The sequence below is a fragment of the Tinamus guttatus genome, unplaced genomic scaffold (assembly GCF_059628265.1).
Source record: "Tinamus guttatus ecotype Peru unplaced genomic scaffold, ASM5962826v1 Tinamus_guttatus_pri_ptg000501l, whole genome shotgun sequence".
Taxonomy (NCBI): Eukaryota; Metazoa; Chordata; class Aves; order Tinamiformes; family Tinamidae; genus Tinamus; species Tinamus guttatus.
In genome coordinates this window covers 582028-654116 of record NW_028289035.1, presented here as the reverse complement: position 1 = coordinate 654116, position 72089 = coordinate 582028, and positions in this window count along the sequence as shown.

The window sequence follows — 72089 nt, the reverse complement described above, 5'->3', positions numbered from 1 at the left end:
TTCAATAAACTGGGGAGATTGATAGAGGTCAAAGAGTTCATACCAATGTTAAATGACCAGTACCCTAGGTACCAGTGTAAAATGTTTTATAGCAAATCCCAGTTCAAGTGTCTGCACTGGTCTATTTACTGTAGTTTTTCTGGTTCATTAAAACCATTGGAAGGACTTAGTTTTTTCTCTTGAAAAAAAATAGTCACTTCAACATTTTTATAAGTTTTATGAAATATAAATTTTATTTCTTGTCCAGCAACAATAATGATCATGTCCTTAGGAAAACAAATTTGCTATGATGCTGGCACATGGTCAGATGATTGACAATATGGTAAATAAATGGTCTTGAAAAGAATATTGCTTAAAATAAGCATTTTCTTTTTGAGTGCTACAAAGTATGCGAACACCTCAACCAAAAAGAACTTTAAAATGAGTATTGCAAACAACCTAAATCCACCCTTCCTATGAGCTCATGGTTCAAAGGACACTTTCATGTTTTTATATTAAGCACTTAGAATGCTTTGTATGCATAAACTTGTATAAAGGTTCTCAGGTTTTAAACAGAACCTTTCCAAGATTTCTGGGAGACTGCACAAATAGCATATCCAGTCTGCAGAACAATCCCATAAAATGAATAAACTTTGACATACAAGTGCCTATCACATCTTGAAAGTGTTTAGCTTTTGAAACATTTTGTAACATTTTTCTTCTTCTTATAGGTAACTTTCAGCCATTCTCCCATCCAAATACAAGAGCTAAATTTTGCTATCAGGCAAGCCTGTGCAGCCTTCATGAAATAAAAATGTTTTGAGGTTGTGTTTGAAAGTAGGAGTTTAGTTCTTTGTGTTTACATCAGTGGAAGCACTAAATTCACAAGAAGAATTCCAGTTAGAAGTAAAGGAAGGAGAAATCACAGGGTTCATGAAACTTGTATCTCCTAAATGAGTGTTACTAAGTCAGAGTTTATGTAATTAAAAATTGGCACAAAGCCATGAATATAGAATGACACAAAAGCTTAATTTGATTGCAACTGATAATGCTAGTGAAAGCAAGGTAGTATCATCCTTGCGAAAATCAAGATGCAACTCTATTGCGAAGACACGTGTTTTAAGAATAACTCCTGGAGATTTTAAATCTAGTCTGACTACTCATAGCTGTACAGTGGTAGGATTATGTTAATGTGTTTGACTCCCTTAGCCTATTCTTTCCATTAGAATGAAGATAATAGTCCAACTTGAACATCTTAATTAGCTACAAAACCATATGTCTTTCCAGAGTTACTGTCCTATATAGCTAAATTTTTTCTCAGAGTTTCTATTTAATAGAGTTCAGAAACTAAGAGAAGTCATTCTACACTGATGACAAAACAGACATAGACGTGGGAAGTGGCTGGTTCCTTATGTTCAGTAATTGCTTCTATATCATCCTTAAGCTTTATGTTTCATCACTCTCTATACTTCAAGAATCCTAGGGTATTAAGGGAAGAATAAGGATGCTGCAACATATCAGCATTATTATCTGTCCTCCTATTCGAAAAAAAAAAAAAAAAAAAAAGAATCCAGAAATCAGATCTCTAAATAAATTATTTTCTTTACAATATATTTTCCACTCAGATTCACACACTAGGAATCTATTGCACTTGAAGACCTAAAACCATCTTTTGAAATCTACTTTCATGGATCCCAGTGGATTTTTAATGTTAGGCCATCTCGAACTTCTTGTTCCATGTCTGTACCTGGTGAAAAGTCTTTTAAAAAGACACTACATCTCTCTCTCTCTATGAATATGACCTTGACAAATATTGCTTGCCTCAGGCCACAGGATGTCACCTTAGAAAAATCTCATATAGTATCTTGTCCCAAAACAAATTTTCCTGTTAGTAGTTTGGAGTTTTCCAAAAAAATATCAGCTTTTAATAATAAGTAGATTACCAAAAGGAAAATACATAAAACATGAGATTAAATTCTAGGCACAGATTTCAGATTTTTTCTACAGGTCTGGCAGAGCTCCTTTACTTGGTTATCTACAGAGAGAATCAATGATTTAAACCATTTCCAGTCAGTTAGGATTTTAGGATTTTATGTATTTTTTATCTCACAAAAAGGAGTAGTCGCCCATTTGAACATAAGGTTACAAGGGCTAAACATGTTCTTTTCCCACCTATAAACTTTGTCCAAGCAGAAAAACAATTTTGTTGTTTTGCTGGACAATCGCTGGAATAATACGAAAGTCCAGCCAGGGCAGTGACTCGAAATCCTCAGGCAGTGGATTATGCTCAGGTCAGCTATGCTGGGTGTGCAGGCATTGGAAGACATCCCATACAAGTAGCTGCCTGTGTTCATTTACTGTACAGATACCCCATGCCCGTATAATAAACCTGCATGTTCTGTGTGTGTTGGAATCATTGCATATTACTTTAGAGCTGACCTGTCCAATGCCTATGGAATGTATTTGGATGCACAGTGCAAGTACAGCTTCTCGATAAAGCAGTGCCCAAACACATCAGATACAATACTTTGTGCATGTACACATATCTTTCTGCCCAACAAATCCTTTCATAAATATGGGAGTCTCATGTGAATACCAAATAAATGTCAATCTAGGTCACTGTAAATTTGACATACTGTTGTGCATGTTATAAGCTTCTGTTGCAGTGAATATTCTTTTTATGCTCTCTTCTTGCTTGTCTATTTTATTTGGTTTCTTCTGGTTTTGTTTTTGTTGTTGGTAAGTGTGAAATTCCAGTTATATATATATATTTAACACACAGAAACCAGTTCAGAGGTTTGAGGTATTGTTTAATGAAGTTGCCAGCTGACAGATTAATAATTAAACCAAAGATTCTATTAAGGAAAAAAGGTCAGAAAGAATATTTGACTCTAGATGAGATGATGATTTAAATCCCATTAAAGAAACCCCCATAGCAGAATTTGCTATCAATGGAAAAAATAATCAACACCTCCTTAGTCCTATTGTTACAAGTTTCGAAGAACATCCTAGTTGCGAAATGCCAAAAGGAAAGTCAAAGATATAACAGAGATTCAGACATCAAGGAACTATATAACAGTTTAGGAGTTAAAAATTGAGCAGAATTCACTATGGTTTCAAAGTAATTATTTTTATGCTATTTGTATATGGAAGGAAAGCTATTTACAAAAATAGTATGAGTCTAATATGATACAGTGTTTTGTTTTGTTTTAAATCAATGAAGTAGATATTGTATCCCATTTGTCTCTAATGTAATTGGGTTTCTTTGCAGTAAAAAATCCACTAGAGATTTGAATTTTTGTGACTATCAAGGGGCAATTTATTCTTGTGGCTAAAGGACTGGAATCTGCTTTATGGAATTCATACCTTACCTTAATCTTTGATCAGGTTTAATTTCACACCTCTTCTAGAAATGAGATTCAAAATAAAACAAGAGAAAATCATTGTTTGAAGCATTGCACAACCTAATTTGGAAATAAATAGTAAGCATAAAAGAAACATTGTCCTGAACTGTACATGAAGGCAGTTTGACAGACTAAAACCTCCCTAGGTGTATAACCAGTGCCTTCAAAAAAACTGTCATAGTGTTTTCCAAAGCACTCATCATAAGAGTAGAGGCGTTCTCTGCATTTATATTCCTTGGTAGATTTTTCTGTTCTTCCCACCAGTTAAGGCAGTATTTTTTTTTCCTCAGTAGCAGTCTTCCTAAAACCAGCACAGTTGTGAACAGCCTGTTGCTTAACCCAGGATGGCCTTCTATCTATAGGTGGTACTGAAGCTCAGGACCAACGTGTAGGAGTAAGAGCAGACGCAGGGGACACTGGGCAATGTATTCGTTCTGATCCTTTCAACACGGGCAGCTACATTTACTGCCAGCTAGAAGCACATTTGTGTATTCAGGTTTAGTCACAGCATGCTCTGGGAATCCAATCAGCAAGAAACATGTGGTCCTAACTTCTTGCTTGAAGAAGGGGTGGAGTTTGTCAGCAAGTCTCAGAAGAAAAGAGCTTTTTCATCAGTCAGACTACTAACTTATCTAGACTCCATGATGAGTCAACTAGGCTCCAAGGATCCAAACTACTTTGAAGATTATGGGGCAGGAGGAAGGAGAAAGAAAAAGCTTTCAAGCCAAAAAAGCAGTACAAAGCCCTAGCTAGATTTTGAGTTGCTTTCTGGCTTGGTCTTTTCTCATTGGTCTATTCTCAGCTTCAATTCATCTGTTTTCATCCAGGGGACAATCTCTTGCAGTCTTTTTGGCTTCATTGTGATGGTACTGACAGGCTTGGAAAATGAGAGGCACATTGAGATGCTACTGCCATTCTCAGGTCAGCTAAGCTGTAGCATTTAAGCCATCTCACACTGCTTCAGCATTCAAACAGGAGAGAAGATATCTGATGCTATCTGATAGATCAGGGTCTATGGAAAAACATATGTTTTAAAATACCTGGTTCAATGTCAGTATTTCTAAAAATTCCGTATGCATATAAAGCTCACTCTTCAGCCCAACAAAGCATTGCTGCAGTGAACAGAGGGAGGCCTGACATTACAAGCGGGAACAAAATACTCCAGAATAAGACTATGGGATGGAATTTCTGTGGGAGTCTTTTGTCATTTATTTTGCATGGTCTAAATTAACCAATTAAATATTTCAGAAATAAAATTATTTGGCCTGTAAACTGTGTAGAATAAAATGTTTTAATAGCTGGGTTCTATAAATCAACCTATGTAATATAAGACACTAGTCCTGTTTTTACCTACCCTTTTAAAGGATTAACAGGGAACTGGCAAGAAGAACAGTAATGTTGATATGAGCTTCCAGCTGGGATTGATTACAGGCTACAGCCTAATGCAGTAATGTTTTGTGCTAGCACAACGGTTTAACTAGAGAGTGCTCACAATACATATCCCCCACCTTCTGCCTCTTAAGTGGTGATATAAAGAAACCAACTAATTTTGTTGTGATTTCGACCTTTGATCTGTTAAATCCCCAAATTAATTATCTAGCATGCACATGATCTACTGTTTAAATTAGAGTGCATTTGTAAAACACATCTCATGTGCAGCTTGTTTCCAGGCAAATCTTTTGCCTGGTCCCACTCCTCACTGAAGTCCGGAGGACACTGCAAAGTGCACAGAGTGGACACAGATAAAGTCTGTAGGTGTTTTGGAATAAAAATTTGGAATTAAAAATCAAGAATTGCAGGCAGTCAACAGGTTACCTTTCCTACAGATTACCCAGTGTAAATGGATAAAATAAAGCATACAGTACTGCCAGAACTACAATTCGTGCTTTGCTTAGTGGTCTGACATATTTGGAAACAGTTTTTATCACGAGAGAAATTCCTGGGATGGGATCACAAGGCAGAAAGTGTTTGCAAGATGTGTTAACAGATACCATGGTCTAGGACAATGAGGAACAACTGTTCTTGTCTAGTTATTAATATTTTGGGAGATAATTTTAAAGATATTTTTAAGCTACTGAGCCTGAAATAGTTTATTTCTGAACTTTTCAATTTTGGAGGTTTTGCATGCTGTCACAGAAAATGAAGATGCCTAAAGTGAAAAATCAAGATACAAGCAACAATGGGTTTTTCGTAGCGATCACAGTATCTACTGGGGAAACAGAAGGGGTCTTTAAGGTCACTTTTGGTCTGAACTCTATCATTTTAACTAACTCTGGCTAGTTAAAGTATCAAAACTAGTATCAAAACTAAAAGCAACCTTTTCTAACCACGTGTAAGGTAGCTCATGGTAGGTTCCACATGAAAACAATGCAGAAAATGTCTTTCTTGATGCTGATAAAATTTTGTATGCAAACATATATCATCCCACTATTAAAATTTTTGAAGGAAACTGGTTAATGTAGCATTTTGTATAATTTCAATCCTTATCCTGTTCTTATGTTGAAAGAACACATATGGAATGACAAGTCTCTCAGGGAACATAGGTGTCTGAGTCCTTGGTTTCTTTGGGTTTGAAAGGGCAGAGTTAGGCACTGAGATACTAAGAGATCTCTTGGATTGTGCAAGGGCAGAACTTCAGGGGACAGCGGAGTGAAATTAAAACAAGGATGCAGATGACTGGGGCTACGTTGTGTGTTGGATATTTTGGCCTTAGGTCCTTCATGTCTGTTTAAGAGCTACCTTATATCTGACTTCATTGGATGTAGCCTTATCTAAATACAAACAGAATTAGCATTACAGAGAAAGGCTAACAATTAGGTTTTCCAGTCTGTTTAGCAGACCTAAGAATTTTGGGGAGGCAATCAAACTTTTTTGATTTGTATTTGAATGCTTGAATCTTTTGTGGGGGGGAAAAACTTTTTATGAAAAACTTGTTACCCATCTCATAAAATGGGTAGATGATTTAGGTGTGTCTGTATAACTTCTCTAAATGCTTATTAATATTGGTGTGTTTACTCAGAAAAGTTTAATACGCAGGAATGTTCACGGGAGCCGACTTGAAACAGAAAGGACAAAGAAAAAAAAAAAGGAAAATTATTGTGGGGATTTCTGTAGCTTTAGAAAACATAAAGACTATCTATCTTATATACATGGATAACATTCAATGATTGCAGGGATGCAATTTACTTTAAAAGTAGGGGAATTGCAGTCCAAATGGATTCTGAACATACTAATGTTAAAATACCATATGTATGGGACAACCTCTTACCACATCAGGACCAGACCTCTGACACTGAACATTTATCAGCCCACGACACTGACCACATGTGGTCATATCCTTTGAAAATATGATTCTGCACAAACAGAAGATAGAAAACACTGGTTTCTTGCTTAAAAGTTGTAAAAGAAAATGGAATGTGAAGTATAATGTAACTGACATAACTGAGAATGAATTAATGACTATTTGAAAAAGAACTGGCTGTAATGGGAGGCCTATTTATATGCAATTTTTCAGCCGAGACTTTTTAAAACATGAAGAAATCACTTGATCATATATTCTGGCATGAAACACAATTTAGGAACTTCCTGAATTAAGGCTGATTGATAGCTGCAAATGCACTGGAGTATATATTTTAGGAGGAGAAGAGAAAATAAAGGTTTGTAGTAAGGGGGACAGGACCTGTTTTCTAGCTGAACTTCCCTCTTGTCAAAATACAGAATCTAAGCAGACAGAAGTACCTTTCCCCATTGCTTGCACAACCTAATGTAACAGAACTGTGAAACTGGCTTAGACCTCGAGGCGCTTCCAGAATACTAGAATATGAAACATACTTTAGCTTGCTTCCCCAAGGAAATGAAGGTTATGTAATCATGATTTCTATCAGCTTGCCTGTCTTTCTTTAATGCCAGTGCTTTCTTCACTTCCACTAATAACTTCTGAACCTGTTAATCAGTTTCAACCAGAATTGACTCTGGTCGAGCCCAACAGTCAGGAGAGGAGTTATGGGAAAGGGCAAGAAGAAATGTGCTGGGAAGTCTGTAAGAAGCCAGAAAGCCTGAAACAGGCTTCATCAGTTCTTCTCACAAAACAGCTTTTTTTTTTTTTTTTTTTTTTTTTGTTTCTGAACTGACCTGTGGCCTTCTCTATCTTTGAGTCACATTTACATACTCATCTGACAATAAGCTCTTTCTGTTTACTACAACAGCAGAGTCAAGATAGTTAAGGATGAGAAAATTGGATTCTATTCTTCCTTATGAGTCACCAGCAAAAATGCCAGCTACATGGCTGTACAATCTTTATTATCAAAGATAATATAAGAGAAAGACAACAACCAGTTTTTCACATTACAGGCTATATATGCACTTCTGCAAACTGGAAAGCTGTCCTGAACTGGACTGAACATGTTTGTATATATGGGATGCAAATGGAACCAAATCTACCACAGTGACCTTTTTTCCCCTTGACACTTGAAAATGCATGAAGTGGAACATTTAGCTGTGCATATTAACTGCTGGTTTGAACAGTTCTTCAGTGCTGTGTAATAGTGGATAATAGTCTACCTTAATAGCAACTTGAAATTAAGAATATTGAAATAAGGGGGCTAGATGCCAGGTTAATATCGAGAGACTACACAGTGCTAGTGCCACATGGCTTGGTCGACCACTGCAGACCTTGAGTTTTACTGGCAGAAGCCTAGCAAGGCTGGGCAGTAAGATGGGACATTCTAAAGCTGAATCTGTTACTCTCTGAATGAATCATTACTTACAATTGGAAAGCTGTTAGAGACTAACTTAGCATCCGTAGCTCATTAAAAGCATCTTCAAAGTGAATATTAATTACATCTTGGAAAATGTCAGGTTTTGAACAGTTGGAATGACAAAGTAGGCTAGTTCGGTGGGGAGACTTATCTTGCCCATCAGCAACCAGCCTTCAGCTTATGTTCCTTTGGACATCTCTCACTTTGCTTTCTTGTTGTTGCCAAGAAAATACTTCCATATTGCTGTACATACTGTACTGGACACTGCGTGCCCATGTGCTGTTTACAGAATTGGAAAACCAGCCAATGCCCAAAGTAATTTTCCATACCTCTTGCTTTTTTCTTTCTTTCTTTTTTTTTTTTTTCCAAAAGCAAACCAAAAAAGTTAGCTACTTGTTTAGTTGCTTAGTTTGGGTCTGCAGCTCTGCTGTGGCGAACTGGGGACCTTATGAAGTGTTAAATGCAGGAGGTCAGATTAAACAATCAAATCAGCTCCTTCTGGTCTGAAAATCTTTCATTCTGTTTTAATAGCATTTATTAGAAGTTACTACATAGTTTAGTGATATTCTGACCACAGTAAAGTTAATTCAGCCTTACCAGTACAAAATCATACAATTATACAATGTGGCAATTGAGAACAAAGAGCCTACTAGAAAAAGATTATGCTGTGGAATGATCTTTGCTATTTTAGGAAAAACAATCACAACTTAATCACAGTTCTTGTGGTAACTTAGATGGGACTATGTAGAGGCTGGCAGTAAATTGCAAAGACTGCTAAAAAGAAATTGTATTTGGAAGGCATGAAGAGCACACATCTAGATATTTCTTTAGTGCTTTTACTGCAATTTATGATCAACAGCATGTAGAGTAGAGCAACCAATCGTCTCCATTCTTCTTTTGGAGCTCCTGTTGCTGTCTTCTACTCTTCATGACAGACTCCGTAAGAGCAGCCTTTGTCAGACCTTTACATACGCAAGCCACCACAGTGCAGAAGGAAGAAATCTCAAGAACCCATCTCTTCTTCTTCTTCTTTTTTTTTTTTTTAAGGAAATGTAGGTTTGCAGATGATGCCAAACTGTGTGGAGTGGCCGACACTCCAGAGGACTGTGCTGCCATTCAGAGGTACCTACACAGGTTGGAGAGTCGGGCAGAGAAGAACCTCATGAGGTTCAACAAGGGTCCTGCACCTGGGGAGGAATAACCCCAGTACAGACTAGGGGTTGACCTGGTGGAAAGCAGCTCCACAGAGTGGGATTTGGGAGTCCTGGCTGACAGCAGGTTAACCATGAGTCAGCAATGTGCCCTTGTGGCCAAGAAGGCCAACGGGATCCTGGTCTATATCAGGAGAAGTGTTGCCAGCAGATCGAGGGAGGTGATCCTGCCCCTCTACTCTGCTCTGGAGAGGCCGCACCTGGAGTACTGTGTGCAGTTCAAGAGGGACACAAGAGGGACGTGGAGCTTCTAGAGAGGGTGGAGCGTAGGGCAACAAAGATTATTAAGGGACTGGAGCATCTATCATATAAGGAAAGACTGATCGAGCTGGGTCTGTTTAGCCTGGAGAAGAAAAGATTGAGAGGGGATCTGATCAGCATGTATTAATACCTGAGGGGAGAATGTAGGGAGGATGGGGCCAAACTCTTCTTGGTGGTGCCCAGTGATACGACAAAGGGTAATGGGTGTAAGCCGAAACACAGGAAGTTTAATCTCCACATGAGGAAGAACTTATTTACTGTGAGAGTGGCAGAGCCCTAAAATAGGCTGCCCAGAGATGTTGTGGAGTCTCCTCTGGAGATCTTCTGAACCCACCTGGATATGACCCTGTGCCATGTTTTCTAGGTGTCCCTGCTTGAGCACAGGGTTGGACTAGATGATCTCTAGACGTCCCTTCCAACCTCAACCATTCTGTCATTCTGTGATGATTCAGTGTTTTTTATCAGTTCTTTCATTCCACAGATAAGAGGAAGAAAGTGAAGAGTGGAACAGAAGAGAAAAATGTATTTTTTCTCACTCTTCTTATGGTAACCAGAAACAATGTAATTACTGATTTTCCTTCTGTCCCCTTTCTATTGTGTAATATGGATGGCACCTTGCTTCTATAATTGCTGTATAATACTATATTCTGTAGTACAGAGCCATCCCATAAAGAGCCCATGTGAGAGGCTGTGCGATACTAGGGTATCTTCTATGACTCTGGCTACCTACTGTATTAAACCAGCCACAGTTCATTCTTGGCATGATGTCTTGAAGTTTCAGAATCAGTTCTTATTTGCTATGTAACAATGATATGGTATGAAAATCATTCAACCCAGCTGCTAGCTCTTTTGTCTTAGTAGTAGGCAACAATTCATTCCATGTAGTGTGCAATGAAGTAGACTGTTCCTCGTGCTAGAGAATGTAATTCTTACAACCTAATTTAGACAACATTTTCACGGACTCTTTTTCCTTCAGTCTTCAAAGAAAATTATATAAGTATTTTTTAGAAACAAGGCCATTAAGTTTTCAATAGATTATTATTTAACAATCTAATTGAGTTAATAGAGAACCATACCTTTTTCTTAAATTGCCATAGAAATATGTTTATTTCAGGTAGGTGGAAATGTCCTGGAAAACTTCCATGAGAAACCTGTGGTTTTCATCTGTGTTAACATCTCTATAACTTTTCCTTTAGAAAACCAAAATGCTTTTTCAGTTCACGTTATATATGTTCAACTCAACAACATCAGCATACCTGACAATCACATGAATTCCACTCATCTGATATTCTAGGGAACACAGAAAACAGCCACTCTATGCAGCCTGCCTCTTGACAGCTTGCTTCTGCAGCCAAAGCTTCCTAAGCAGTACTTGGCATGCTCTGAAGTCAACAGTAGGATGAATGTACGTACTCCCAGCCAGGTGGATGAAAATGTATCAGAGGCTGACTGTAGCCATGTGCCTGTTACACCAAGTTACTCATACATGCATTATATATATTTTATGGTCAAACTTAGAGTAGGTTGTGCAGGTATTATTGATTTCCTAAAGCCTTGTTTTGCAGTGACGTATTTCACTAAGATAATTATTGCATGAAGTAATAGCATGCCGAAGATCACTGTAGGTACTGTTTGCAAAAGTGCTACTGGAGAGTCTAAAGTTGCTGTATTGATTTGTGAACATGTAGTTGTTTAATAATTGAAATAAATATCTGCGCCATTGCCTGTGACATTTCATTTTCTTGTTGGGATACGAGTGTAATTAATTATTTCATTTTATATGTGAAATATCTTAAGGAGTTGCTTATATGCTAAAGAATTAAGCCAGAAAGCTATCAATGCACTCAAAATATTGTTTGAGCAATGATTTTAAAAGGTAGAACAGACTATTATGACATTATCATAGATCCTGTGTTGGAATGCAGTGAAGGCTAACACTTGTCTATGAGATGAAAAGCCAAGACCTGAGGGCAACCACATGGCAAGCAGAGCTGACAGAGGTGGTAGCCAGGTTCAGACAGGAGTTTGGAGCAGCAGTGCATTTTGTGGTGATGATGTAGGGACGAGGTGTCAGTGTGCATGGTAGGGTCAGGCAGTATCTCTTCCAGTCTGGGCAGGTCTGTAGGTGCCAGGACCAACCCAAGACTGGGCAGCTGGTCACCTGCAGCTTGGGGTGGGTGTAGGGGGTCTTGCAGTCAGACAGGATCAGGGTCATGGTAGGGCTCGAGCTCGGGCCAGGGCTGGGACCTGAGGACAGGACAGCCCTGTGCTGGTCTGAGATAGGACTGAGGCAAAGGGAGGCCTGGGGCAGAAGGGACAGGCCTGTCTGGGGTGGGTCATTGGGCCCGGACATCCTGTCAGAAATCAGAGAGTGAGTGTACTAGCAGTTGTACAGAAAAGGAGTGAAGTGCAATCATTATTTCAGGTAGTTTTCCAACAGCAAGCCTGGCAATTTGTAGCAAAACAAGCAGAAGAAATAGATTGTAACAATTAACTATTACTAAAGACAAATGCATTCCCAACATGGTTTAGTACTTGCATTACAAAAGATGAAAAGGCAAGTGAGGTGTACAAAAGCAAACATAATCAACTCATTGTACAAGCCATTTTAAATAATATGGTTGTGGCTGATAACCTATCAGCAGAAGAAATGCTTCTGTTTGTGAACATAGCATTCTTTACAGCAGTTTCTTAGCATTGCACAGTGAAGTAAGTCCTTCATTAAAAAGTGAAAAAACAACAACAAATTCTCAGCAGCCCAAATCAGTTTCAAACTTGTGGTGCTACATTAAAATGTGAGTTTCTTTTGAGATATGTGATGATACTGTTTCTCTGAAACTACACCAGTCATTCAAAAACAGTTTCACTCAATTTAACTTCCTATTGATCCTTCTAAATTATAGATACTAAGTACTCGGTTTTACAACAAACCGAATGAGCAGTTCTGAGGCTCTTTAAGCATGGCCACTGGAAATGCATGGACCAGTTGGAATTGAAGATTACAGCAATGTCCCATTGGCCTACAATTTTCTGACAGCTAAGTGGAATTGCCTGGATCTATATAATGGCTTGTACTGCAAGTTTTTCTCCTGAGAGCTGAATCTAAACCAGAAAATCCTAGCTTCAGAGCACAAAGTTACCCAAATGAATAGCTCTATTTCCTTGGGACTCATAAAGCTGTGGAGACAGGTTCAACACAGAGGATAGGTATTTATATTAAGTCCTTTGAGTAAATCTACCTTCCAAAGAAAAAAAAAAAAGAAATATGAGATTAAAAAAGATGAAAGTGAGAGTGTTCTCAAAGTGAAAAAAAAAAGGAGGAGGAGTAAGTGAAGGAAAAAAGAGAGGTTTGGGTTTTATGGAACTGCATGGTAATGCCATAAGCTATGAAAATTGCAATAAAGCTAGAAATGTGTGATCTTTTTCCTCTCTAGCCTGTACTGTTGGCTTGAATCCAAGACAATGCCCTAGTTCACCACACACTCAAAGTGATGAATCCTTAAACCAAGTTATTGTGGCCATATATATGGTAAGAAGAACGTGAGTGTCAGAGACATCATGATGTCTCTGGACTATGGGGCTTCTTGTAGGGATAATCAGAGAACAGAGTGAGTTAATAGTGAAGCTTCCTACCTGCATAATCTGCAAAATGAATCAGCTCCATTCATTATTCTGAAATAGCAGGTGCACCAAAACCAACCAGAGAATACCCACTATATGTACTGCTTTCCATGTATTTTTTGTATAAAGAACAGATTGCCTTTATTGCTCCTGACCTTACATTTCTTTGTCAAACATATCAATCACTTCCCCTAACCTTTAATAGGAAAGGCTAAAGTTGTTTACTGCAGCAGTTCCTGTTCACCACAAGGACACAGCTCCTATTCTGAACCAGTCAGATTTGCATACCCTCAACTGATTATCCAAAATGATTGCTTCTTCCCCTAAAATATTTGTCCATTTTATACATTTTTTTCCCAAGGAGGTCATTCATTGCCAGTGAGGTTAAATCTAAAAGTCAGCAGTATTTGGCAGAGATTTATGTGGGAATAGATATGGGTCTGCACAGCTCTCAGACTGATTAAATAAAGAATGTCATGGGAGTAGTATGATAGTATATGCATACTCCAGTAAATGAAAGTAATGCATTAGAATGCAGCTTTAGGGTCTAATTTAAAAACATAATTCAGACACAAGCAGAAGCCTTTAAAATATTGGCAGATGTCTTGATACTGTATTTCATATAGAGGACAAAGTGGATTAAAGATAAATGTAATCCAAATAATGGTGCTGTTTCATTTATTTTTCACTTATGTTTTATTTCTTTTAAAGAAATTTAATTTGTAGAGGATTGTTTCTGTGTTTTCATATTTTTTATGCAGATCCGCTTAAAAATGTGAGCATAAAAAAAAAATCCACATTCATTACAAATTGATGCTTCTCTGAGGCAGTCTCAGTCACAGTAAGCCACAGCCTTTACTCAGACTAGGTGAAATAAATTGCATTGTTGAAAGGAACTTTTCAATAAGCAGGAACTTTGTTTCTTCTCCTTCTGTCCCCTGTCCCCTTTCAATCCCATTATTTGTCAAGGTGATTAGACTTAACTGGGTATTTTCACTTAGGATACTCAACTTTTATTGTAGCCCATTGCTGAAGGACAGACAGGCTATTATTGTCTCTGCTCTGCTTTATATTTTTCCCTAGTGACATTCTATCAGGTTGGTGCTTTTACAACATTATTTCTCTTCCACCTTCCCTGCACACCTTTAGAAGTCAGGAGAAAAAGAATAAAGTGTGGCTCAAGTACATTGGTAAGTGGCATGAGAGTTTCTCAATTCCAGATATGTTGGCCAGGGGTCCTGACACATATTTATGTCCTCATATGTGTGACTAGGCAAACAACTGATCTTATATTGAAAACTTCCAATTTCATTAATCATTTACATGCTTTTGATTGTATGGTTGTGATTGTCACTGGGACCCTGTCACACTCATTTTTTTGAACATTTTTTGACTAAATCCAGAGTTGGTGGGGGAAAGAGAAGGAAAGCTATTTAAGCTATTTATTTTGCACTTGAAACTTAGCTGAAGTAATAAGATGAATAGAAAAGACACTTTAAAACCATATTGCCTGTATTTGAGTGTTCCATTTTGACTTTTGTCCACTCTAGAGTCAATCACGCCATTAAAGGGATAAAGAAACTCTGAATCTCTTCAATGGGAATAGTATCAGATCCTCCCAGATTTTTATACTTGCTGCACATATGAATGGCCTGATTTTTCAGATGTAATGTTAGCACGTTACCCATGAGAACTATAGCATCTGCTACCTACTTTGGGAAAACAAACTAACTTACAACTTAACCATAGCACACGAACAAAATGCCTTCCTACTTAGCAGAAAGTTTGTTAATGTTGCTCAAACTAAACACCATTCACATTTGTTTCCCATTTTTGAAGTCAGAGTGGTCTGGAGACACACCAGCAGTCAGCAAAACCAGCACTAAGGCTCTGGGAGATTGAGAATTACCATGATTGTTCTGTGCTGTCTATCAGAGGATCTCAGGATTCATTGCAGGCGCTAACTGGTCAAGTCATAACTCATTGGGAAAGACAAAACAAATGAGCCTTATAGTCACTTCCAAGCAAGTTGATATGAATCATTACTAGGTTGCATTCCTGAGAGAGAAAGGACACATGCACCCCTCCACACTTGCTCTAATTTAGAACAAATATATATATTTTAAACTCTAAAGGTAATTAAATTTTGAATTTAATCTCATGGAGAAGAGACAATCTTTTCTCCTGATGAGTTCAAATCAAGACTGACTTTACTTAAGAATGTAAAAAATAAAACAAGAAGAAATTCTGAATTTAAAGCAGGAACTTGAAGCTTTATAGACTCTGTCATGAAGAAGGTGAAACTCAAGTATCACAAAGACCGCTTGACCCTAAAAATCATAGAAATGTTGGCTGTAAAGAATCTCTAGAAGTCATTTAGTCTAACCTTCTGCCTGAAGCAGGACTATTGACAACTTGATCAGCTCAACTGTGGTCTTGTCTGTCAGAATCCTGAAAATCTCCAGGGATGGAGATTTGATCCATCATGAGTTTAGTGATCTAAAATATCCAGTGAGGCATTTATAGTTGCAAAGATATCCGCAACAGAGAGCGACTTGGATCTCAGGACAGAAAATGCAGAGCACTTGTGTTCGCTGTGTTCTAGCCTTGGGATGGACTGTCCTTTTCCCATATAGTTCTACATATAGTTCTCCCCAGGGAAGTAAGGAGTGTAGCTGTAAGACATAATTGCTACTGCGCTTTGTTTTGCTTTTCTCCTTTCAAAGCATCTGGAGTCCTCCAGAGTAAAGTTTTGCAGCATTAGCGCAAAGATATTTGCAGCATGTGGGTATGTTTGGGGTTGTGATGCTCAAGACTTGCTGGGATATTATAGACATCCAAGTAAGGCATTTAGCTGAAAAAAAAAATGCTTGACATGTTTCTCATGAATAGAACCCATAGAGAAACATATCTGGAGGGGAAGACGAAACTCTCAAGGCTCTTAGAGAAAACTTGTTTAATTAATTCAAAAGGAAGCCTATGTAGGAACCAAAATATATACGGTATAGACGAACAGAGGGCCAAGACATGGAATTAAACTGGCCAGCTAAATTCTATGGCCACTGACTAGGTATACTCTGTAAATATCCTCTAGATATTTACAGTCTCTTCCAAATAGCATACTCTTGACCTGATTCACTTCTTTACCAGTCTGTGGACTAAGGAAAAGACCTGTGCAGAATCCAAAGTGAAAAAAAAAAAAAAAAAAAAAAAAAAGCACACGGTCTCTCTCCTCCCACATTACCTTATAGATTTAGGTGTGAAAATATGAAGAAGCAAGAGTCGGTATGCTAGGCTGAATTAATATTGCAAGTTATAGGTGTTTAGTTTAGTTTTTGGGATCACCCTAATATCTAGATTCTAGAATGTAATAAGTAACAGGTATTTAAGCAAACCTGCGCTGTGCTTCTCTCTTTTGACTGTATAAAGGAATGTTTTTGACTGTAGGTCTGCCAGCACTAAATACAGCCTTGTTAAATATGTATATGTATATCTATAATTAAAAGACAGTGTTTTGACAAAGCTGTTGGGGTATCCTTTTTTATATATATTTTAAATGAAGCTAATGCTAAGAGATTTCTTCTCCATCATTCTATTATCTTTCAAAAACAACAACAGCTGAAAAACACATATTAAAAGTTCTCTTGTAAAACTGAGGATAGGACCAAATTCTTCACAGGGGTAGAGTTAGGATGCTTGATTTGTTTAGCTCAGCTCTTATCATCAAATGTTCAAGTGTTGTGGAATAGTGCAAATGCATTTATGCAGAGAATATATTTTATATTTGAAGCTTTCTTAATATAGCTAAAAAGGCATCAGAGGAACCAGGGACTGCATTTAAAGGTAGATTAATTCAGACTGAGAAGAAAACACACATTTATAATAGGGAAAGTCTTTGGTTCCTGTAAGTAGTTGACAATGAGGACACGTATCCTTCATCTTTTCTTATCCTTGAGCTGAGTTTATGGACAGAGCTAGATCTAGTCTCAGAGATAACTGAGGACTGATGTATTTTTTAACTTGGAACGGGGGAAGGCAGAAAAGATGCATCTGGGAGATGTTTTTGTCAAGTATAGAGCACTGTTCAGAATGACATGGCACAATGACCTCCCGTGCTGTGCAGGACACAGATGCTCCAATAGCCTTTTCTAGCTTCAACATTTAATTTATGCTTTTACATAACTACATCACAGTGGGTCAAAACCATGGTTTTCAGAAACTTCCAAATTGCTTAAATGTATAAGATGTTATTGCAAGTTATATATCTTTACATATTCTTGGAGGTATGTTATTAAATAACATATGTTTTAAACGTATGTTTTAAAACTCCTGAAACTACATATTTCTGCAAGTGCAGATGCAATACTGCTTCTGGACATGATAGAGTCCTTGCGTGAGCAGTGGTGAAGCTGGGGCTTTACTGTCTGCTTCAAAAGTATTCACTACCTTCTCTTGCTGAGCTCAAGGGACAACTCAGCTTGCCAGCCCTCTTCAGAAAGTCTGAAAGTCATGGGTACATGAGACACAAGATGACTGTCTGTTTCAGGTGAGGGTGGTCCTCTCAGGCTGTTCTCAGCACAGGAGAAGAAATCTGTCTTTGTTTCCAGTTTACTTTTTTTTTTTTTTAATGAAAGGTGTGATTTTAGCAACTGTAGCTCTGGAAGTTCTCAGAAAAACAAACAAACAAAAACCCACGAACAACAGAAGGGAAATCTCCTTGCAATTGTAAAGCATTGTGTGCCAAATCTGAACCTAGAGCAAACTTAAATACTTCAGAATAAGCCTTCATTGTATTCCAGTTTAAATGGTATTGCATAACTCTCCTAACACAGCAATGCCTGATTCTTGGATATATTCAGTGCTAAAGTTAGCCAACATAACAATTTTGTTTCTCCATCAAAACTGAACAAGCTGGGGAACAGATCCCCCTTTCTATCCCCAGTTTCCACTACGAATGTTGATAATACTCTCTGCATTGGAAATGTTGGTATTTGCCAGTACATTTGTGAAGACAACGACAAAAGGACAAGAGTCTCTTTCCAGATTTGGCCACAAGCAAAATAAAAAGCATAACGAGTGTAATAATAGCAATAAAATCATAAAATCCCAAAACAAAGAAAGAGAAAGAAAGGAGGGCAATAAAAAAAAAAAAAAACTAATGTTTTTCAGCCGGGTAATTGCTATAAAGGTTAAATTTCTGAAGCACATTTAATTGAAAAATTACAAGTTTCCCCTAATCTAGAACAGAATTCTCTCCCTCAATATTCAAAAGGTTTTGGAAAGCTTTTTTTTTTTTTTTTTTCCTGTTTGCTTTATTTGGCTGACATGAAGAAAAGAATGTTTTAAATTTTCAGAGTGGATTTTTCAGTCTGGAATCCTGGAAATAGCAGACATATGCTATTGCTAAACTATGGTAAGCAAAAGTAATTAAAGGGGAGATTTTTCTGAAGCAGAAGAGCAGGGGAAGAGGAAGAGAGAGTGCACACCTACATATATGTGTATATAGTGAGGAAGAGAGCAATTTGAGTACCTGGCTAATAAAAATATCAGAAAAGCTTGCAGTGGGTTAGCATGGAAAAATAATGAAAGAAGACAGTCTGGAAAACGCTAACTGATGAAAACATGTCATTTGTTCCATAAAACTTGTATTTCAAAAAAGCAAAATGATAACTTTTGTTGATTTAATGAAAAAATAAAGGAAACTGTCATCAAATAAAATGCAAACAAACAGTAGATTTTTATAAACTAACTAGAGATTGTAATCCATCCAGGAAGATGGGAGTTCAAAGGTAAGAACACTAGTACATACAAGAGTTTTTAATTTCCTGCAACATTATCCATAGTTCTAGAACTATTACCAAGGTCAACTTCTATATTTAACTTACTCCTCTGTGCTTAAATTTTAGGTGCCTTGTACAATAAGCACCTAAAATTCCTTGCATTACTAATGGGCTGAGAATGGTGCTTCCGAAGGCTGCCAGGCCACCACCAAATTTTAAATGCTCAAGCCTGCATGTGATAGTGACTTCAGCCTGGTCTCTGCTGGGAAGGGTTTTTAGACTAGTTTTTCTCCTGTCTGCCTGGATAGAATAGGACAGGTAGGGTAGAACTGCAACCAAGATGCTCAGCATGCTGCTCTCCAGGACACCCTGTGGGCACACTGAATCTGAGCTGTGGATGAGCTAACAGATGACTCGTTCCAAGATGCCTGTTTGATCACAGGACTTCTCTTAATCGGGCCTCTCTTCACTTTGAAGAGTGTATATATGTCCAGAGAGGTTACAGCGTATACCAGCCAAATACCCGCTGAGTGTCTGGGCCGATCAGTCAGTGCTCTCACACTGTTGAATGGCTATGCAGTTCTGATCTACCCAAATTATCCTCATACTTTCCCCAGCCAGGTTACATAATCACTAGTGATGGTTACCAAAATTCCATGCTCAACCCAGTCACTGTGAGATACCCAGGAATAATTGAAAATCTATTGGATTTTATTTCTTATGGAAACCTGGCATTTAACGGCTACTTTTTTCTTCTTCGGCAAGGATGTTGTAGCAAGCATTAAGTAAAGAACCCAGCTTTGGAAATTTCTGGAAGAAAAACATTTGTGTCAAGGCAAAATTTCTGCCTTAGCTACGCACACATTCTGCCACTTTATAGTATACCTCCTCATAAGTATATTGTTTTTATGTAAACTGATAATTATTAGATTCAAATAGGATTGAAATCCAAAAATTTTAAGTCAGGTGACATGTAAGAGGGATTTCAAGTATCTTATCAGGTGCTGGTCACAGTAGAACCACACCAGAGATGTTTATAAGAAGTATAAACCTCTCCTGCCCCATATCTGCATATGCCCGAAATCTGTAAAATCTTCTTTCTAAAGAGTGTTACAGTCTTCACCAACATGTTTTCAGGCATAACTTACAAATTTGCAGTGTTTCAGAATGTTAATGCTTGACATGAGGCTCCTGTGAAGTACAAAATGCTTCCTTCAGGGTGTGTTTCAGCAACATGTTGACAGAATAGACACTCCAGTCTGGATTGACAAAGAATTTGGCTTTATTACCAGTAGTGAAAAAGTACAAGGAGACTCAGCCTAGCAACAAATTAGCTGAATGTAATGCAGTTTGGCATTAACCTAACACAAAAATGACTTCATAAATTAAACAACTTGAGTTTTGCTCCCTCTAGGACAGGAAAAGAAAAATAATTAGGCGGCACTTTAACTTGCAAGAACATCAATTATCCTAAGTTACATGTGAAATTCTACTTCAGTAAACAAAGTGTGTTGCCTTCACATAGGTAAATTATACAGTTATGCACTTACATTATATATAACCAACACATGCTGTAAGATTTGCCCTCATAAAAGTTTTGGACGTGTTTTGAACTGAATGACATCATAATATTTCTTGCTTTTACAATGTATTATTCAAGCAACTTAAAATATAACTTCAGCAAGGAAATCTAAGACAAAATAAATACCCTTCTGAACATTTCAAAAAGGAGGTTGGTGTTTACGGCAGGAACTTTGGGAATAAAGAAAAGTCATCAGAAATTTTACAAATACATTCTTGTTTTGAAAATGGACACCTAGTAAAAGCATAGAACAAATGAAGTAAACAGAGGAAGGATGATGATTTTTGCTCCTAGTTACGGGATGAGAAAGAAAAAAGAAAGAAAAAAAGAAAAATATCCTCCTATTTAAAGAGACATTGAAAAAAAATAGGAAACAGGAAAGATGCATAAAAATGCACCTATGGAAATTCCATCTTTGTGGAATTTGAGGAGCTTGTATGTCTGTTCAGGATCTGCCAGGGTAACAAGGCCAGTTCCAGTACGATCCATCATACTGACCAGGCTGATAGATATTACAAAAATCCCAGATATGGGAGTTAGGATATCTCAAGCTTTTTGGGTTGACAGGTGGCCCTGTAGTATACAACATAGTGCACTATCAGGAGTATAAGAGTCATTACACTAGTTTATTTTTCTATAAACTATAAATAATTCTACTTATAGCACAATTAATTCCAAGATTCAAGACTCCAAACTCTATCAATGATTGTTTGGAATTCTACCAACAATTTAAGGGAAACATTTCAAATTTCAATTTTAAAGTTAGGCTATCTCTTAAGTGAAGATATATGTGTGTATATCTATATCTATATACATATCTATATACATATACATGTTTTTTATATACGCATATATGTTCTTGTATGTGTATATATTGCATCTGTATGTGTGTATATTCTATGCTGATGGCTAGAATAATAGAGGAGTTTATATATATATGTTATTTTGGAGATAAAGGGATGTGTTTTATAATCTAACTTCAGACACTTTAGAAAAGCTCTTCCACTCTGCTTGATTCTGTATTGATCGGTAAGGCAAAAATTGTACCAAGTTCAGAAAGATGCTGGTCAATATTTGAACTAGACTTGATAGATTCATAAACTTAAAGAGTTTAAGGACAGAGAAACTTTGAGATCCCTTAGTTTTGGACATGTTTTGAACTGAATGACTTCATAATATTTCTTGCTTTTATTCTGTAAAAATGTATCCAGTGTATCTTGCAGTATTTGTTTCCTCCCATTTTTTTTAAGCCTAAACTTGTTAGTTTAATTTAAGTTTACTGAAAGTGTTTCTTGTAAAAAAAATAGCTATCAGTCTTGATAGGAGGACAACAGGAAATGGTCTACAATTACCCTCAGAAACTTGTATCCAGGGTTAATAATTTCCATTGATAAGAATGTGAACATCATTTTAATGTCAATTCACCTTCCATTAGCTTCCATTTGTTTTTTTTTTTTTTCCCCTGTTACATCTTCTTTTCCTTCTTTGCTCAGTATTTCTCCTGATTTCCCCTTCACCATATGTAAAAATAATGGTGAATAGTTGGTTCATTATCCTCTTTTTTACAGCTATGTCTCTGGAGACAGATCTCTACCCAACCCTTGCCACTGATGACAGAGAGCCTTCTCTGTACTGGGATCCTAACATAGCTACCTAAAGTTACATGGAATGAGTTACAGGGATTAATGCTGAAGATGAACTCACATTTCTGAAGGAGGCATTTCTCTTCCTACGGGGCTGTACATAGCAAATGTTAGAATGGACCCAGTGGGTATACAGGGATTCAGAGCTCATTTCATTATTGTCTTGCCACTATATTCATCTGCCAAGCTTTCTGGTATGCAAAAAAAATAATAATAAAAAAAAAAGCAAGTGATTTTTACATTTGCTTCCAAGTAGTTGATATAAATGTTGATAAAAACGTTGTATCAGCCACACTGCAGATACTTGTGGAAACCCAACAGATCCCTCCACTTGCAGTGAAGCTATCACCAAAAGAATCTTTCTAAACTTGCGAGGAAAGTGTTAAATATTTTCTCTAAAAAAAATATGAATCTTCTTTTCAGTTAACAATGCAGTACACCAGCTTAGGATATTCCTCAAATTAGTTTTTTTTTTCTTTTTTTCTTTTTAGAAACCATTGTTCCTGTAACAAAGAATGAGTTATTATTGTAAATTCTGCAGAATGTGTTGTTTAATGTGTGCGTGCTCGGCAAAAAACACTGAAACTTTTTTTTTTTTTTTGGTTAGGTTACATTAAAAATTGTGTGCCAAGTATCTTAAAAAACAAACACCCTTCTTCCCTTCACCCCTCAAGTAAGTGATTAAACCTCTAATATTTACTACATTCTCAAAGAAAGACAATTGTCTAGCACAAAATAAATAAATAAGACAACCAAAAAGTCACATCTGCCTACTTTCAGTGTCAGAGACTTGAGAGATGGAGGTCTAAATGCAGTCTATTTTGTTATCTTGCAACCGGGTTTCCTATGACGAAATGTCCATTGACCCCCTCCATTTTATTTGCTTTAGATGAGATTTTCCTAATACACCAGTAGAAAGTCTCTTGTGGTATACAATTCAGTAGTATTGGTTAAAAATATATATATACTTTGTAATTTTTGTTCTTGATATTCTTTACATGTTTGGAGCATTAAGCAGCTGGGGCCATGGAAAACATTTAGAAATCACATTCTTTTATGTAGATCAAGCACTTTTGTATACATTCCACCAAGCAAATGAAAATTGTTCATTACGTGTCAGTGGGAGTTTGATGTCTTAAAACAATCTTCTAGACATTAGCGGAGGCCACAGTTTGTTTTCCTTTAGAAAAAAAACAGGAATTTAGAAAAAAAATAGGAATTATATATTCAAGAAAGAAGTTTTATAAATCAACTGAAGATTGAAAAATAAAATACAGAAAGCAAGAATCTATTCCATTTTTAAAAAGTGTCTGACTTAAGCTTAAGAAACGCAGATCCCTTTACATAATGGGATTTGAAGGGACTTAAACAAGGTCAGAAAGAATATGAGACACTGTATAGACTATAAACAAACAGATGTAGTTAATTAACAAATAAATAGTAATTTGCAACACTTATGACAAAGACAGAAGTTAATAGAATCTATGAAATTCCTTACATCATGTTTTTTTTTCTCATAATTATAGGTCTGTTTCTTTCACTCTTGCCCCTTTCATTCCCCACCTTGCTTCTGGTAGAAGGCCTTTCCATGTTGTGTTTCAGGAGAATAATCCTCTCTAGGTTATTTTATATTACAATAATAGGTCATAAGAAGTCTCTTTTGTTTTGCAGCTGCTGTTATATTCAAGGTAAAATTGTTCTGAATACCATCCTTAAATATCTTACCAGGCTCATATATCATTTTCTAGAGGCCAGAGAGAACTTTAGCCAAAGAGGTGACCAATCATCTGGGATGACTTAATGCAAGAGATGTTGTTTTCCTTAAGTTCCCCACAGCATTAAAAAAAAAAGGTTTATGCTAGCAAGGTGCTCCCTATCACAATGCTGGGGTGCTAAAAGAAATTATTTGTCCAAAACAGTTCACAGATGCAAACATGTTACAGACCTACTTGTATCAGTCTGTAATTATCCACATATAGAAAGGCAGTTTAAGCATTTCCCTCTGTATGTCTTCTATATTCCTAGCTGTCTCTTGGGGACAGTTATTCGATATAGTATAGTTCCACAAAGTAGCTCTTGTTCTGGCTCCTACAGGTCACTGCTCACTCCCAGGATCTGAGGATACCTGTGATGACTAAGGGGAAGAAGGCAATGATAGGGCTCTGGAGAGAGGAAGGTCTGAACAAAACGAGAAGGAATACAAGTGCAAAGGCTTTGCTAGTTGAACAGGAAATGAGTGCCAGCTGCCTTTCCGTTCATTAGCACCCTAAAAACCCTCTCTCCTTCTCAACAGTGAGGCTGTTAAGCTCCTGGTAAGTAGGATACGAAAGTCAGAAATATGTATGCTGAGAAAAAAAAAAAAAAAAGAATAAACACAGATGTAGGACCAACTATGTTCAGAACAATTAATGTGGCCCACACTTAGTAGAGTTTAGGTCAGAAATGGTTTTGTTTACAGATGTTAATGGCATAGGAGAAGGGTATTGATTTCAGGGCTAGCTCTCACTGACTACATTGAAAGACTGATGTCGACACAAACTCTACAAATCCAAAGCGAAAGAAAGATTCTGGAAAGAAACACCTGATAAGTGCTAGAATTCTGATGCAATAAAAGCTTCACTAAAGCTGAAAAATACTCTCTATTCTCTGCACTAAGAACAGTACTAAACACCACACAGAGAAGAGACAGTGGTGAAAGGCAACAGGTGTAATTGTTAGACTAACAAATAGTCAAAGCTCAAAGTGCTGACTGACATTCAAGGTTGCTTTACCCTTAGGAAACTGAAAATTTCTCCCTTTCAACATATTTGTTTCCTCTGAGTTCAGATACCATTGCGTTCTCTGTCAAGTGAAAATAAAAGTTTTTTCCTGATTTCTAGTCTAAACAATGTGAAATATAGATTTGGTATTTTTCTCTTTTAAAGCCTGTTCTCCTTTTGCTACAAAAACTCCTTGGAATCTTAAGACTTCAGACTGAGAAGTTCATCTAATCTGATCTGCAGAACTTTGGAACTGCATCATGACTGCTGTGTCAACTTCGTACAGTTTCTGTGCAAAATTTCTAAACTACAGCCTGAAATTGCCTAGAATGTGGGTGTTGCGACATGTATCTGTGATTCATTATTTTTTAGTACTGAAAAAAAAAAAAAAGTCCCAAGCTAGTGCCTGAAACCTTTTTGCAGACTTGTATGTATAAAAAGTCCTTCTTATTCACTTATTCACTTTTTCACATTTACTCACTTTGAGGGACTATAAGTAGACACTTGCAAAAGTGAAGGATTTGGGCCTATCCAGGCATGAGAAAAGACAATCTGAATGGCCTTTGCTTTCATAGGGTGTCCATGGTAGCAGATTTCCAGATTAACATCCAGCTGAATGTCCTCTGCACTAGGTGGAAGTCAGGCTGTTCAAAACGTATCTGCTTTCTGTCTTTTTGCATGGTGACTTGTATACTTGCCTGACCTTCAATAAACGGAGTGAAGAGTGTCTTTCGCCAAAGACACCTTGATCAGTGTTGGTCAGTGTTGGTCAGGGCACCCTGGGTTCGGTCTCATCAGAACAGTTCCTGGTTTGGTGCCCAGATGGCTAATACATCACACAGAAATTGCCTCTTGGTCATAGCTCCCACAGATTGACTGGAGTTCTGGTGCTTGCTTACCAAAACCTGATCAACACTGGTACATTAGTTGGGACACAGCTGTCCATTTCCATAGAATGAACATTTCTAGTTATGCACTGTAACTAACTAAAATTAATTAGAGAACTTTCAGAATGCAAATGTATGTGTTTCTTGGTAAAGAACATGAATGCGTTTATGAAAAACAAGCATAGCTTTTAAGGAAGCTTGGACTCTGTTTGAAAGGAATTTAAGTGTCCCACAGTGTTTTTACTATCAGAATCTTTGCGGATGGGTACAGACAGGTCCAGCCTATACTACTTGTGTCCCAGATGGCCCAGGCAAATGTGTTTTCTTTGGTCTAGAAGACATTTAATCATATTAAGGGAATCCCATGCATAAGGTGGGGTGTCTTGCTAAGAGATTAAAGAGCCAGCAAATCATGACGCTGTACTCAGCAGAGTAATGCAAGGGAGGTTGCCTTAACCAGATGGATAGGATGGCTAGGTGGATTCCAGACTGGAAATGGCTTCCATCCAGACTGCTTGAAGCAAAGGAACTAGACTTGTCTGCGCTGGTCTGGACAAACATCCCCATAGTTACATTACTTTTGAGAAGCAGTAGGTAAGCTGAAGCCTGTAGAAGGCCTGTATTTCACACTGCATTCATTGAACTCCTAACAAAACCTGGACAGATGACCATAGTTCTCTCCTGTTTTGCAGATACTCCTACCATCTCCTCCATTTCAAAGCACATACACGTGCAGTCCCAACCAGAGAGGGAAAAGAGGAAATGTCGTTTGGGGTTAGCAGAGTACATCTAATAAATAATGATTTATAATAATGAGATACAAGCTTTTCAAGTGGTTGAAAACAGAGTTTAAGTAATCCCTGCCTTTTTTAAAAAATACATTTGTAGTAGAAATGTTTCTGTTTTCAAGAAATAAAAAGCTTTTCTTTGTCTGCCACTCTGAATCTGAAAGCATGTCTAGTCTGACACCAAATTGGAGAGTGATAGCTGATCCCTGACTATTGATGAAAAAAAAAATTGTTTTGGCTCAGTCCATGAAACCTAGGAAAAATGCTGCAGGAAGCACTTCTGAACTCACAGTAAAGAAGACTGGATGACCTGATAGTCTTCTCAATTCCTAATCACTATAATTCTATGATTTGATTTAAAACTATTAGTCACATAAATACAAACTCATGCTTAGAATATTTTCCACATTCTTGTTTTAATACCTATTTAAACACTAATTTTTACAGATGTTTTGAGATGTGTAGTACATATAGCAACTACAAATTAGCATATCATGCATACGTTGCTTTGTGTACTTCCTGGAAGAGGTCCAAGGATGACTGACTAATGCATGGGATGCTTCCTCTTCACAACATTAGTGTGAAGTCAACACCTGCAGTGATGTAAGCCCATGACTCACCTGCCTGAATGGAGGTCTCTTTAGGATCAACTGTTATGTGCAGAATACATCTGCAACATCCAAATAAACGAGCCCTTCTAAAGTAAGTCAGCACTACCACTGTTTGGGATTCAGGGCCCTCGTGAAGGCTGAGGTGAAGCAGCTGGCTAGCAGCTTTTGTGAGTCATTTTAAAAAGCCACTCTCACAGCTGGAGAGAAAATAGCCCTGGCAGCACGGGCAATCCATTATGAAATGTAAAAAGTCCTTCTCTGGGCGGAAGGAAAACTTCACCAGCTGTCAAGTGTTTGAAATGTTGGGGGAAAAATGCGCGCACACACAGAGGGAGAGACACGAATGCTCCCCTGACTTGCAATATGTGGAATACAGAGACCACACATCAGATGATAAAATTAAAGTTCCACTGAGATCAAAAAAGTGGGGGACAATTGAGTTCACTTTTTAGAAATCAATAAGGCTTTTGGTGAATTATCATATCATGCACTTTATTTAGCCCAGGAAAGACAGGTCTACAAGTGTCTTTCCTGATTTAAATTCTCCTCTCCAAGATAACTGGGTATTAAGAAAACGCTTGACCTCTACTTACATTATTGTCTTGCTCTATTGATCTGAAAGGTTCACATTGCAGAGAAAGGAAAATCTAAGTGGAAGAACAATCAATCCCTAATCTCATCTTTTTCCATTTGCCAAATGTAAAATGTAGTTAGTGAATGATTTCTAAATGTAAATCAATTTAGGCCAAGAGATGCTGATGCTGCATATTTACTGCATAATAAAGGATGACTAATTTAGAAGACTCTGCAGAATAAACTAATGACGAATTCAAGCAGAAAGATGTGGAGCAAATTGACTTGCATAGCTATGAAGACTAAAGGAATTCCTTGTGAAGGAATTGCTTGCAGACCGATGAGAATGGAGATCTTTAGAGATGAAACTCAAAATTGGGCGATATGAACTTTTTCTTTTCTGTAATATGCTTTATTTACAGCCCCACAAATGCATTCAGGAGTGTATTTTCCCAGAACATTACTGACATCTAGCGGTCATTAAAACTGATACGAGAAACAGTTCCTCTGGAAAACTGAAATAATTTATCAATTTTAGCCCTAACTATGACTCATTCCTGCAGTTAGACGCAAACAAGATGCTCTTCACAAATTTTCCCTCCCTGATGCATCACAATGAGGCACAGTGTGGGCAAACTGAGGTCTCAGAATGTCCTTTTGAATTTTGGAACATAAAATTAAAAATTGTTTTATGACTTTCTTCTTGAGAAGTATTCTTGAGTCAGAGAAGAAAAGGTGCCAGCTGATGACTCTCTATTTTAACTAACCATGAAAGTGATAGAAAATTGACAGAATGTGAGCTTCCAGCATAACATGTAACCAGAGGCACTGATCAAATGATTGTGTTTAAACATCCACTACTCAGTAGACCAATAGCTTTACTATCTCCATATCTGAAAGTGATATATGTTTATTTCTGAAATACTATATTCATTCAGATTCCTTCAGTTCAAGAAAAAGGATAATCATTTGGAGAAGATTTAGAGGAGATTTAGAGAAGAATCACTGTCAGGATGAAGAACAGAAAATAAAGATATTTAACCCTTGAGGCAACTTACAGAAGTACTTGTGGCAGATTCCCCATTTCTGAAACACTTAAATCAAAACTGAATGTTTTCTAAGAGATGTGCTTAATTCAAATGGAGAAGAAACCATGAGGATAACAATCATTGGAACAAATCGTGCAGAAAGGCTGTGTAGCTTCCATCCTTGGAGATTATGGTGATCTGACAAGATAAAGTCTGGAGCAAACTGCTCTGATCTCACAGCTGCCTTCAGCAGAACACTGGACTGGGTACCTCTTGATTTATTCTACATTATTATAATACGCTGTAAAAGTGTTATTCGTGAAAAATGCTCTGGATCATTTTCCAGATTTACACTTTTCTGTTGTTCATCTTTTTTTTTTTAATAGAGCAATGCACAGGGAAAAAAAATCTATAATTTTCTAGTACATAACCAAGATTAATGAGACATCACCAAAATGATAAGATAATTGATTCCTATTTTTCTTTACTTCAAGTAGAGATGACATTTCCATGGGAATTAGAGTATGAGGAGTGAAGGGCAGTAAAAATACATCAGTATAGAAGTGATCAGAAGAAAAAGAATAAATTTAAAAATCAGTAGACAGAATATATATATATATATACACACATACATACAAATATATATATATATGAAGACCTAATTCAGACCTCTCAAGTATTTTCTTCTCCAGGGGATGAGAATCTATATTATCAAATCCTGAGCTAGGAGAGTGTATACTACTGTAGGATGTAACTGGGGAGGATGATGTCTAACAAACAGGACTGCTTTGAGCACTAGACTTTGGTGCGATGCATACTCAAAAATTGCCATATGAGGGGAATAATCCCATCTCATTCCAAAGCTCTGCTCCACACATGTCCTTAGGATACTGGGCTAAAGAAAAGCCATGATATAAAGCTGTATAAACATAAAAGGTATAATTAAAGTTACCTGATTCGTCATTGGTGGATTAAATGTGACAAGACTGTAGGTTGAGGCAGAGAGAAAAAGAGGAATTAGAAGAAAGAAGATGTTGAGAAGAAAGAAATATCTCTTTTTTTTTTTTTCTTTTTTTTCACTCTTCACCCTGTAATGATGCTCATAACTGGGAGGCTTACAGGTTGCATCAAATATACATGTTTTCAGTATCAATGTATGTACACATACATGCATTGAAAGACCATCAGAAGTGGGTAAATACTTTGGCTATTTGGGGCATAAATATGCATGCACATATGCATTTCTACAGTTTGTTACAGGTTACCAGCTGACACAGTTTTATATACAAGGAAAAAGCTGTTTTTCACAAGGGGAGCAGGACACCATCCCAAGCTGCAAGATGGAGGTTTGCCATTTCGAACTGGACAAAGCTGCACACTAGATCTGATCATTCGCCTTGAGCAGCTAAAGAAAACAATATTCTGCCACCCTCCAGCAGCAGTGGATAATGTAACTCCTTATGGTAAAGGAGCTGCAGTAAGTATCTATTCATGATCTTTCTTGTCCATGCATCTGTCAAACACCCGTGCCAAGGCCTCTCTGCCTTTTCCTATATAATATATAGACCACACAAGATTGATTCTTTGTATTTGCACTTGGTCCCAGAAAGAAAAAAACAAACACTACATTTTGAATTGAAGCATAACCTTTTAACACATTGTCCATGTAAGCAACCTAGCCAGACCAAAGGGCACAAGCAAAGCAGAGCAAGAAATCTGTAGAAAAACATTAACAGAAAGGCTCTTACCTTGTGAATAGCAAATATGTTAAAAAAAATTACAAAATGAACAGAAACATTGTACCTTTAAAAAAATGATGGAACTAGTAGAGCTCGTTCCTCTTCTGAAGAAAATAACTCTAGGATATGAAGAGCTTCTAAAGCAAAATAGCTGCATCCACAGTTAATGATAGCTGATGTAATTCCATATGATAGTGCTATAGCTGATACCCTACAATCTCTGCGTGCAGAAAGCTTGTTCTGGTGTAAAGTCATTGTGGGGCAGAATTACTCTGGTAAGAGAAAAGAAGGACCTGAAGTCTAAATCACCCAAAACTTTTGAAATCAGGACTGTCCGACTGCAAAGTTTGAATCAACTGGAAGACACACTAAGGCAGAGGCAGTATCTTCTTTTCGGTCTTCCGGGAACTTGATTTACAACTGTTTCACTTGCTCTGTTCTTGTCTTCAAGGGCTTTTTTTTATAGTATCAACCTTATTACAGAGGACTATTGTTTGTGAAGTAGCTAAGCACTGAGTGGTAGTTACTCCGTGCTCTTAAGCTATGACTACCTCTAAAAGAAGTCATAGAAAGATAATGTGTGATGAACATGAATCAGATAGATAGATAAATTCATTTAGACAAGATGACATCTCTCAAAAATGAATAAAAAGAACATACAGTTTTCAAGATTTCAAGTATCGGATTCAGTTATGTCCTTAAATAAAGACACCAGAAGTAGAAGTGTTCCACTTTCTCAGACATCGTGGCACCCCTACTGGGACTGTGAGTCCTGCCACACTGGGAGGTCAAGCAGGGAGTGCTTGACTGTCAGTGTCTGCTGTGAGTAGTGAGTAAGGAGAGAAGAAATCTTGGCTCTACTTGCTTCTTTTTTAAGCCTGGATGTGAAACGGGTTGCCAAGATACTGCATGGTCTGGGGGCTCCCAGGGCCAGGGGGCAGTAGTGTCAGGGGATTCCCAGTGGGACAGACCAGGCCAGGCCACCAGAGTTGGTCTCCCCACCTGAAGGGATCAGGGCCTTGGGCAGCCCCAGGAGCATTGCTCACCACTGACCAGGGCTGGGGTCCAGGATCGCATACAGGTCCTGGGGGACAGAATGGGCTGGGGGAACCTGAGGAGCCTGGCAAATAGTTGCTCGATGAGGAAAGGGAAGGAATTGATTTTGTCTTTAGAAAGGATCAGTGACCAGCTCACGTGATTTGTACAGGCAGCACAGAAAATATTCCAGCTATTGAGGTTGTACAGCTGACCTAACAACTCAAATGCTTTTCTTTTTTCCTGGTTTCTATTTGTTCTTCTTTTCTTTCTTTCTCTCTTTTTACTGTTATTCCAAATATTACAAAATAAATTCCACTGTCTAAATATTTATGTCCTCACTACCTTGAGGTCACTGGGAACTAAGGACTTGCCATGGAACAGCAGGATCAAGAAAGACAGTGAGGAGATAGAAACACAGGACTAAAATGTGAACAAGCTTTATCTTAAAACTGTTATTTTTTTTCCCCTGGCCTGCCTTCTCTGGTTGGAAGGCTACAGGGTAAAAGTACAAAGTAAAACAGAAAGACAAAAAGAACGTCCACTCCTAAGATGAGAAGGAAAAGATTGCAACAGGCATTTGAAAAGAGACTGGAAAAACTCATAAACAAAAGTCTCATTGAAATATTAGAGCTCCTTTATCTGAAATGATTGGCATAGAGAATGGAAATAAAATAAAAATGAAAGTCCATGCACATATCTTATTATTTCATATATTTAGTCGTAAGACTTTAGAAATGAAATTACCCGAAGAAAATGTGTTGGTAGAATATTTCATATGGTTTAACAGCCCAGAAAAGATCTGAATGATTCAAAAAGCTTATATAACTGTTTTGTTTTATTCATTTACATAAATCACATTTACCGTAGGTGTTTTATTCAAAATAAAGTTTTGGGAAAATAAATTGAACAGATGAACCTAGGCAAACCTGGTGATTTTTTCATGAGTAGTGTTTGATGATAAAAGCATAAAAGCATAATGTGGTATCATTTCACCAAGGCACAATATGGATCATCCATATGGAGCAGAAGTTGATAATACTGCAAAGAAGCAAAAATAAACAGAACAGATGTACTTGTAAAATCAAGTCTGTACCCACTCCTGAGTACCTGTTTCTCTATGCAAAAAATCCTACTAGTTTTACTGGATGATTCTGTGCTACTCCTCCTCCTAGTCTCCCCTATAGAGGGAACAGGAAATATCCCACATCTGATTCACTAAGTGCTAGGCTTTATCATCAGACCAGCAGAGAGTTTAGGGCTCTAATAGCCCCAACACAGCTCACTCCTCAGGGTGCTGAACAGGATGGCAGCCATCCTGTGGTGCAGTCAGATAAACTGTGTTTACTTTCTCCTTGCTGCCTAGTTATTTCATGCAGGGGAGTTCCTCTTCTTTCCCTAGCATTCCCCTGCAGCCATCAAGCAAATGCAGTGCTTGTGTGAGTTTCAGACTAACCTCAGGTCTCAGGTGCTTCTTTTGTCTGGAAGAAATACCTCACTTATACGCCTTATAATGCACTGCACAGTGCAGAGCCACATGGAGATACCTGGGGTACAAGAAGCTGTGTTGTTTGGACTCATTTGGTGTAACTCTCAGGAAATGCTCTAAGTTTCCAAACCTTTAATTTTCCAACTATAGGAAAAGTGAAACTGTTTTCCTGCACTTGTGAAATATTCACCTCTCTTATTCTGCTCAGTCAAAAAAACAAGACATCAATTGTTTGCACAGCCTGACTCTAGCGCTCATGCCTCAGCATGTCTACCATACACCTAAGCAGATGGAGCACTTCTGATTAGGTCTCCATGCTGATTACGAAAAATGAAACGTAGAAAACAGCCAGGGCGGGTCACAACACAGTTTTGACATTGTGGTTATGGAGGTCCAATTGGCAATGCCTCCTAGATGATTTACAACATTGAAATTGAGATTTAGTTCTCTGCTATTGTTCAGTTGCCCACCAAAAGTCTGCTGACACTGTATTTGCTTAATGAGGGCTTGAAAATCTCCTCCTCCTCCTCTCTCTTTCTTTTGGGGATCATACTGCTGCTCCTTTAAATGCTGGTATACTTACAGGTAGGTTGTGCCTGTTGTGCCATTAGAGCATACGCCACAGTACTTGAAAAGAAGTGACTGAGAGCTCTGGTATATCTTTATAAATGCAACAGAAAGCACTTAAAATTATATGAAAAGCTCTTAGCAGTTGTTGTTTTCTTCTTTTTTTAAAGCGCCTCTCTCCTATTCCATCAGTAAAGACAGATGTGAATCTGCAGCTCAGGAGTGGAGTGAGTGCTTATGAACCAGAATTTTAAAAACTGGGCACACAGGACTAGGTTGTTCATACCATTGCAGGACAGATCATGTGGTCAACATCTGGAAGATACCATACAAGGACTGTGGTATAATAAAGTAGTCACCCGTCTGCTGCATTTTCAGGGTGAGGAGAATAAATAGCATGCCACATCCCACACACTCCAGCTGTCTCCAGCATCCAGTGCTTTGCAATTCTGCTATAAATAAAAAAAAAAAAAAAAAAAAAGAGGGAGAGAGAGAGAAAAACTGTGTTTCATCAAAGAATCCTAGTTAGAAAAAAATAAAGAGAGAGAGGAAGGTAATTGTGGATCTAAGAGAGTTGTTTAAGAGTACCTGTAAGCGTTTCAAAGTGAGAGTGAAAGTTGGCTTTTATTCGAAGATTGTCTTCTTTTCAAGTGCTGTCATACAGCTTGCCAACATTTACATCACATGCCAGCAAGTCTGTCCTTTTCAGAAGGTGTTCTAGTAATTTCTCCTGTATTCTCATGCTGGTGTGTTGCTATGCTGTAGTATCACTGTAATGGGATCACTGAGTCCATAATTAGTTGACTGCACCTCAACAATAAAGACGTAGCATCTTTACTGAGTACATGCCTCCTAACATGAACTGGCTAAATATTCCCCCAACTCTTATCCCTAAGTTATTACAAAAACTATAGGGACTAGCTCTTTCTTCATCTGGACAGAGGAGACAATTAAATAAACAGATCTTTCTGGGGTTCCACAAAGAGGGAAGATGGCAGACAGATCCTGGGTAAGAATCTGAACCGGGAAGGATAATAAAAAGATTATGCACAGTAGACAAATAATAATTAGAATCACAAAATGCTTAAGTTTGGAAGGGACCTCTAGAGGTCATCTAGTCCAACCTCCCTGCACACACAGGGTCACCTAGAGCAGGTGGCACAGGGTGGCGTCCAAGCAGGTTTGGAAGATCTCCAGAGAAGGAGACTCCACAACCTCTCTGGGCAGCCTGTTCCAGTGCTCTGTCACCCTCACTGCTAAGAATTTTTTCCCTTCAGTTCCTGTGGAATTTTTGGTGTTTCAGTTTGCGGCCATCACCTCTAGTTCTGTCGGTGGCCACCAGTGAAAAGAGGCCAGCACCATCCTCCTCACTGCCTCCCTTGAGGTACTTATAGACACTGATCAGGTTCCCTCTCAGCCTTCTCTTCTCCAGGCTGAACAGGCCCAGCTCAATCTCAAAAAATTCTTGTTTATATCTCAAGTGGGTGGAGACCTAACTTTATTTTAAAAGTACATTTGTACCATTTGAATTCTCTGAATTCTCTGGCTTGCTCTTATTTCTTTTTTATTATTATTATTGCTTTTTCCTCAATTTTATGTAAGATCCTTGGATAGAGGAGTCTACAGTATAATCTAATTAATGTACTCTAGCTGGAGCAAGCCAGAGAATTCAGTGAGGGCTATATTTTTATGTCATCTAGTTCTAACTTGTTTACTGATCTAACTATTTTATTGAAGGCAACCAACCAAATGGTACAAATGTACTTTTAAATAAAGTCTGTATCTGAATTACTCTCACAATAAATGTCATAAAGATGACATTATTGTCTTTCTTGGTAAGTATAGAAGGACCATTCAAGATATACCTACCCTGCAGTCACGAGTGTGTCTGCAACCCAAAGAAATATATATGTGCTAACTTCGGTTTATTTAGCTCAAAGGGTAGGATCCTAGAATACAGCACAGGTTTCAGTCACTGAGTCCCTCTTCCTGGCTCCACACAACCTTGTGCTGCCAGAGCTGAAGCCACTTCTGTCATGCTTTCAATGTTAGGCCAGTTCAAATAAGATGAAAATTATTTGTACTTTCTAACTGCAGTTTAGGCATAGCCAGAATTGTTTCCTTATTATTTTCTATATTGAAATGCTTATGAGTAAGCCTATAAAATCCTGCTTCTATACCTTTTCTGGCTTAGACACTCTGAGCATGGGGACTGTAGTGCAGAGTTCTTCAAATTAGTGCCAAACTACATTAACGTAATGCTGCACTACTTTAGGCATGAAATCTAGTAACATTAGCACTGTATTGTCTGCAACTAGTGAGCCCCACTGAGGGGCACAGCCGCCCAAATGCATCTTTAATGCCTCTGGGCCAACACTCATATGAGTAGAGCCAATGTGGCAGTTTCTGCACTGCATTCACCAGCAATTCGGGACTGAGATCATGCACAGATATCTGTCACGCACGTCTACACAGCATTACTTAGGGTTGAACCTAGATAAAAAATGGCATGACTCACCGGTGGCTGGATTTGGATACAGCTAAAATGAGAATTTTGGACACAATTAAAATTAGCATTTGAATCAAGATACTGGACATTCAGTGGGAGTAGATCTGCTCAGGTATTCCTAGAGCAGGTAGTTCTGCTTTTCCTTCATGTATTTGCTTACCCCTTTGCCTCCCTTGCAACTGTGCAAGAACTTTGAGGCTAAATGGAAAGAGAGGATAAAGAATGAGACTAGTTACTATAGCAAAAGTTCTGTCTTGAAGCAGGACATCTCTGTCATTATCAGTTTCTCCTTTCACAGCAACCAGGAATATATGAAGATAGTGGGGGTGTTATTTTCATGTTGGACTTGCAGGAATTTTAGAACATAAATTATTTGAGGGTGACAGAGCACTGGAACAGGTTGTCAAGAGAGGTTGTGGAGTCTCCTTCTCTGGAGATCTTCAAAACCCGCTTGGACGCAGTCCTGTGCCACGTGCTCTAGGTGACCCTGTGTGTGCAGGGGGGTTGGACTAGATGACCTCTAGGGGTCCCTTCCAACCTTAAGCATTCTATGATTCTATGATATTCCTTGGCTAGAGAAACATGATAAACAAATCATACAAAGCCCTGAGATAAACTGGGAGGTTAAGAGGAGGGTGGGAAATTTGCAGCTGTGTGATGACGGGTATATGATGGTGAGTACACACCACTCTGTGACAATGACATCCCCAGATGCCTAAGCCATATCACTTCTTCAGGAGCCTAGAACTCAAAGATGAAGTTTCCTCCTTTTGCAGGTATCGTCCTATACTTCACTACCTTGATCTGTCAGTGTGTGTATCTTACATTAAATCACCACTGGTTCAGAATAAAGATTAAAGGGAGCAGAGTCTGTAACCACTCTTCAGCTGCTGTGAAAATCCTTTTGAAGGATGGCTAGGGTACCCCACTGCATAATCCCATTGCATTCTACATAATGTTTGAGATGAGAAAAATATAGACATGATTGCCTTAATTCTCCAAATGCTCTCGCCACTGAATTATTGCATTTAAACTAGTTCCATCACCAAACAGTATAACATTAAGCTAATCGCGGTCCTGAATGCATATTCCTTTCTAGGGCTGGAGTTCAGATGTCTGTCTGAACCTGCATTCCCACGAAGCTCCAGTAGGATACTAATGTTTGCCTTCCTAGAAGAGACTTTTTTGGACAAATATGGGCATCTAAACTTAAGGATACCAGGAACACTCAAGTTTAAGATAAAAATTTAGGATAACCCCACAAATTGGTGTCCTAAATTGCTATCTGGGACTTAATCGAGAATCTAAATCTAACATAGATGGGATTCTAACAATCTGCAGCAAATCTGCAGAAGTATTTTTACCTCCTGGGAGAAATGCAGCTAAACTTCTGACAGATGTTGAGAAGATTCTCAGTCTAGTACAAACAAGTTATTATTGGCATTGTCTAAATGTATTCGCATGTTACCCTTGCAGTGTGAACACCCTTGCTAGAATTAACAATGTATTACTCAGAAGCAAAAAGATGAGAAAAATTAAGAGGCCCAACCTATGCCTAAGGTTCTTTCTTATAAGGTCATTCATGATTAGCTTCGGTTCTAGTTAACATCAGACATATAAAAAGTACCATCGAAACTTGAACATTCCCTGTCTTCAAGGATTTCTTCTTACAGCAAAGATATTTACCATCTGGTGAACCTCCATACGCACAAAATTATAATTAAATTGCCCCTGGTCTCTTGCATTCTGTTTGTCAGAATGTTCTCCAAAACAGCCATGGAGTATGTGGTAAAAAAACAACTGTACATTATAAAAACAACTGGCTTGTTTGTTTTCTACTCTTTTGCTAAAGAAATAGCACAGTGAACAGCATTTTAGCCTGTTTTTAAGTTAATGAGAAATAAATGTTATATTTGCATTAAATTAATACATAATTCTTCCATTATTTCATGCTCTAAAAGACATATTTTTAGCTCTCCCTTTTGAGCCCTGCACAGCTTCCTTCCAGAGTTCTCTAGAGGCCCCATTGCAGCTTTGAAAAAAAGCAAATAGCTTCGGCTAAGCCGTGAGGAAAATGTGAAACTTTTCCATGCATTATCAACACACAATTTTTTATGGACGTGAAATGTGAGGGAGACCTGAAATGATAACTGATGGAGAAAATTCAGTCCTGGCTATGAAAGCTCAATGAAGAATTCACAATAAGTGATTTATTCAATTATGTCACCCATCTCAGACTGTATGCATGAAAGAGACATATTGATTTCACATTGTCTTTTTTACTTTGGAGACTGATTGTGATCAGCATGATATGAGTATTTTTTACTTAATGTTTGAAATCTGACCCATGCTGTCTTTATCACAAAAATCACATAGCATTGTTTCTCTCCTTCTCTCTGAATGAATACCGCTCTTATAACCCAGAGGGCAGCATAATGAAGTCATTTTTATCCTTTTTTTTAAGGAAATATAACTGCAAAGATATTTTAGATAAACTCTATGCCTTTTTCTCTCTGCACTACAGCCATTTTGTTCTAAGTATGAACAACTTACTGTTCTGACTCACACCGGACTCTGCACCATTAGGGAGGTCTGGAGAAAGTAGAGAGAAGAGTTCGTCCCATCTCTTTTCTACATTCCCTCAAAGGAGTTGGATATGTCTGTACAGTCCTTGCTCTAACGGATATGATATCTTCCTTAATTGCTTCTGTGGCAGGGCTTTGATAAGGAGGTTTAAGAATTCCATTCCCCTTATTTGGTTAAGTATTGTCTTCTATAAAATACACTAACTGCCTTTATGGATCACTGCCATACACTGAAGGGAAATAGTTACAACAGCAGCAGATGGAGACATTTTCCTGCCAAGCAGACTTCTGTGCCCCAGGTGATGCAAGGGACTGGTCCTAACATCAGCATCAGTACAGTTTCCTCATTACAACTAAGCAGATACTCTCAGATCAAAGCCAGTTCCACAGAAAAACAATTCGTTTTGCTGACAACGGCTGTGACAAGAGGGCACCCATCACACAGGAGGATGCAGTGCATGTCATCCATACACACAGACTGTCACTGAGAGCACGAGCTGTTCCTGTCGTGTACACAGTGAGCTGTTTCCTGAGTGAAGTCTCTTCCACCTACAGTGAGAAAAGCTTCTCCTCCTACTTTTATTTCCACACACACATCCCACACCCGAGACCAACTTCTTGCGCTGACAGGTATCACAAGCTACCTCTGCTTTCTGACGGGCTAACTTTGGGAAGTTGCAATCAACACAGTTGTCCTAGGCCCCACGCTTCCCCTTCTCTGATGAACAATCTCACAGTTTGACTATCTTAACCTGTCCAGTTCTGAACATCTGTAATGAAAGTACGTTTATTTACAGATGGTCCCTTGGAAGATAGTCAAGATGTGTAGTTTATATTGCCCAACCATCAACATTCATCAGTAAATATACAGACACTGCAGTGTGGACTTAGCTGCATAAAGACTCTCAGATTCTCTGAGGAATGGATTTCTGAACTTTTTTTTCCTTTCTTCAGAACTAGCAATAGCCTACAGAACTCCACACACGTATCTAGAATAATTTCCCCTGTAAGAGAGTGAAGAAATACAGAATTTTACATTCACAGTCTATTGCCTACACTTCAAAGGACTGCATGAAGAAAAGCTGTCCCTGCACTATTTTTCTCACTACCATTAATGCATCTACCACCTTGTTACTAGTTTTGTTGTGAGGAATTAGCAATAAATATCAGGCACATTTCAAAACTTATAGAAAAAAAAAGGCCTTCACATGCACTGAATAAACATCTTTTTTCATGAATATCTTACACTTCAGTTGCCTCAGTACAGTAGAGGTTTATTGACTTACTGAAAGCTACATTTGAATGATTGCTTCATATATTATGATATGCAACATTACATCCTGTTTCTTTTCTATTTCTATAGCCCAAAGACTTATTGGAATTGGTGTGTCTCAGACTCATAAAATATACATGACTTTAAAAAAAGGTTTTTATACAAAAATCCACCAACCTTGAGAAATTGCAGAGGTGGGAGATTTTTGTGCTGGAATTTCTTTTTAGTTCCTAACATTACTCCTATTTTCAGTATGAAAGTATAATCTGGCAATTTATAATAAAGAGCCATGAAACAGCTTTCCAGAAAGAAATTTAAAAAATAAAAGTAAAAATAAAAATGAAAGCTCCAAGAAATCTGGATATCTGAATTTAAGCAAGGGTAATATACTTCAGAGGTAGTGGAGAAGGGATTCAGATAAAAACCAGTGGAATATAAGGACTCTGCTACTTAGTCAATAAAAGATGGGTAATCTTCTCCCAGGAGCTTTGCAGTAGGAACAGAAGATAACAAAAGTAATATGTTTTACATGATGCTATTGTGTATGACTGTGCCAGATGAGAAGCAACACTCTTAAAAGGAAATACTGCCATTAAGAGAGAGCTGACAGACTATCAAGGTGACTGTCTCTTCTCTGAAGAGCAGCTGAACAGCAGGGTAGTGATGAATTGGAGGGTAGAGGTGGGGCTTAGATCAGAGCAGTAGTCAGAATTACTAATAAGATGAAGTACTGATGCAGTATAAATTCTAAGCTCCTCCATCCCCCAGCACTCACATTTGATATTTTAATAAAAAACTGTATAATTAGGGAAAAAAAAGAAAGAGGTACTTATTTTTCAAATATCTCTATAAGTGCACCTATTTAGTCCTGTTTTGGGTAAGTAAACTAATAACAACCTGAAATAGCACTTGAGAACCAGAATTCCAAAATATGGTCCTTATACTATACTTTTTTTTCACTTTTTTTTTTCTTTTCTTTCAACGCAAAGAAACTCAGAAAAATATGAGTATGCTGTTTTGTGAAGGACAATACAGCTGGGGAAGAAAGTCACCTCCAAAGCCATTTTTCCTTACCAAAGTCCTTACAGGATTCTGAATAAGTTTTACTGAAATGTCAGAGCTAGGACCATAAGGTTAGATGCTTGTAGAGGAAGGCAAAACTGTCAGGTTAAAAAATTCATCATGGCCTCATTTCAGCAATAAAGGCTTTTCAAGGCCTGCTTTAATGCCCTAAATGAAGTATGGGTCATTTCTAATCTCATAGTATTCATACCCCTCTCTAAATTCAGATTAAAAAATAATACAGTTGGTTTAAGTAATGTATAAAATAGACTATTCCTGACACAGTTTGATTAGACTAAAATATATGCTCTAGCAGGTCAATGAGACATGGAAGAAGGAAAGTGGAAGAAGGCAGTGATGACTAAGGTAATAAAGGTGCTTTTGCTCAATTTGCTGTTCGTCGTACATCAGAATGAAGAATTTCAATTTGAATCCTTTGAAATAGAGGCTGGAATGTGGGTGTCTAGATGCTCAGACATGCATAATAACCGAGCTCTAGATGCTTGCATTGTTTTTTGTAGCATTAAAAACCTGTTAAATCTCGGACTCGGAATCTCGGAAGTAGTTCCACAAAACTTTATGGCTTTCTCTAACTGAGAGGCAAGATTCCAAAAAGTGGATTACTCCATTAGACAGCTCACTCATACTGCTAAGAATGTCATTATTTTAACAACATTTTCAATTTATCTGTAAAATCCAATGAGAATCAATTAAAAATAACTCATTCAAAATGTTAAAGAACCCTCAATGACTTTTAGTAAAGATGTTCCGAAGGTAGTGTCCTTTATTACTGAAAGACCAAAGAGTTACCCAAAACAGAGTTGGACAACACTCAAGGCTCATTCAAAAAAATTGAAAAAATATGCAAATTATTAACATAAAAGTATATTCCATAATACTACTCACATGTATCTAGTCATTCATATAGATTAAGCTAACTAGAAGAGCAAGTGCAATATTCAACCTGCATGTCTGTACACATGTGGCTTCTGTCAGAAAGACATCATTTCTTTGCCAAATAAGCTGAACTTGCAGTCTAACTATTCCTCTCAGGGTTGGTATATAATGCAGTACAAACTCAGTGGGGAATTGGTTTTGCTGCTGGAATTCAAACTAGAACAAGCAGACGCTACAGTGAGATAAGAAATATTCCTGCTATGCTCTACAGCTGCATTGTATGTCTGCAGTGTTCAATGTGTGAAATAGTCTTTGGCCTTCCAAGCATAGGCAATGTGCCAACAAAGCTCTTGCATGTATCTTTGTGTCTTTGCTGTCTAAAGATTGTGGTTATATGCTTCATTGAAGAAAAGGATTCATGGGACGATGAATCCAATTGCGGGGAGGCTAAAGGTAGGGAGCAACCGGGAGAGGGTGTTGCAGCCATTCACTCTGTCTATTCCTTAAGGTAGAGTGGGTGCACTGGTGGAAGGGGATTTTCAACATAAAATGTGTCTTGGCAAACCTGTGAACCTAAGACTTATTCTTGCCTGCGTTTAGCTATTTTACTGTGATCCTCATAGTTTATTTTTTGTTCACACAATGCCAACAACTGTAAAGTGAGATAACTTACTTTTCCAGCTTGGCTAAGCAAATGTTTTAGGGTCTGTAGCAGTAAACATAAGCTCTAATGACTGCTGCTTAAAAAAAAAAAAAGCTTTTCTTTCTGTCCGTGAATATCACTAAGCAATAAATTTATTTTCTATATCTATTTGTGGTACTTCTATGATGTCCATTGGATATCCTATTCTATCCAATGCTTTGCAATATTTTAAGGGGGGGAGAGTTTAATAGGTGGACAACTAAACTGCATGTTTTTTCAGAGCTAGACTTCAAAATGTTATTTAAGAAATATTGATAATGCACGGTGTTGGATGAGGTAACTCATTCAAAGCATTTCAAAAGGTCCAGAAGTAACAGTGATCCAGAGCAGACTTGATGAAATCAGGCTTGTTTGTCTGGACTAATTATATGAGTACTTCTACAACCAAAGGCATCTTGGAGTGGATCTGTGTCTTGTAAGATACTCCTGGACCAAGGATAGGAAGAACATATCTATGTTGATAGTGCAATTCATGCATGTAGTACAAGCTTTAACAGTTGTAAGCAGATGCCTAATTTCTGTTTACACTGCTAAATATTATGATTTGATTTATATTTTATGATTTATAAATTGCTATTAGTTTTCATCTTGCAAAGAAACAAAAAACAACAATACTTGACATGTAGAGTTAAAAAAATGTAACATGTATTGTTAAAAAAAAATGTGGGAATGTAAATGTACTGAATTGATACAAACCTAAAGTAATGGCTCACCAGTGAAAGGACAGTAGTAGACTTCAAAACATTGATATTCACTATCAAAGTTAGGGACTTTAGAGAAGTGTCCTCTAAAGAAACAAAATGTTCTAGATAATATTCTGTTACAACTATAAACAGCTATTTTCTTTTCTGTTTATAAAGCAATCTTACCACCCTGTAATTGTAATCTAATCATGGGCATGCTAATATTTACTCTCATTTTAAAACTAACAATTTATTCAGACTATATGGAGCAGATGAATCAAATTCATAACTAAGAGGTGCAGAGGAGTTTAAGTTGGAATGAGTTAAGTGATAGAGAAAGTAAATAGTGCTCGAAGTTAAGTTTTTGAAGAGAAATAAGGCTAAGAGAAGACATAAGGAAAAAAACAAGATGGAAAATATTAAATGGAAAAATGGAGACAAATGCTAGAACAGACAAGGGAAAGTTGTAAAGGAAATCTTAAAAAGTGGAAGTTATAGATTTAAGAAATACAGAAAGATCTGGGAAGCCTTATTTTTTTAGTTTTGTTGTTGAATATGAAGCAATTTAGATTGCAACTCCTTTTCAGAAAAATAGTTCAGGACTCATGCTGAAATAAGGCCCTTTCAGGTTACCTTGTGAAGATGCCCCTGTGAAATGATTTTTTCACTGAAGAACTAATTTGAATAAAAACAAAAAACAGATAACTTCAACTGAACTGAACAAATAACTTCAACTGAAAAAATGAGCCAAAGAGAATCCCCAAGGAAAGATCTGGAAGAAAGTATTAAGACATATAGTGAATCAAAAAGTAGTGATGTATAAGGAGAAGAGAATTTCAGACTACAGAATTCTGCTACAAATTCTACGGAAGATCATAGAGAGTATTTCTCCTAAATTAAAATTTGCTTTGTTTTTGAGATTGGACATGGCAGTCACTGAAAAAAGTGGGGAGAAGCCTTTGAATGAATTAAATCTATCTAATTAATGTGCCTAACCTGTAACTAATTCTTAATGTGTCTTGAACACTTCCTAAGGCATTTGCTTAATTTGTCAATGGAGAAAATGCACTCTTTTAAAGACATTCAGTAACAGACCCTGAGTGTCTGGAAGTTTTATATTTTTCAACCTCTTTCTATTGGCTTGGAAAAAAACATGACTATCTACCAAAGAAAAAAATGCTTCATGAGGTATTTGAAATTTAAGTACAAATTAGACTGAGTAATTTTTCGGTTTAGATTTACAGTACTCCAGACCAATGTACAAGCTTGTTGTTATTAGAATTCTTAATCTCACTAAGATATGCACAGCCGAGGCAGAATTACATCAAATGCAAAAAAAAGCTTAACAATAAGCAAAATATAGGAACCAAAGACAGACCATAATTCCAAAAAGAAGTATCTTTTGAGAGAGGAGAGCTGAAACAGATGGGTTCTTTCAGTACAGGTAATTGTCACTTTCTTAATGGAAGTGTTTTCACTGAACAAATGTTGGTTTGATGAATCAACATGCAGTGTGGAAGCAAGTAGATGGTAAAAAAGTGGAAAAATAGTGGCAAGGTATTAGCACTGTAGTCACATAGCTATTAATACTATTTTTTTTATATAAGAGAATGACGTAGCATTTTGCAATGTAGATTAAAAGACGTATATATACTTATGAAGATTATGTTATCAAAGAATTTGGTTTATCAAGGTGTGTATTAGGTCCTGAGTGATTTCATCTAACCATTCTTCCAAGCCGATTTTTAATAGGATCAGCAGGAGTAAATGAATTTTGTTCTGTCAGTTCTGTCTGCCTGTGGTTTTAAAATTTCCTCGCTGAAAGTAGAAAAACAAGAAAAATGCATCATATTCCTTAAAATGCTTTCAGCTATCAGTAAACCATCAGAACATGTGTAGGCTGCTAACTGATTACATTAAGAAATTTACAATGTGCACATTAAGTAAATTTTTAAAAAGTCCATTAACTGACAAATTATAACCAATCTTCTTCAGGCCAACAGAAGGTAAATCTGTAACTTAGGAAGCCTCAGTTAAGTTTCTGCTCTGAATCAGTAATACAGCAGCAAGGTTTTAGTGAACTAAAGTAATAAAATATAGTCTCTCAAAGAAGTCACAATTTTTATGAGAAAAATACACTAAAACCGTAGCTGGAGAAAGTAAGTAATTTAGGGTAAAATATATCCTGTTAACTAGTGCATAGAGAAGCTAACAAACAATTTTAAGACTTACTTGTGATGCATCACACAGTAGTCGTATGGCCATGCATAAGTTGTATTAATAGTTCAAATAAGATTAAAGTGTTTTTTAGAGACATGTTAGACTTCTTTCTCCACATAATGCACAAAATGCAATTTTTTTTGCATATTCTAAGAATATAAAAGTATTGCAGGCTGCCTTAGGAGTTCTCAGTCTGCTCTTCCCACAAGAATACACCTTCTGTTTTTTAAACAGACTATTTCAGGATCAGGGTGCCCTAAAGAAATGAGCCAGAGAATGGAGGAATGCACGTAAAACAAAGGTGACTATGGCTTATTATAAACAGGAAAAAAATATATTCTTCTTGTATCTTTATGTGGAAACTGGAGTAAGGCTGGCAAAAAAGAGCAGAAAAGGTAGCCATACACACTTTTTTTTTTTTTTTTTTTTTTTTTGGTTGAGGAAGTGTCTGAAAAGTAAGACTGAGGAAGCTCTGAAAAATAGCAGAAATGCATTGTGGACTATGCAATCTGCAGGTGATTGATAGAATCATTTTCAGTCTATTTTGGTACAGAATCTCCATTGCCTTAGGAGCTCTATGCAAACAACAGAATAGCTCTGTGTGCTCAAACATAGGCTTGCTCAATTTATTCTGTATGAAAAAGCATTAGCTTGAAGACCCTCAAAGTTTGTAATCCAAGAAAAAGCAAATACACTTTTACTGCAGCAGCTTAGATTTTTTTTAAATGCATTTTGTGCAATCTAAGTTGAAAATTGTAAGATGAGGCAGATGCCATTTAGTTCATTTCCTTTAAAAAAAAACACCTTAAAAGAAAAATATATTGCTTAAGCAGCAGGCACCTTTTCCTTATCAAGCTGTTGCTTATGCCTCAAGCAGGATGCTTATACTCTGAACATTTTTATTATAGTAAAAAAATAAATAAAAAAATAAAGATCCGAAACAATGCCAGAGAATCCAGCAGCTGTGAGTCAAAACTAAATATCACATGGGTGGGATTGCCATAGTAACAAATTGAAATGCACTGGATAAAATAGAAAAGAGAGTAAAATCCCTTGCCCAGTCATCAGTTTACTTTTCCCTGAAAGTTTGAGCTGTAGTCAGTTCTGCTGACAGTTTGATAGAGTATTAAGTCTATAGTCTGTATATAGTATATTCTGTTTGTTCATAGGCATTTTATTTTTGTTCAGTATTAATGGAATTGTGCATAGCCTGTGAGTGTCTTTCAAACAAACACACAAACAAAAAATGCCACAGAAAGTAACATGAGGCCCCAACTTCACTTGAGAACTGAGTTAACTTCCTTCACTCTTTGCAGAAGTAAATCCATCGACCTTAAGAATACAGTGGATGACCGTGGTTGTGTTTTAAGAAATTATCTCCCCAGCAGGTCTCGGGGGAAGCAGGAAAAAGACAGTAGATGTCAAATATCACAGCACTGGTAGGATTTTTGACGCTCTCACAGAACATTCTCATAATCAAGTTATCAGAATATGGTATGGGTGATACTGCCCTGGCCCTGAGGGCAGCCCCAGGTCTCACAGACCATGCCGACCCTAGGGTTGGCTTAAGCCTCAGCCCCAGCCCCCATCTCAGCCCAACTCAGGACCATCAGTCCCTGCCCTGTGATGCCACAGTGGTACCGCCTCCAGCCTCCTCTCTGGCCCCATCTCCTTTTGCTCCTGGCTGGATGCTCTAGATGGTCTCTGGCCACGCTGGGGCTGTTGATGGACCCACTGTCAGCTCTGTCCAGTGTTGAGCCCTGTGGGACTGCATCTGCCAGATAGGTCACAGTCTGCTCCAGGTTTCCTGCCCCAGCTCCCTTGAACTTGTTGCTGCTTGACAGACCCTGCTGCAGAGTGAGTGAACAGCTAGGTGGAAAACCATCCTCAGAAAGCTGGTTCGGTATCAAAATTGAAGACTCAGGTGAATGGAGGGGATTTGAGCCTGGCTCAGTTTTGCTTACTATCAAACTGGCATATAAATTTACATGCCTTTGCTGAAAGGCATCTAAATTTACATATGATACCCAGGTGGGAAGGACTGAATGTTGGCTGGAGAAGAGCATGAACCATTGAGAAGGGTCTTGACTGTAGTCTAGGGGGAAAAAAAAAAAAAAAGGGAGTGGAAGAAATTCACTCCAGAGAAGTGAAAAGAGCTATGCTTAAAGTAAAAAAAAAAAAAATCCTCTGAAAAAGAGGATGAGAAATATGTGTTCCTTGGGAAAGAGTCTGCATGTAACATTAACAGGAAGCTGCAGTGAATAGCAATTCAAATGTGAGTAACATTTTTGTGAGGAAAGTAAGCATCACACAAGGTGTGTTTGATGAGTTATGTGAGTGGACCCTTTCTGATCCATCAGCAAAGGGGAAGATCCCTTCTGGAGGCTGATGTCCATGTATGCGTACAACACTCAGAGAAGACTGAAGGAGAGCATGATAACCATGTTCAGGTACTGATGGCTATTGTAAAAAGCTTAAGGAAGTGTGTTCGATGTCCAAGACATGGACCCTAATAATCTAAACTTCCATAAGTTTAGAAAAAAATAGATCATTATATACTTTTCTTGGAGAATCTTCATTATGGAGGTCTTTAGGAACGTGTTAGAGTGACATCTGTCAGCAATGATAATACATATGTATAGCCAACTCTGTCTTGAGGGGTAGAATATCTCTTGGAGTCCCTTCCACACTTTTTTAAATGTAACTATTTCCAAATCCCAAAAGATCTTTAATAGAGACATTGGTAAAATGCTGCATCCTCCAGCATATTTGTAGAAGAAGCATACAGCATCTAGAAATATGGTCTATTGAGTCTGAGATTAAATATGTGGGAATGTCTGCACTTAGGTCTTGATGTCTCTACATTTGGGAGAAAAACACTTCCAAACTTAATTCTTTTACATTGGTAGCTTCTGCTAAATAGCTGGTGCAAGATTTTCAGGAGAAATAGGAATTAAAGAACATTCAAAGGATAAGGAGTGTCAGGTAAAATGTTTGTTATTGCTATAAAACCCTATAACATAACTCAATTTGGTTTCAGTTTCAGAGACAACTTCAATGAGGTATTGTGAAATCTAGAGAAAAAAACATAGCCACAGCAGCAGTGCACAAATTGCAATGAATACTTTATAAATAATGGTGGCAGGAAAATTAAGGGCAAGCACACATATATGTATGTTAATTTGGCTGAAGCAGCAATGTTTAAAGGCATGAACGGGAGACTAGAGAGCAATTATACGGTGAGTCAAGAGTCAGACCACATGGCATGGTCTATAAAGGTTCAGTCACATAGAGAAGTGCAAAAGGCAGTGGGAGGGTTAAAAACAGGAGAAAAGCAACAACTCATGCGTATGGTAGATCTCATTGGGATCACTGAGGCGGGCACAGAGCCAATGGCAGGAGTAAGAATGCTCTGGATATGTGTATCTAAACTGGACAGGTTGTGGTTCCAGATGGCCAAAAAACAAATCATATCCAGTTTGAATGTTTTAAATGTTTAATTTTATTAAAAAGTCCTAATGGGGCCTGCTTGGGCAGGAAAATGGCATGGCTGCTGCTATGCACAGCTCCAGGTGGGAAAGAGTGCATTGTTGTCATTTTTATTTTGAGCGAAGCTCTCCTGGTGTCAAGCAGTAACGTGCTCCCCAGGCGCCCTGCAAGGTGGCACTCCAACAGGATGTCTGGAAGCACGGCTGGCGCATCCCAGAAGGGGCCGCACAAACCAGCTCTGCACAGACGGCCAGGAAAGTTCTAGTTCCCATGTTGGTCACCGGCGTTCAGCATGCCAGCTTGGAGGCCGGTCTGTCAGAATATAAAACTGCTTTTGCAAAAGGTATGAACTTTATACATGAGAGGAGTAGGCAGCCTGTGAGGGACTCATTAGGGATGCTTTCCAAAATGATCTTAGGTTTAAAAAGAGAGATAAAAAATGGTTTTATTACTAACATGGAATTACAGTTTTAAAAAGCAAAATATGAAAACATCGCCAATGAAATAGCTTTTCAAGAGTAATTTTTTCTCGTTCACATGGAGCAACAGTCAGAGTGTATCAGACATTTAAATCAAAGCCATAGAATCCTTAAGGTTGGAAGGGACCTCCAGGGATCACCTAGTCCAACCCCTGCACACGCAGGGTCACCCAGGACATGTGGCACAGGGCTACGTCCAGGCGGCCCTTGGAGATCTCCAGAGACGGAGACTCCACAGCCTCTGCAGGAAGCCATAATTCTTTGAGGAATTTTTCTAAGAGAAAAATGTTTCTAAGAGGGGGGGGGGGGGAAGAGAAAAACTTACTTAGACTTTTTTTGTGTTCTGTTCCTTCCTACACTTTCTACCCAAGCTTACTTCCTGCTAATTAAAGGTTGGTGTATTGCAGCTTAATGTCCATGAATCATCAAGAAAGAGAAGGAGCTGTCTTTTTCTGCATAAAATCATATATGAACCCGCATCCCATCACCCTTAGTTTCAGACATGGGCCTGACAGTTCATATTCTGAGCCTTGCTGCCAGTATGTTAGATCTCATACCTCCATGCATTGCACATTGGGCATCACCAGCATGGGGAATCTAACATGCAGAACATCTAAACAGAGCAAAGTGAAAAACGATAAGAAGCAACTAAACCTCATCAGCTGCTACTGCCTGAGGAGATTTCTAGAATTATCTTTTATTAGTGTAAACGCTATTATTGTCAGGAAGAAGAATATGAGACTTGAAGCCCTTAGCCCAGACGTAATTTTCAGCTGCCAAGTGGAACACCAAAAGCCTTCTCAAAAGATAATTCCTATCTATGGAAAGGATTCTCTCTTCAAAAGAAGTGGCTATCAGTTACCATAGAAAATGTCTTAAAGGAGTTTTAGAGCAACAGGGAATGCAGGTATGTGAGAGTTTGGCTTTCTTTTAGGGATTTGCCTTGGCATTCTTACCAGTTTGTAGAACTAATGTGAGCAGAAGGAGATGGCAGGAGGCTACCAGGTATGAGGAGGAACATTGTCTAACATACCAGAACAGTACCTCTGTGTCTTCCTGGGACATAACACTACAAACCCCTTTTTATTGAAGCTGCTTGCAGTCGTATTTCATTAAATAAAGCCAAGCTGCCCATATCACAAGTTACACTATTCAGTGCCAACACTGAGTAAATATAAGCCCACAGTGCTCCTTTGAGTACATGGGTCAACCATTCAGTCATTCAGTCATACCTACTAAACAGATGTGAAATAGTGACAGTGATTGCTCACCTCACCTTAGTTACAAAAACATCAGGCATGAATCTCTTCCAATAAGCCGTTTTGGAACAAGTTAACCTCCAAATTAGCTTGTAGATCCATTACACCCTAGAGCTTTGTTTATATTAGAAATGCCTGAGTGGTTGTGATTTTCTTTTATTTTTAGTTATGAGTACAACTGATTGCAAGACAAAGTGGAACAACACTGTACAATAAATGAAATTAGGGAACAGTTAGCATCGATCAGTTCATGTCTGTTGCCAAGGGCAATCTTGGTGGGTCTCATTTTAAATTCTGTTGAGCAAATTAATGTGTAATTTCTTTATCATGAGAAGTGGTTGATCTAAAGAAGCTCCAAGAGGTGAAGAATGCTAATGGATCTTGGAATTGGATCCTTGCCATGGCAATAAGCCTGGAGCTGAGCATCACCCTTAGTGGATGATCTGTGTGTATAGAGGGAAGAGATATTGGTATAGAGGGAAGAGATTAGCTTTTATTTGTTCATAGGCACTTCTTTGTGATGTATGCTCTGTATCAACAATTCTTGTCTTAGGGAATCTCTGCCTTCTTTCAAGATTTTTTTTTTCTTTTTTTTTTTTGCCAACAGGATTCTTTATTTTCCTTGCCTCTGTGTCCCCCTCCCTTTTCCCCCACCCTCTTCCTCATTTGATTTACTTTTAAAGACACTAACATGCATTTGAGGCATTTCAGGATCCATCTAGGCCAATTTCTGTGGCATTACCATTACAACTGATCATGCGTACAGGCACAGACATATCTATAACACAAACACTTATCTGCCTGCTATCCTATCATCTTATAGCCTATATGTGCTTTGCTGAAGGAAATGAAACAGAGGGAAAAGACATCTCTTGTTGAAAAATGAGAAAAAAAAAGTTCTTGCCCCCCCTCCCCCTTTTCTTTATGATGATAAAAGGAAACAAATTGCACATGACATGAATGTGTATGTCACATAGATGGAATCATTTCTGTAGAATATGCTCAGCTGGACTGGTTTGTGTGACTAAAAATAATTTTTCCTTCTTTGACCAACCTCTCGTGTGGAAGTTAGGGTTTTCATAAACTCTTCAGTATAGTCCCTCTATGTTATTGGATTTGTTCAAATAAATCACGAAGATGATTAAGGGACTGGAGCATCTATCGTTTAGCCTAGAGAAGAGAAGATTGAGAGGAAATCTGATCAACATGTACAAGTACCTTAGAGGTGAATGTAGGGAGGATGGGGCCAAACTCTTCTCCATGGTGGCCAGTGATAGAACAAGGGGTAATGGGTGCAAGCTGAAACACAGGAAGTTCCACCCCCATGTGAGGAAGAACTTCTTTCCTGTGAGGGTGACAGAGCCCTGGAACAGGCTGCCCAGAGAGGTTGTGGAGTCTCCTTCTCTGGAGATCTTCCAAACCCACCTGGATGCCACCTTGTGTCACGTGCTCCAGGTGCCCCTGCTGGAGCAGGGGGGTTGGACTAGGTGATCTCTAGAGGTCTCTTCTAACCTCAACCATTCTCTGATTCTGTAAATTAAAAACAGAAATCGCTTCTTCATTTTTTAAGAAAGCTTTATTTACAAGCATTTTTTTCACAACACCATGAGAAATGATTTTCCTACTTGGAAAATTTAAATATATTTTCTTCTGTTTATGCTTGTTTGTTACTGTTTTTTAAAATCAAAATCTCCCATAGTAGAGAGAGCTTAGAAACTTCAGAGGTTTCATGTCCAATTGAATCCAAAAAGAATTCTGTGATATCCTGACGGACAAACGCCTCTCAGGAGCAAGCAATGAGAGGACAACAAGCTGTTGCAAGAGAAGGTATTTAAGAAGTTAATTCCCATAAATCATGAGGCAGAAGTGTAAGATGAAGGAGGAAAAAAGTAGTGAAGGAGAAATAATGCTCAAATGTGAGAAAGACAATGAAACATGAGACCTGAGAAGAAAGAGTGAAGGACAATAAAGAAATGAGTTTGTCTCTAGCATACTGTTCCTCTGGATATGATACAGGACTATGATTATCTTTGAGTTTGATTATGCTGCAGGATTCCCCTGATCTTTATGCAGACTTTGCTCAGGCCTCAATGTAATATTCGTTATGTACTGAGGAGCTTATGACTCCATTATCCAAGCATGATTCATAGTCCTTGAGAAGTGACATTTTGAGTTCTCCATAGAAGAAAGCTTTTGTGACTACATCATGCTGTGATGTCAGGTTATAAATGTCATTTATCAAACACAACTTACCTAACACCTTTATCATTGGTGCACTGTATGGCCATTGGTTTCAAAGTTTTCTTTGTATACATGATAATAACTAATAAGATTTTTGGCATTATCTTTAAACATAGCCCAGAGCTACTTTTTGTTATAATTTCCATACAGAAAGAAAAATCGTGCAAAGAAATCCTTGCTCAGCTAAAAATAATCTTGAAGATTTTGTTATCTATTTATACTGCCAATCAAAATTATACCTATTCTATCCTCTGCAACTGTTCTATGCAACTTTCTTCTCTAGCTGGCTGTTGTCTGCAGTAATGACTTCTTAAGCTTTCTCTCTGGGTTCTTCTTTTCTGCTGTTTCATCTTGCAAGGAGCCTTGTTTTGTTAATAAAACCTTCAAACACATTTATTTTCCTGACTACCTCCTTTCTTCAGCTAATGCTCCCATACCCTCAGCTATTGTAAAGACTACTTGCCATTACACATCTACAAATAAATTAAGTTCTACAAGTTCCTTGTTTTCTCAATGACTAAAAGTTACAGTTTTGGCAATGCATTCTTTGACTAACTGCAGAGAAACATCCTCTGTTTTTAGTTTGAAGATTAAAAATTATAGCAGGTAAAGTTGTGGCTCAGAAACAAACAAACAAAAAAAAACACCACAACTAATACTGTAGAAGGCAAATATCTGACAGGTGCAGGTAATGAAAATCCCTTAAAGTGAACAGCACAATTCTGCATGCAACAGATTCCTAGAGGGAGAGGAAACTACAGTGGAAAAAAACTGCGTAGACATTTGCCATGTACCTATATGTATTTCCCGTTTTTCGAAAATTCCTAAAACAAGTGAAATCTAAATGTTCAGACAGATCCTGAATTCACCTGGAAAATATTGTCCTAACTGATACAGGATGAATAGAAACAGCTGAGAATTCTTTCTTTATAATGAAAAAATAATGAGATATTAGAAATATAGGCATCTATAGGCAAAATGATAAAGATAATAAGATAATAAAGATTCAGAGATGGAAAAATAATATGGGCTGATTAACTGTTTTGCTCCCTTTCTACTGAGCCAAATGCAAGTAAAAATTCTATAATTCACTCAGTGCAGCAATTAATATTTTCTTTCCTGCATAACAGGTTTAATTTATATTGATTTTTACCTTCTAAATCAGATACATGCCATGTCCATTAGCTAATGATGACATGGATACTTAAAATTATCCTGACAGTTTCTGCAGAATCATAGGTCAGCTGAGATTGGAAGGAGCATTTTGGGATTGTCTAGTCCAACTCCCTTGTTCTAAGAAAAGCCATGTCTAGTGATGGAGGCTGCAGAAGTCATCTAGGCAACCTCTTTCAGTATTCAACCAACTAAAAAAAAAGTGTTTTTTTTTTTTTTTTTTTTCTGATGTTCAAGTAGAGTTTGATTCAGCCTCATCCTGTCACTGGGCAACGTTGAGGAGACTGGTTCCATCTTTTTTAATTCCTACCATCAGGTATCTATACACATTGATAAGATCCACCCTGAGCTTTCCGTTCCCCAGACTGAACAGTCTCAGCTCTCTCAGTCTCTCCTTGTATGACAGATGCTTCAATCTATTCATTGTCATTGTGGTCCTTTGCTGGACTTGCTCTAGTAGCTCTATGTCTTTTGTACTGGGGAGCCCAGCACTGGACATAATATTCCCAGAATGGCCACAGCACTGCTGAGTAGAGGGGAAGGTTTGCCAGCCTCCAGTCTCATGGCAACTCCCTGCCTAATACAGCCCAGGATACTGTTGACATTTTTGTTGGAAGGATGAATTTCTGATTTATGATCAACTTGTCCGCCAGGAACCCTGGATTTTATACACATTATTTCATAAATAATGATTTGTGAAACCGACAAACACATGTACCTCTTAATACTCCAGTAAGTACTCTCGGGTAAAATTTCATAGATGAACTAAATGTATTTGTGGGGTTTAGCAGTGTATAGATTCACCCTCTCTCTCTCCACTGTCACAAACCTTTGCAAATTGCCTTGAAGTTATAAGAAATTCTGTCAAAGTAGACAGTAAGCAGATCCTTGTTAGCAGCATCAAACTCATCCAGGATTGTAGATAGTGACATATTGTTCAAATATTGCCATGCTAGACGCTATATACTTACAATACATTGCATTTTTAAAACAGTCTGCCTTCTTTTTTTCTCACATTCCTCTTGTCTGGCAATGTATCCTAGGCATCTAATCAATATGGCATGACATTGCTGTATGTAATTCTTACTGAGAAGGTCTAGATCCTGGAAACTTCCTCACTGTTTGAACTTTGATATGTTCAGGAGGACATTTCAGTGGGTCTTCCTTTTTGCTGGACTCACAGGAGCATTTCTTTGATTACTTGTCAGAATGTAGACAGGGCACAAACAAGGAGCTGTTTGGTGAAGACAATATGAACTAGTAGGATGTGTCCAAACTTAGAGCACACGCCCACAAAGGTCCTGTCACAGTCACCAGCTGATAACTTCAACATCACCATTGGTAAGCTCTCTCATTGCTGAATACAAGGATCTGCTGCTAAGAAAGGTCGGCTTTTCATGGACAGATTGAGTTGGAATAGCAGGAAGCATATTCCTTTCTGCCTAAAAGGATTTTCTGTTAATCAGAAAAGAAATTTCAGCTGCTGCCTGGTCCCAAACTCAGTTTTCCAATGAATTTCACATCACTGAAATTTTGCTTGCATAGCAGTTCATGTAGAGTAATTACCAGAAGTGTATTAGCATGTTTCAAACCTGGTTTGTAGTCACATTTTCTTCCTTCCTTCCTTCCTTCCTTCCTTCCTTCCTTCCTTCCTTCCTTCCTTCCTTCCTTCCTTCCTTCCTTCCTTCCTTCCTTCCTTCCTTCCTTCCTTCCTTCCTTCCTTCCTTCCTTCCTTCCTTCCTTCCTTCCTTCCTTCCTTCCTTCCTTCCTTCCTTCCTTCCTTCCTTCCTTCCTTCCTTCCTTCCTTCCTTCCTTCCTTCCTTCCTTCCTTCCTTCCTTCCTTCCCTCTCTCTTTCTTTCTCTCTTTCTCATTTTCTCTTTATCTCTCTCTCCTTCTCTCTTTCTCTCTTTCTCTCTCTCTCTCTTTCTTTCCAATAGTATTATACCCCAGCGAAATTAAAAGAATGCAAATACAAAATTATAGAATTTTGAGAAAATCCTGAATGATATGACCTCAGATGCAAAAAACAATCTTATCAACAGAGAAAACTGATAGTGTCTCAGTATCCACTTTTGGTCATTTCAGAGACAGGACGCTGATTAAATTTTGTTTAACATCTCTGTTGTTATGTTCCATGCACTCACAACTCAACTCAGTGGCTTGGATTTGGCAAAGAGATTGGGAAAAAAAACAATCAATCATCAGAATCATGAAGCAATTCTAAGTATGAACCCCCTCACTTGTACTGCATATACAGTTCTGTAGCCACATTAAAAAAAGAATTTCGTATATGTTTTCAAATAAACAGGAAAAGTTACCAAGGAAAATATTTTAATGTATCACAGGGCCAAGTAGTAACAACTTTGGTTTCTGATATTATTGGAATGCTAGTAATCAGGACAGCATGATCCTAAGGTTATGCTTGTCCGAACACCAGTTTAGATAGTCCAAACACCCAAACTATTAATCAGAATCATGTGTTTGTCTTTTAGTTTAAAAATCAAAGGAAGAAAATCTCCAAGTGACTGATCAGCGTGGAATTTCTGCCTTTGCACCTATCCTGTAGTTACCAGACTATTCTGAGTTGACATTAAAAAGACAGCAGTCTTGTTTCTTTTCATTTAAGAAGTGTTTTATGTGCTCACACAGACTACAGTCCACATCTGCCATTGACTCTTTGCAATGTCTATGGCTCCTTAAATGGCAAAATCACTCTACCATCTCCCTGACCTATGAAAATATAATGTTAGGGTCTGAAGGTGAAGTAGGCTAAATCCTTAACCATAAGATTATGCTCTGAGCAACTGAGCAGCAATAACTGTATATGTTCCTAGAAGTACAATTAGCCCAGAGATAATTTAGGCAGGACAGGATTAGGCAGCAACTGACAATTTCAGTTTCCATTGCACTTTAAGTCTTTTTTAATAATTTACGTCCTTTTTCAAATCTATTGACTTGCCAAAATAACACTCACCAATGGACTTACATGGCTATACCAGTGTTGCTGTCCTGCAGACCCCTGGGCAGAACAGGAGGACCAGCCAGGAGGAGTGCATGATCCTATGAAACACCTCTAGCAGTCATAATTTGTCAGAAAGTAAACATTACAGTTCTCAACAAAATGTCAGTCCTTTTCATTTTGAATGTTGTCTCTAATCTTTGGGAGTGCTTCTTGAACATTACAAAAGGAAGCACCAGAAATGAACAAATTCTTACTGTCTGTTGTCCAGGTGTGGAAAAAGCAAAAAACTACAATATTATCCCTGCAAGATAGAGCATACTAAGCAATTGTTAACTTTCTGGCTTCGGCAAGTTCTTCTATCATTGCCAGGGCTTATATGAATCTCATTGCTGTAGAACAATAATTCATTATTTTCTTTCTTTTTACAGTTGATTCCCACACTTCTAAATAAAGAGGCAGTTCGTCTGAAGTTCTGAAATTGTATTTTGATGTGCATAAGTGTTAATGAGTTCTCAAATAAAAACACAGGCACATTAACCAAAGAGTATAACGAATGCTTTTAATTATGGGAACTGGATGCTATGCACTGAACGACTGTGACCTTTGGTTTGGACTCTAAGAGTCCCCTTACAATAGAAACATCCCAGCAGTGGCAGCAAACAAGGGTCATTTTTGTAAAAGATCTTTATCAGTGGCTGCTGTCAACAAGTCGAGGCAGAATTAAATACAGCAGCTAGAGTAGAGCTGGTTTGACCTTGTACTCCTATTTGCATTGTCCCAGGATAAAAAGTCTTAGTAATACCAAAATTAAATGAACAACTAGTTCCCTGCAAGCAGGATAGTCTTTTATGCAAACAGGAATACAATGTGTCACTTAATTAAGTGTCACTAATATTTTAATTGGAGGAGAGTCCACATTAAAACTTCAGAATGAGGCAAATTGTAGATTCATATTCATGCCTAGATCAAAATTTTGCATCTCATAATCCTTTCTAAGCTGACATTTACATTGTGTGAATTTTTAATATGTATCAGTACCTGACAGAAAGTGCCAAAATGGAAAGGTTGTTAATTCAAAATATATATATATTGGCTAAGAAATCTTTATGCCTGGCTGATGGTGAGGTACTAATGGAGTTAAAGCTTCTGGAAGTGATAGGAGACGCAGCAAACCTAGTTGAGCAGATTTAAATATTTTTAGTTTCAAATCCTTCTGACTGATGTCAGGGAAAACAGCTGGTACCAGACATCCTTTCAAAATATCAGGAAGTTTTGAACATGTCGGCATTAGACATAGATTTTAATGCACACAGGTCACTACTTCTTCAAAAAAAAATCCTTAAGATCCTTGTTCCAGACTGCCCTAATATGGGATGAATGTCTGCTCTGCTTATGTGGTTAAGGCTATGCCAGGCTGATCTCAAGAGAGATGGTAGGTGAATGAACTGCGGGTGCCCACAGCATTGATAGTAACAAGGGTGTTGCTTCCCTGCAACCGTGAGTCCATCTCTTCCCAGTCATGGCATGAACTCCTTGAAACTGAGGTCTGGGGGCATTAGCAGCCAGTGATGTGCACAGGCCACGCAAGGGTTCAGCAGTCAGTGCGCTTAAACTAGGTTCCATGCTCATCCATGAACAGTCCATTGAGTTTTTTGTTGTTGTCGTTGCTGTTGTTTTTAAGCTCTGTCTGAGCAATATTTATTTAACCTCTTCATGACTCAGTTTCTCTGATTGTAGCATGGCTACACTAACACTTGCCTGCCTTTTAAGAGTACTGTGAATACAGAGTTTTGGGGCATATGGAATAGCATCACTATTATTATAATCATATTTTTTGGAGGCAGAAGTCTAATATTCCCCTCGTCTGTCTCATCAGATATCTTTTGTGAACACACGTATTCTATTTAACCTGTCTCCTGAGCCAACCCTATCATTTGAAGATATTTGCCTGAACCAGTAATTTCTTTACTTTAAATTTTCATGTCTGTTTATTTCTTTAGCTTATTCCTACTTGAAATACTGGCTTGATGCCTGTTCTTAATTCACACATCACAGCATTTTTTTTTGCTAATTAACACATCATTGTCAATAAATGTATTTGACATATGTTTTTTCAATATATTGTTAAAAGACACATTAAATAGAACTGTTATGTAGAGCGCCAATTTTAATCAGAGGAGATCTGTGTCTGAAGAAAAGGAGAAAATATAGGGAGTAGGCTTAAGGCATTTCAAGTTCAAGAGAAAAATGAGCACCAAGAATTCTCTGCCATATTGGGAAGAACTGAGCATTTTTAGCACCTGAAAAACTAAGTCCTTCAACATGAAGCAAGCAGGTATCAGAGGTAGCTTGAATTGTGAGTTTGGGGACAGTATCACAAAATTCCTAAATTAATTGAAAATAGACTCTTAAGTAAATGTCCTGAAGCTAGAGGACCTGAAATACAACTACTTTTTCTTTTACACCTCTGTTTGTTAGTAAATTCACATGCAGCAGCAACACTCCTAGGTGGAAGGTCTTCCGTGCCCTTTTGAAGATCTCTGAGTTTGGCCCTCAATAAGGCAGGTGGTTTATCTCCATTATGCTGAGGTAAGCTGCACCCACCTAAGACCATGAGGGGTTAATCATAGACTTCAGGTGAATCACAGTTGAATTCCAGGATATGCTGAAAAATATACATACTACATGTATACATTACGGAGATATTTGCCTATGATTCCATGAAGCCACCAGTAAAACTGAAAGCATCTTAGGTTGTTCTCTACTTTGTTGTATTTCAAACTATCTTCCTATCAGGGGTACTTTAGTTAAAAGACTTCTTCAGTTCTCTTGGATGCATTTCTACTTTCTTCTGGATTTTCCACTAAGATAAAGTGGTCATAATTATGGCAGCCAGGACAGAATTTTCTTACCTTTTAACATGAAATCCAAGGATTCTGTCTCTGCTCTTGACTTGAAGGGGAAGACCCATCATCTGCAGAGCAATCCAAGAACTCCTTTCACATCAGACTGCAGCTGCTAGGTAGTGTCTCAGCTTTATATATATATATATATATATGTATATATATATATATAAAATATATATGTCTACCTGCTATTTGCAGGAAAAGGGCAGAGAAATTGACAGCTGAAAAGATTCCACCATGTTCTAACTTGGGTAAAGAACGTTGTTCCACTTTGTGGTCTGCTGAGAAAGCTGTTTCTTCAGCTATTTTGCCTGCAATCTCAACATGTGTATATCTTGCCAGAAGCTTAGCTAAGGTACACCTCATGGTCTTCTTGTGCCCACTGACTGGTAGATGATTTGATGATTTCTTTCCAACTGTTCTATCACATTACTTTTTTTTTTTTTTTTCCTCCCTCCAGGAGGGAGACAAAGATATGTTTTCCATCAAGCTTCCCCAAGTATGGAATATTTGACATTCTATTCAGGTCAACTTTTAAAATATTTTCTCAGTATTCCTCTGAGGGGAAATCTTCCTGGTTTGCAGTATTTGTTTGAGTGAAAAGATCTGTCATCTGACCCCGCTGGTCAGCTCAATAACTTTGCAAATAACATGTGTCTTTTTTGCAGTCAGTGGTCCCACTGAATTATTTGACTTTGTTATTGACAGATACTTAGCAGTGCTCAGGACATTTACCTTGAAGTTAGTTTCAGTCAGTCTTTCAGTGAGTTCTAGTTAAATATCACTTATATTTTGAATATAACACACATCGCAATGTAAATAGATGCATCACTAAGTATTTGCTTTGTTTTCTCTTTGAACACCATCAGTGTACACTCAGACCTTTTCCTAAGTAGTCCAAAAGAAGAAGATTTATGCACTTTATTTTGTATAAATATTTTTTCACTTTTGTATTCAATTACATTTTTATAAGGCTATGCAGTACTGAGTATCTGAAATATCTAAACTATCTCATGGCAGGTAATGAAAGCATACCTGTGTAAAATGACTCAGGAGCTGAGGCTTCATTCATGCACCAATAAAGAACCAGAAGAGAGCAGCAGTGCATTCATGGTCAATTTTTATCATGATAAAAGATGAACAGATGCATTTCTAAAGGTTTTCTAGGAACACCATTGTTTAACGTGCTTAATGATCTGAAAAATTAAGGCAAATAACGAGATAGAAAAATCCGTAAATACCACAAGCCGTCATTATATTTAGTTAAATGTAGAGAAACCTGTGAGAGTCTTCAATAGGACTTAATCAAGTTAGAAAAAATGGTCAAAACAATGGCAGACGACGTCCCTGTTGATAAATTGAGAGCCACTTGAAGAAAGATGTGTCTGTTCAAATAATGTTAAATGTACAAGCTTGTTTTTAACAATGGAGTAATCAGTATTCTGCACCAGTGATATGCAATGTTGAAATTCAGACTCTTGGAAAAGGGAGCAGGGACACGTTAAGAACAGTTCACCATGTGGACTTCCACTTAGTGTTCACTTATATTGCAAGGAAGCAAATAAGTTCCTAAAATGCATGAACAGTAGTGGCAATAATAATTAAAAAACAAAAACAACAACAACCACAAGAACAACAACTTTTATACAGCCATCAATCAGAGAAAAACTATGAAAATTGAGAGGCTGAGTAAAGATGGACAAGAACATCTATTGATATGGAAAAAAGAACTCTAAAGAAAGACTAGAAGGCTATTATCTTAGATTACTAGAAGGGAATACAATAAAAGATTGTGAAAAAAATGGAATGGAGACAGTAGATTTTACAAGAAATATCCATTCAATTAAATGAAAGTAAATGTTTTTAAAGCAATAAGCATCATTTCCACCCAGCTTGAAATTGCTTTGTGGGAGTTATTGCCACAGGATGTCTTTGACACTTGAAACTCAGAACACTCAGAATTATTTGGATGAACAAGGAATGAATTGTATAATAATCGTGCTGAGGAAGCAGTATTGACTTTTATGCTTCAGGTTTACTTTCTTTGAAATATTTGAGTTTTGATTCAGTTGTCTGGGCCTTTTAGTGCCATTTAAGATGCTCCAGGTTACGCTATGTCTTATCGGTCCACTGAAGATGTCTTGGGTACGGTAATATGTTCCAGAAGACTCTAGACACCTATGTTTTCGAAAACAAATACCGTCTTGCAAGCTAGTCACTATCAGAGGAAAGATGCTAATCTATATCAGACACAGGTCCAGTCTGCTATGAAAGCTCCTATGTTCCTACCAAACATTCTCAACAGAAATGCACAAGATCTCAATGAAGAAAAAAAAAAAAAAGAAAAACAAAACAAGGAAAACAAAACAAACAAGAAAATACTAAAGCCAAACCACAGCATTTTTTTTTTTAATTTTCAATAATTCATCCCCGGCTTATTTCATTCACTTCAAACAATTTACTTCATGAATGAATTTCTTCCTCGAGGTCTTATGTGAATTCTATAGTGAAGTATGGATAATATGTGGTCTCATTTTTTCCAGTAGAGGCAGTGCTGAGAGAAGAGAGAACGGAAGGAAAAAAAAAAACATTGTGTTTAACATATAGTATGAGGAGCAAAACCAGACTGCTTCAGGAATGTTTTCTTCACATATGCAAAATATCATTCTTATTGAAGAAGAAATTGTGTCTTAGTATCTCAGTTATTTTAAGAAAAATAGCAAGACATCCTGCAACTTAAACAGAACAAATAATGAAATGTCATCATAAAGATTGCAGATATTTTAAGGTTAAAAGAGCATGAATCATTCTTTTAAGCAGAAAACTTTTGTTCCAAACTCTGGGCCACCTATAGAAGAAGATAGTTTGGTTTTAATGGCTATGTTACCTGAAAACATACATAGATAACAGTAAAAAATAGGGAATGTGTATAGCTTCTGTTCTGATGCAATTTTATATCTCATTGTCGTTAAGTAGAAGATGAATCCTTTAATTATACTTTAAAATTCAGTCATGCTGTTATTCCAGTAGTTAATTCAATTAAAATAGAACCCTTGTTAATTCAATCAAAAGAAATTACACCTACTCTTGAACTGTTTTTCTTCCTTGTGTTTTTCCTTTGGAGGAGGGTGGAGGAGATAAAGGAAAGAAGCATAAGCCAACACTGAAGTGCTTGGCCCTGGATCCTGAAAAAGCAAATCTTGCTTCCTCTTGTGCATGTCCAATGGCTCCCCACAAGTGTCTTGAGTAGCTTTCCCGCATGCCCAAAGTTTTGTGTATCATACCCTTGTCAATTTGTCGGAAATAAAGTTATCATCAAAATCTTAGATATAAGATTAAAAACGATGATGGGAGTGCAGAGGATGATTTCTGTTTATGCATTCATGAAGGCCATGTCTGCAAGATCTGTAATGCCAGCTTGCACACACTGCACAAAGATGAATAAATGAATAATTGTTTTGATAATATTAAACAGCATGTGTGATATCGCAGAGCAACATCTGTTATTAACAGTATAAACAAAAGGAGTTTTTACTGATTGCATGTCATTCTGCATAGAGGAACAATGTAATATGTCCAATTTGGTAACTCTTCACAGACAGCAGGAGGGACTGTGTAGGCCTGCTGTGAAGAACAGGAACAAGATTAGAGCAACAGTTCTCTTTCAAATGTGGAGAGGAAAAAAGCTCTATAGAGATACTAAAGGAGGAAGGTAAAAACTGTACATAGAATTGCTCAAATTCACAGAAACCATTTCTCCTTTTCAAGGGTCTCATCTTCCCTCAACTTTTCCTGTGTCCTACAGTAAGCTGAGCAGCAGTAACAAAATACTCTGAGACCTGTTTTTTTTTTCTGTTGTTGAATACCATCTCAGAGTACAACCATATAGTTAAAAACATCCTTTATGATGATAGGAACCAAAGCACATATAAAAAATAATTCTTCCTTTTTCTAATTCTATTAATAAATCTTGATTCATAGAATAACGCTATACACTGGGGATAACATAAAGACTACAAAAATTCAAAGTGCAATTTTTGATAAGACAGCTCAGCAGAGCTTAGACAAACGATGCCACACTTCACAACCATCACCAGCAACTGACTGCAGGTTCCTTCACATTCTATCATCCTGGCACTTTTCTGATCTTGAGATGAGCTATTTCAAAAACTAAATCAAAGAGAAGTCACCTGTAAGATTACTTTTCTTCCCATTTGCACTCCTGTTATATAATGAACAAATTCAGGAGCACGTACAAGGGCGTCATGAGAGCATTGAGTTTAAATTACCTCTTGTGGGTCCCTGCTTACTATAAGGTTAACAATGTCATTAAGGTGCACTTTCAGTCCATTGAAACATCTTACAGATTCATGTGTCTCAGTGTCTGACTTTATTCTTCCTCCTTTGCTTTTGCTTCATTAGCCCACTTTCTTTATCAGTTTTATATGATTCCTAATTTCCACCTGTTGAACAGAAGTTTCCAGGCATCTGTGAAAGAAATGCAGTTTGAATCTATGTCTGCATTATTCACTTGACACCCTGTGACGGATATGCTCCTTCCCCAGCTCATCCTGACTTCTCACAGGTAGCCCTGTTCAGGTGCTAACTATCACATTCCTGGTAGTTGCCTCCCTGATTTCTTCCCCCACCCAGACATTAACCATCAATAACAGTCCTGATGGCCCTATCCTGATGGGGAGATAAGGCTAACTGTGAGTACACCAGCCAACAGTCATATCTGAATTGAAAGAATGACTATCAGTCAATCATCTTATCCCATAAATACGGAGACAGCCCAAGAGCCCATTGAGCTCTCCTTGCATGGCAGCGAGCTGCACGCCGGGATCTCCCCTTGAGCAGAGACGCCTCTCAAGGATACTCCTCGAGGATAAGAGATCCTTCCCAGTACTGATTTGTGGTAAGTGACTATAGCGCGCCTTTCTCTTTTTGAATTTGTAAACTTTACTTTGTAACTGTGCACAAATCCCTTAGTCATAAACCGTTGACCAGGTCTGGGACTAGGACTGGATTCAGCTGCACCCAGACTCTCTCAGAAGGAGTTTGGAAAGCAAGAGGGTCCAATCTGAACCTCGTGACCCAACGGGAGGGTGTCCTTGATAATTCTGTGTGTATCTCAAACCTCTATGCAGTAACTAATAAGTGACCTTGCCATAGAATCTCGTGAAACCATTGTCATTACCAATAAAACCTATTCCTATTTCTTTCCCATGAGTGAAGTGCATTGTGTCACTCACCCCCACCACCACTCGTTCCGTGACACACCCATCCATCTGCTATTTCTTCTCTTTACATGATTTATCTACAGCGCAGGCAAAGTTTTCTTTTATATACTGTAGACATATTAGGCAAAGTGGTCAAGCATGCCACAGTCCAGTTCATGAGCAAATAATCCGAATTTACCTAGCTGTAAACAGAAAGCCCAAGCTACATCTGGGCTAACAGTCGGAAGAGCACCTGGAAAGCATATGTGTCTCAAAACTAACTATGCTTTTTCCTGCTTCTGCGATGTGGACAATTCTGGAGAGTACTTAAACCATTCTCCTTGTGGTTTCCTTTTCCTGACATTTCAGCAGGAATCGCCAATAAATACTTTCAACAGTTTTGGTTATGAGAAGTCAACTGTGTGTTTGCTGCATGGTTTGGCATAACCAGTGTTGACTGCAGATTGGATTAGCCCTGAGTTGCTCGATATCTATAATCATCTCTGATGTGGTGGAGATGAAGTTTCAGTAAAGCACAGCCCTAGTCCTAAACAGCTTCTCTTCAGGGGTTTTCAGATAGCGTTGTTCTGTAACCAGTCGTATACCACAGATATTATTTGGCATATGCAAGTCTACAATGCTTCCTGCAGCCAGAATACTGTCTCTAATCATATATGATGTTGTTATCCCATCTCTTCTTCTCTGTACACACAGGAGGGACCACCATGGGTACAGAGAATATCTAGGTCTCTCAGTAACTAGATCTCTAAGCCTATCATGTATTTTATAATATGCAAAGACTCCTTCCTTAACTGAGCAAGAAACATCTCTACTTCACTGCCTGTCTGAAACACAGTGGAGCATCAAATCACTTAAAGTGCTGGAAAGAAAGCACAGTATAGCTGTTTAAAAGCAGAGGACTTTGCCTTCTCTACTATGGTCAACACTCACTCACTACATATCTTAGAGTCGCAAGAGCTCTGCTCATTTCCACTCATCTCATCTCCTAAAGATGTGCACTTGGGAATCTCAGTCCTGAGCCTGTTTTCAGAACATAGTGCTGAAACAGGTATTCAGTTGCACAGTAACAAGTACAGGTAAATGACTGTCTTTTACTGAGCAGTACAAGCCTTCATTTTCATTCATGTACACACATGTGTATATATATATTACAGGCAGGTAAATCTCTCTTTCAATGTTCCATATGTAATAGAAACTTAACATGCTTTCACTTCTAAACAGAGCAAAAATGCTTTACAAACCTCTCTCTTTTTTCAGTTACCTTTTCAAATATTTGTGTACAAAATTGAGAGAAACATATTCAGCTCATGAAATAATGTTAAGGTAAGGATTTTTTTCTAGTGAGAACTCTGAGAGTATTAACAAAATAACAAATATGAATATCAGATGGATATCTGAATATGAATGGCTCCTATGAATCCTTTCTGATCAGACTGGTTTCTAGGGAAATGCTGAGAATTTTTCTAGATATTCCAATATATTAAAAACACATTAAAAGATCTTGTAGCTCCAAAGAATACTAGCAAAATCATATTTAACCTGTTTCATCAATAAATTTCTGAAAACTTCCTAGCACAGACATCAGTAAGCGTTGGGATTTACTATTTGATCCAGCATTCAGTGCAGAACTGACAGGCCAAACTGGCTTCAGAAAGCATACACTATGCAGGATTGGGCTTGCAATCTCATTCCTGAAATGAATCCAAATATATTTGAAAGAAGGATGGGGCAAAAGAGGGGTGTTTGTTCTTTTGTAAGCAGCTAAAATCTGCCTTTCTACATGGTGCCAAGAGGACAGCATAATATAATTAGAATTGAGTTAGCATGCAACATAAAATGTTTTTTAAATGATAACTGAAAATTTTCATTCTTGTCTAGTGATTGTTAATATCCCCTTACCTTTCAAAGTTTTGGTAATAAATACAATATTCCACTCTCCAAGTACAACATGTCTATGCTAAATGCAAAGAAGGCAAATATATAATTCAGTTTAAACCATGTGCACAGATGTAAAAAAGATATTTTACTTTATATACTGAAAGAAATTAAAGCCAATGCCTAGACAAGAAATAAGAAGGACTGCTTCTTATGTGCTCTTGCTACCACATAGAAAATATAACATCACAAGGAGGTACTTAAGTCTCCACAGATACCCAGGAGATGATATCTTTAGAACAATAATATGAACGGAAAAACTTTCAGCTATTTTTTAGGGCTGAATGATGCATCTCAGTCTGTACCTATATCAGACTGTATTCCACACTTGTGAGTGGAATTGGGAGCGTTGTATCAGAAACAGGGCTGTGGCACAAGTCTGGAGAATCTTTGAGAAGCGCCAAAAATCTGCCAAATGGGTGTCTCAAATGTAAGTTATTTTGGTGTTATGAGCCAGCACAGGACTGACAATTTCACTGACACTTTCCCCAGTGGGATTGGAAACACCTCCTACTGATCTCAGAGGAAGGTAGAACAAGACTGGCAGTATAATGAGGGATCGTCTGAGAGGAAGAAAACAGATATGATCCTTTAAACACTTTAATGGTGAATGTGCCTGCAGTATGTAGGCCTTTCAAAGGGCAAGGGCTTGAAGGGATGGAAATACAAGGAAGATGATAGAGTGATTTATTTTGCATTGGTTTCAAAATAGTGGAAACAGAAAAACTGCAAAAGAATGCAGCATAAAGGATCAACTCCAAGGACGTGGTGTTTTTGAGCAGAATCTGGGATTTATTTATTTGGCAGTAAACACTTCACAAAAAAAAAGGAAAAAAAAAAGGAAGTTTCATATCAGCAGCTCCCACATGAATCAGATCATGGTACTGTAGTTCCTTGGAGAAACTGAACTAATGGTGAAAGGGAGCGACAGAAAGGTTTCAGTCCACTCAATTCACAAACGATTTTTTTTGCACATTTATCTCAAAAAAAATCCCTAAAGCAGAAAAGATCACTAGAAAGTTCTAAATACTTATAATTGAAGTGTCACGTTGTACTGTCTTAGTGGCTGTACTCCTAACACCAATTACAGAGAGTTCTGTCAGGTAGTAGCTGGAGTGGCTCAAGTCATGTATGCTACTGTCAGTATTTTTTAACAGTTCAATGATTTGCTAAATATGACTGACATGATTTCTACTGGTTTAGCAGCGTAAAGTGAACTTTCTGTAAGAAGCAGTAAAGTGCATGGACCCAGAAAACTGTTACCATTAAGGGCATATAAGGAAGGACATAATTAAGTCAATGCAAATGGGTAATGAGTAATATGCAAGTTCATTTATCTGCAGCTATGGCAGGGTTGACAGAGATACTGTGTTGGGGCATTTTTTGTCCAAAAGTTACAGACCAATTTTTCTCAGCTGTGAGTCTGATTTTAGTATTAAACATACTCAAAGCAGAAAGACTTTGAAAAGAAGAAATGCTTGGATATGGCTAAAGAGAGAAGAACTCACTGACAGGAGACTGTAACCTTCAATAATTTTCTCTTTCATGACCCTACATGAGAAGGTAGAGCAGCAGACACACACACAAAATATGCAGTGGACCACATGGAAATAACCACATGATCAAAAACTACATACAATGTGTTTAAACACAATATCATAAAATAAGGGACGGCATTTTGAAAAAGAAGGCTATGAAAGGGAGCTAATATGCTTGAAACTTACAGTACTATGGATAAACAATCTGAAAGGACAGGTGCAACAACCTATGTCTACAGGTACCAATTGTAAAAATCAAGCTAATATGGCCTGTAGGTCATATCTGCCTGTGCTCTTTTCCATAATGACAGTCTACTGTAATCCCCTACCAAACTTGCACACATAGTTCAGCTTGATTTCCTGTGCTTCTGCAAGTGTGGTCAAATGTCCTCTACACATTGCAGTCCGTCATCATCTACTCACCATAATGAACACAGATCCTTACAATTTTTCTATTTCTTCCTTCTATTTTCTCTATAAATGTACGTACGCTTCTTGTAGATTAACAACACTGCAGGATATTACCCCCAGTTGAGAATAATATCTCTTCGTGAATAGAAGTGCAACTTTTGTCACTCAGGCTGAGTGATTGCAAACCAAAATTTAGTTCAAAGTATCTGTAGAGGTTTACACAAAAGGAAGATCATTGTATGCTGGAGAGAGGAATGATTTCTAGGTGTTCTCTTAAAAAATCCTGTGGATAACAGGGATCCAAACAAGCAGTGTTATTAAAACCGTGGCTTTATATTAGAAAGTAAAGTTATGTTACTAAAAATGTACTTTTTATTAGAAAGCAGAAATTGACTTGGGAAAGACAATACAATTCCACTGAGCATGCTGGAAAACCAATAGGTATCCTCTGATTCATTTATTTCTGTGTCACGAAATACCTGCACAGGACACGCATTCATAGTGGGGATTACCACAGAAAATGAGACTTATTGAAATCTGAGATAAGTCATGGAAAACAAACCTGATTTTTTTCATTAGTATTTCTCATAGCCTAGGTATCTCTTCAGGGCTAGGGCAATACTGATGATACATAGGGATTTTTTTTTTCATATCTACTCTATTGAAAGAGGTATCTTAAAGTAATCAATGGACAAGGTAGCAGAAAAAAAAAAAGAAAAAAAAAAAAAAAAGCTAGTTTTAAATGTTCCGTTGGCCAACAATCCACTTTTAGGAGGAGTGATAAGTAGTCAGATACTTTTTAACACTGAGTTCTATATCCTTGTAAGCAGACAGCTACTGGCACCTAGGCTAGCTAGTTTAAGTCCTGGTTAGATGTGATAAAGCAAAACCATGGTCACAAAATGAATATAGATTAGACATGCCTTAAGAATAGAATTACATTCTACATTTGCTGGTAGAAATAGTACTGAAATAAGAAGACTAAATAAAAAAAAAACATAACTTATGAAATCAAGCAAATACAAACTCACTCAGAAAGTAATTTCGAAATATAGGATATGGAGAAACTTACAAGACTTACAGATTTTTTTTCGGATAGAAGCAAAAAAAAAAGCACTATTATTTCCAAAAATCTAAAGATCTTGAGAAATGTGCTTGGTCCTCTATTTTGTGTTTTTCTTTTTTTCTTTTTTTTTTTTAAAAAAGAAGTATTTTCACTGCCATAATAGTCTGTGACCTAATTTGCATAGAAGAGAATAAAACCAGGAGTTGTTATGGCAGCAAGTGCAGCCACATGGTTTCAAACCTTTCTTCCATCCTATGTTAATTAAACGTACCGCAGTGTGTGAAGTAGCTCTCAGAAAACTCATATTTTAAAAGTCTTGAGTGTAATTGAAAAACTCACTGCAAAGAATGCAAACGGCTGCTGGACAGATCAAAGAGCATATGAAGAGTTATTTAGCAGGTTTGCTAATGGAAAGATAATGGCTTTTATGAGGATGATGGAACAAAAATAAAGCAGTAGACCTGAGGATAAATTAAAATACAAGAAGAGGCCTTGTAAAATGAAGCAATAACACAAATCCATTAGCTGTAAACACTGGATAATATTAATCCTGTAAATGGTACTCCACTTCCATTTTGTGCATCATCTTGGGTGAAAGGTGGTAGCTTGTAGCAGAAAATAGGTACTCTTTTATTTTAATGGTCTTGAAAAAGGCTGTTGGCCATATTGACAGCTGTGCCGTGTAGCAGCTGGTAGCTAGGCAAAGTTGTTTAATGTTTATAACAATGAAAAATAGATTTATATGGTTTGGAACTGAAGCTCTTTGGAAATACCTTGAATAAGTATTCAAAAATCTTAGAAAAACATTATTTAAAAGGAAATTTTCATACAAAAAATGTGTATTGAGAGAAAGGACAAAAAAATCATCAAGTCTATTTTAATGTACATTTTAATGCAACATATTATATTTAGAATCTCTGGTAAGGTAAAATGAAGTCTTTTCCTTACATTAAATCTTTGTGTTATACTAGGGAAACACAAAGAAGCAAGTATATGGGGGTATGGTTTGGCTCCCAAGTGTTTTCAGTAGGAACTGAGCTGAATCAATCAAGAGCTTGCTAAATGATTAATAGGGAATTTGGCCCTACTGAAGGCAATGCATTTCTGTTATTTTATCACCAATTTTATAGATAAAAGATTTCATTCTTCACTCTAAATGAAAAAAATCAGGCAAATCAGACCCTGTCACTTCTTTTATTATTATTATTATTTATATAACCTTCTCATTGAATGAAAAACTACACCCTGATGCTGGACTCCATTGAACAAATGATTGCGACTGTTTGTGTGCATACAGGTTATATCTTGGCTAACTGATTGGCATTGCAGTTGAGTGATCTGCTCAATCTAATTTGAGAGGACCAACACCCAAATTAAATCAAGACTTACAGGAAAACATACAGTTTTCATTGTCCCCAGGTCCTGATTAGGAATTTAGAGGAGTAAATCTTCAGCAAAATTACCCTCTTCCTGAAGTTAGTTTATTAAAATTCATTAAATTTTATTAAAATTTGGTAAAATAAGTAAAAAATGTGCTCCTATGTCTGTTTTTACATTTTAAACCTTGCATACTCTCTAATGATGTAATTTCTTATGCTTTAAAATTCAGACACTAGTAGTAGGTGAAAGCACTGTGAGACTTTGATTACTTTGCAATATGAGTGTGTTTTTATGGCATGTAATTGCATGAAGTCGGTAGCATGATGTTACATTTTGACTATATCTTATCCAGTCTTCAAA